The sequence below is a fragment of the Salarias fasciatus genome, chromosome 6 (genome assembly GCF_902148845.1).
Source record: "Salarias fasciatus chromosome 6, fSalaFa1.1, whole genome shotgun sequence".
Lineage (NCBI taxonomy): Eukaryota > Metazoa > Chordata > Actinopteri > Blenniiformes > Blenniidae > Salarias > Salarias fasciatus.
Genome location: NC_043750.1, coordinates 37033863 through 37105951, shown reverse-complemented (window position 1 = coordinate 37105951; position 72089 = coordinate 37033863). Strand labels below are relative to the sequence as shown.

Here is a 72089-nt window from a genome sequence, read left to right as displayed (position 1 = left end):
TGGATTCTTATCTGTCTAAAGCAAAGGTGTCAAACATAGGGCCTGTAGACCAAAACCAGCCTGCAAGGGGCTCCAGTCCGGCACTCCAAACTGCCAAGTAAATATTGAAAATTTCAAAGAAAACACATTTTTTTTTTTTTTTTTTTTCATAAAGGAAAAACACATTTCTTGAGTAGTGGACACAACACAGCATTGAGACTGGAACTGAGAAATCTGTGGTGCTACCATGACAGCTATTATTACCTATTATGCTGTCAGGGGGAGTTTGGAAAAATTTGCAGAATGCAACAACTACATTGGAGAAGTTTTTTAAACGCTTTGCTGTATTTTGCACCAGAAAATTGGCTTCATGTTGAGATTGTGGTCATTTTCCTTAGTAATTTATTATACCAGTTTACCGGTTTCTTCCCTCTCAAGATGAAACTGGGCTGTATGTGGCCCCTGGACTGAAATATTGTTGGCAACTCTGAACTAAAAAAACAGGCCATCACTGAAAGACACCCATATCAATCATTAAAGGCAAAAATATTCTGCGTGTCATGATTCAGAATCTTCCTAAGTGTGCTTTAGTGATGCATTTTATAATTTGGTTGACTTAAAGTCACCAAATTTAATCAAATATTCACATTATACCAGTGAACTGACAAAAATTAAAGCTTACCACTTATTGTAGGTGTTAAAACCACGACAGAGTTGTTGGCTGATTCATAGTTTTCTGATGTTTGTTCTGAATCTCAGCTTAACGTTACTCGGCCGTGTTTCGAAATGGCGACACAGTGCAGCAAATCCACTTGAACGTTGGCGCCCAGTGGCAAGCAACAACATTAAGTCGTTATCCCTGCACTTCGCTCCTATTCCCCTGAGCCTTCAAACTAGTTAAAACCAAATCCTCAGCATATGACCCTCTCTAATCTTGCGTTCGACCAAAGTGATCCTCTGTTAGCTTAGTGCATTGAGCTTATTACATGATGATGAACCACTCACGCTGTGTTAAGTCATTCGGAGAGGAAACACATAGGTGCACTGGGGGGAAATTAGCACAGCTTTAGCTTAGCCTACCGTAGCTTCGCCTGGCGGCTATTGAAAAAGGCTGTTCTCGGCTGACAACAAAGCTAATATTAGCTTAGCATTAGCGATAGCAAACAAGGGGCTTAATCAGGCTGCTGGGCTGTCAGAACGTATAACTGCATGCTTCTGAGGGTCCCTTTGGAGTTATAATCCCGGGTCTCGGCAGGCGATGACCTCATGGGCTGGACTGGTGCCTGTGGGAGGATTGGGTAAACTGTGTGTGTCTAGCATGGAGATGTGTGTGTGTGTGTGTGTCTGTTTTATATGGCTGATTGCTTTATTGAGGCAGAAGACACAAAGAGACCACTGCAGTGGCGATTTGAACTTTGCAAACATGCTGGGGCGGAGAACTCCAGCTGTTTTGTTTGGGCATTTTTGTACTGTATCTCTTGGAGATCCAGTGTGCGTAGGCCCCGGGATATGAGAGCAATGATATTTCAATTGTCTCCGTGCCACATTGCATTAACAGCGTGTAGCGTTTCTCCTCGTGGCTACGAGATAATTGAAAAGGTTAACCTGTCAGTTTTATCTTATGTTATTTGTCTTTCCTCAGACTAAAATAGTGGTTAAGGACATCTGTGGCTGCCAAGATGGCACGCTCACTGGAGTCCTCTATGACCAAAGGGCCATCTTGTACACTCAGAAATGATGACAGTACTGCTACAAAGCCAAACGAGAATTTCACTCCGGGGGGAGGGCAACGTTAACCCTGTCAGGCAGTGAGAAAGAAAACCCCAACATTCTACCCATTAAATATAATCAGAGTCGAACTACAGCCACATAGATAAGAGTCATAAGAATTCTGTGTAACTTTCCTCCCTTCCTGAAGTTTTCAAGGGCCTGTTTACGCATCAATTTCAAGTGCCAACAGTGTGAAATAGTGGCTTGGCATACGAACCGCATCATTTTCAGTGTTTCTGCTATTTCTGTGTGAACTGACATTGCTTTCCCAGCTTTGCCCTGCAAACGTTAAAGCTTTTCTGGGAGCGGGGTCCAACTCACCCAGAGTGAGAGTCCTGTGTTCGAGCTGGACCACCCCTTTGAGAAAAGCCTAGATCTGAGAAAGAGGGGCTTCAGGGTTAAAATAACTCCATGTCCTCACACACAAAGATGGAGATTGGAAAATTAAAAGTCAGTTGACTGAGTTAAATGCACACAGACACACACATTCATACACACAGACGGTGAGTCCAGGGGCTCTGGAAGCAGATCGCTTTGCTGTCAGGGTCGGGCTCTGTCAGCGGCTCCAGCCAGCCATGGACGTCGTCAGCCACAGACACCCAGGACCGACTGGCTCCACTGAGCTGCACGGCAGAGGCAAAGCGTGTGATGCAGACGGCTTCAGCCGAAGAGTTGAGACCCTTTATGAAGCAAAGCATGCGACTGATGAAGTAGCAAAGCTCCGAGTCACAAAGACCTGCAGAGCAAAATATCACCTCAGTCTGAATGCTGTGACTGCTGCAGGTCTGCATTCAGTGCATTGACTCCGAGCTGATAATACAGAAGAGTGTGTTCTTCTATGATTTGCTGAATAAACTTGGCTCACTTTTTTACTTTATACCACAATTGGACCTTCCCCCACCACACACACACACACACACACACACACACTGTCAAAGGTTAAATCCATGCACAGCTTGACCTGAGGATGACCATTGGCTATAAGCTCATTTGGTTTTATTGCTCCTCCGGATTCTGATGTTTATTTACCTGTTTATTTGCTTGCTTTTTTTTTTTTTTTTTTTGCAGTCATATAAGTTTATGAAGTATGATTTAAGTTTATGATTAGTATGTGATTGATTAAAAAAAAAAAATTAAAAGGATGCAAACAGACACATTTTAATTTTCATTGTACCTGCACTGAATTAATCTAGTGACTTGAGGGGTGTATTGGTAGATATAGATAAATCAGCAACACTTTGATTTTCTGAACCGTAGCATCGCAACGAAAATACAGTCATAGCACTTTCTTGATACGTCCACCTTAGGGTAGCTTGGGGCTAGAGGTACCCCTCGATAACTCTATAGGACAGTTAGGGGTCCATAATTTTCACCTGGATTTTGAGCATCTCTTCTTGAGGGAAACAGTAATGATATATCACAAATATCACTATTTGGAATATTTCTATCGGAAAGCACTGACTGAGCAGCAGTAAAACATGTGAGTCCAGGAACTGTGATTTCCTGGTCAACAACAGCTTCAGAGTCAGACTTTACATTCCTGCTGCACTGATCAGTGTTGAAAGGGAGAGCAGATATTCAACATTTCATCTGGCCTGATTGTCTTCATAGAAAATCATTATTATAAACTGTTCACAGTATTTCAAACATCAAAGTCCAGATGACTCAGCTGCCGTTTAGTGAAAAGCTTCTTCAAAGTTTACGTTGATTTTGCAGGTGGAGTCAGACACGGGCTGAATGTTGTTGAAATAAGTCAACTAGCAAATCACATGAGTCAGTGTATTTCACTCTGAAACTGTGTGTGTGTGTGTGTGTGTGTGTGTGTGTGTGTGTGTGTGTGTGTGTGTGTGTGTGTGCGTGTGTGTGTGTGTGTGTCCTTGCTCTCTCCATGAGAACCGGCCCTCTGGCCTTCCAGCTGAGTTCACAGATCCAAAGTCGAGTTAATCTGGTTTTACCTTTAGCCCCAAAAACAACAGAGGAGTAATCCAGGAACAGCTGTAATCAGCCATGAAACCAGTGATGGCTGCATGCTAGCTGAGGTCAGGAAGCACAACAGGAAGAGACCTTGAGGAGAGCTCTGGGACATTGAACTAATAGTGAAAAGCGATGTGGGTGCATTCTCTGCTCCGTCACGCTGAGACGAGGTGGATCACCTGAACGAACGCACGTTGAGCCTCAGAGTTTGTGACAGCTTTAGTCTTTCTTTTGCTTGATTTTCATGCTGTCTTGAACAGATTGCTCGCCGTGAACCTGCACTCGTTGAACTTCATGCATCATTTCATTCTGCATTTGATGGATTTTTTTTTACATTTTTATGTTTTTTTTTCTTTATTTATTGTATCCTCCCATACTTTGGCTTCTGCCGACCTCCTTTCTAATTTCTCATGTTTTACAGTGCAGAACTCAAACAGGACCAGGATTCAAAATAGAAACCAATGGTAAATGTTCAGTCTGCCCTGGATTTTAGGAAGCGTCAGATTTTATTGACATAATGAATCTAATCTTGATAACCTCACATCATGCAAAGCCTCAGCGATATCTAAAACCACGCCAGAGTGTCATTTACCAGAGATTAGTCTTCATAGTTTGATGCCTACTCCATCAAAAAGGACTTATACTTGGTAAAGCCTTTCTCCAGTGAACATATTGAAAAGGAACTAACACGACAACGTCTTCAAGTGAAAACAGGAAACTTTCACTGAATTTTGTTGTCTGTTTACACGACAATAGTGCTCGGAGTAGTGCTGTCACGATACTAAAATTTGTACACTTGCGGGCGCATCTGTGCTTGCCTGCAGCTTCTAGTACTGATTTCCGGCGGGCTGCTGCTCACAGCGCCACCCTGTGCTCTGGAGGGAACATGCATGTCTGGGTTCTCTGGAGGAGGCCGCGAGCGATAGAAAAGTATTGATAATACAGAAATTGAATATTTCTGCTCGATACCAGCTTTCGTATCAATTTAGCATCAAAGTGTTTATATTTTTTGACAGTCCTAGCTCAGAGTCTCCTAAAGCGCAAGATTTAGAAAAACAACCTAAAACGAAACCTTTAGAAAACAGCTCCCAAAGTGGAAGTTTTCAAAAACAACTTTTCTGAAATGCTGCTTCCTGTGAGTAGATGGATAATAGCAACGCTGGCAGGAAAAGCAGTACAGTTTCTGTCTATCTTAAGGATTTACTGCATCTGTTTATCCGTCTTGAACTTCAGTGATGTTTTTTCTAATGTGGATATTGCAGCTTTGTAGCGGCTGCTGTCTTTACCATCAAAGCGACACTGAAGCTGCATGAAAACAAGAGTAAATTCATAGGAGCTCAAACATTAGAACACATTTTCCTGGATACATGCAGAGCTTTTTCCCTGCACATTAAAGCTACTAGAAGAGCAGCTCAGCTCTTGGTTAGCCTTGTTTAATTCTGGATTATGGTGTTTTTCATATGAACTGAAGTACCTAATGGAGGCTGCCACCTTTGATTCAATGGAAAGCAACATGATGCAGGCAAACATCTCAGTGTGATGAACGTATAGGTCTGTTAAAATCTCACAGTTGAGCCAAGTCTTAAATGTTGCAGTGTTTTTGGCAACAGGTCAGGGAAATATCTCCGGTTTGGTGCTATCAGTCTGAAGTGAAGCAGTTTGGACCGCTGTCAGCAAATCTGTGTCTCAGCACACGCAGAACAATTATATAAGGAGGCTCGGCACGCCGGGAGAGCGAAAGAGAGATGAGCGCCGTGGCGAGAGAAGGAGGGGAGAAGCGTACAAACAGATGAATAAATGAGTTAAGTGGAGAGAAGGGAATTTGTGCTCCTCACCCCTCCCCTCTGCACCCCGCCTCCCCCCCCTTCTGTTGGGCAGTTGAGTGTATGCTGTAAGTGCTCCCTCCCCACCCCCTCAACCCTCCGACTCCTTTCGCTTCGCTGCCCCTCCGCTCATCTCCCAATAGAAATTGCGCCCTGGCATTAAATATGTAAAATTAGCATTTTAAGTAGAACACATTTCTGTGTCGCGCCCCGCTCTCCCTACTCCTCCCCTCCACCGGCTGCCCAGCCCTGAGCGCATCAGCCACACAAACTCATGCATGCATATGATATGCATTTGGTCATCTCCATGGCAACGCCGGTGGGGGGAGGGACGGGGGCGCCGAGATAAAAGGATGAAAAGGTGTAGCCGCTGAAAGTAGATCAGATTGTATTTATTTTTTATTTAGTGAGTTTATTCAGGAAGTAAGTCATACCAGCACTCTGCTAATGCGAAGAGCGATATACTATATATACACACGCGTATATACAATATGTCATGGGAACACACACTTTTCCACTCTGCGCCTTCGGCCTGTGCAGACTCAGGTGTGGTCCGAGTAAATCTTTTATTGTCGTCTTCATATGACTGTATTTAAAGTTTCAATATTATGATTGCGATTTGGTTCAAGCGGTCACACACGACCACAAACACACACACACACACACACAGAAGGATCCATTAACTTTTCGCCCCCGCAATTTCAAGTCAGAAGGGCCGTGAAGTGAAGTGGCGCACGGTGTCTGTGGAGACACGTGGCCTTTGGTACCCCGACACCCCGAGTCCACCTCTAATTCCACAACACCTAATCCGACAGCGATACACACACACACACACAAACACATCGACTGCCTTCATGCTGTAAGTGCATTTAGTGCCTGTGGGTCACATCACCCTTTTATGTGTAGGATTCCACGTGTGTCACACAGTATGGAAGCTGAGCTGCAGGCGGCGAGCATCACAACATGTGCACCGCAACAGACGATTCATTTACAGTTTTACTAACAAAAAAAAAAAACATTCAAGAAGCTCGTGATCGTAAATGTTCCTTTATTCACAGAAAAACTAGCAGTGAGGAATTGAAAGAATTGAAAGAAATGTATTTTGTTCACCTCGTATTCCCAATATCCCAACAGTTGCAGCCGGATTAATAATTGCATGACTAGATGGACGTTTTGATGTCATTCAGGCAGCTGCTCCATAAAATTCCTGGGGCAGTGATATAAATTATGCATCTTCACAAAAACTCACATTAGCAGCGAAGCTCGCTTTTTGCACAGGATTTGGGAGGAGGTTGTTGAGAATATGTGTGTGTTACACACTGCATGTGGAGCCTGAACTGAGTCATCTGAGTGAAGCAGCATGAGCAGAAAAAAACATACAAGGTGAAACGTGGAACTCTTTAATTCAAACATGTTTTGGTTTCCTAACCTTCATCAGAATTGACTTTCATCAAGGTTTACATTCACTGAAGCTCGGGATCACCTCAAAACTTCTAGATTTTTTCTCTTAAAGCAAATATCCAAATGGTTTCTCACTCTAATAAGTTAGCTTTATTAAGTCCAGCTCCAGTTTGAAGACAATGAGTTGATTGCAATCGCACAGTGATTCCCAACATTTGAACAAAACGTATCTGTCCTTCTAGCTCTGTCGGCTCTTCAAACTGGCTCTTTCCTTGTTTTAACTTAAATGATTTTGACTTATATTTAGATCCAAGGGATGAAAGCAGTTAACATTTAACCACAGATCATTAGATCATTCTGAAATTATGGCTTTGAATAGTGTTTTACAGTGCTGCCACATTGTTACCAATCGTGGAAATAATTTGGTTTCTGATTGATTTAGTTCATTTTGTCATTTCTTAGTTCAGGTAAATGCTTCCATAATTTAATTTCTGTCCGAAAACTTCAAATCAGTCATGATCTGTGTCTTTGCTTTTGGTAAAGTTGCCATCTCAGAAACAGAAACATTTTTCATGTGTTACCACTAATAACACAAGAAGTGGTTCAAATGAACTTGCAAGAGGACGTCGTGTGTCAAGAAGGAACAAAATTCAGTTTTACCTTTCACTTTTGTACTGGACTGCATTTCAGAATTTTTTTCACTGAAACAGTTTTACGTTTTGAAAAGGCTTTTTGTTTTCACTGTGAAGAGTGTGAGTACATTTGTCAACTCTGGTTAAATTCACACATGCAAGGCCACATGTACCGAGGCAAAGCTTTTGGTCTGCTTGAAATCGTTCTGGATGTTTTCATTTTATTTTTTTGGCATTATGTTAAAAAGAAGTTTATATTCTTTCTATAAGTTTCTGTATTCTTCATGTCGGGGCATCAAAAGGGAAATCTCCTGTTAAACTGTTAATGAAAGAAACACACTTCCTTCTGCGCAGTGTGTGAAATCCTGCAAAGAAAAGCAATGGGGGAGTGAGAGAGATGTGGGTGTGAAGTAATTTTATGCTCCTTTGTGTGTTTCCGCACAGAAACACACACACACATACACATGCACGTCTGCACACACAGACCATGTGTTTCTGTTTTAGCCCGTGTGTGTGTGTGTGTGTTTGTGTGTGAGATGGCCTCCAGCTTGGCTCTGTGAACCAGCAGCTGCAGACGAGATCATTACAGCCTCATTCATTAGAGTCATCATTCACCTTCAGAGCTGCCCTTTGTCCGCCGTGATGCCACTCCTGAAGCGTCTGCCGTCACACACTCACATCCTCATTCCCCTGCATGACACACACGCACACACACACACACACGTACACAACATCCTCCTTCAGCCTGCAACTTCTAATCTGATCCTTTAAATGGCCTTTTCTGTAATGCTGTCCTGTTTGTCTTAAAATATAAAGAAACCAAGTTTCTTTGTGGCACCGAAACGAAAAACCCAGGAAGGCCTCAAAATAAACTTTGGCAGGCCTTTCCGTCCCGCGCACCCACATAATCAATCATAACCGGGGCGTACAAATTCATCAGCTTGGATCCATTTTGCCGTAGTTAGAGATCAAAAGGTTGCCAGTTGACTATAGGAAGTCCAGGTACTAACCCAGACTAATTTATCTAACATGGGAGAGATTTCGCCCCCCGAGGAGAAGGGGACATGGTTTTTCTCCATCACGTTGAATATCCTCGATGGGGCTCGAGGGCACTTAGTCTTGCCGCAGCATATCCTGTACGCCGTTTAACATTCCATTGATCAGATTAATTGCAGCTGATTGTGTCCTGTGTGAGGAAGCCTGTGAAAGTACACATTCAAACCGAATTATTGATGCGATGCATTAGCTGCAGAGCGCCGGGCGTCGTGTCGTTTTCAGACGTTTGGTTATGAACTTCGAATCTGAATATCGACCTTCCAGGTAGGGAATAGTTAATAATCAATCGGTAATTATTATCTTTGGGGAAAATGCGCGTTGATGTGGACCTAAGCATAAACTCTTTTAACCTTCACTTGTGTTTTCATGCTTGTCTGGCAAAGTCTTTAAAGTCACTTATTGAGTTTGTCATTTTGTGGGTTTCTCAACTTTTCCTACCCTCAGAAAAACACGCACACACACACACACACACACACACACACACACACACACACGCACGCACGCACTCTGTTTCTCCGCAATTATGAATAATTGTGACTGTTGAAATGTGTGTGTGCCTGGAATCCCCTGGTTCTCCTCACCGCTCGAGGGGGCAGTCACCTCTGCTGCATTGGTTTCAAGTGTGTGTGTGTCTGTGTGTGTGTGTGTTCTTGCTCTTAAGCACACACACACACACACACACACACACACACACACACACACACACACACACACACACACACACACACTTCACACGTTCAGTGAAAGGGCACCGTTCAGGAAGTAGCCGCTCTTTGAAGGCAGCAATTCATGTTTCCAAGCGTGGAGCACTTATTGGAGGTCAGACTGGGGGTCTATTAAGACTCTCATATTCATTACGGAGGGCGAGAGGCGAGAGATCCAGGGAACAGAAATACCCCCTCGTTACCATAACCTCTGGACTCAGGATGTTTTTCTGTTGGTTTTTGGTTGTTAACTCCTCAGACTCTGTGATTACAGGCCACAGTTTTGGGTTATGTTGGGTCCGTTCCTCTTTCTTTGCTCAGCTAGAGGCCAAATTGGTGTCGAGGAGGAGCTATTACTTGAAATATTCGTCTCTGCGGTCTGTTTTCAGGTTGCGATTTCTGTAGGAAACCAATAATGGAGGGAAGTTCGGTATTTTCGGAACAAAAGGGAGCCAGAAGGCAAACGGCTAAGAATGTTTGAAAGACGGTGGTGAAAATCATCGTGATGATTATAGTCCAGACATGGAGGGAAAGGCAATTTCAATTCACTGCCTGAGGATTAATGCCAGTGAGTATTTCCTCACTGTGCCTCTGTGTGATTGTGAATGTCTTTCAGCTTTGCTCTAATGTACCATTTCTTTGCAGTAAAAATATCTGAGTGAGCCTTTTTTTTGTCTCTGTTACACGCCGGCAAATATGCCAAAACATACAAAGCTCAATTTCACATGACCACAGAGAGCAAAATACATTCAGCAGATCAAACACACACCTCCCGAGCCCCTTCAGGGATGATATTCTACACCAGGAGGGCCCGGGCACGTCTCCCGACTGATGCAGTCTCGCCTCCAAACCCTCGTCGCGCACGGTACCTGCAGTGTGTGTGCATGTGTGCTAAGCAGACACGTCAGTTTAGACTAAGGTGATCAGGCCGCTCCGGCCCGGCCGGCGCCCCTCGGGGGGGTATCCCAGTGTCCCGCTGTCCCGGTGTGGGAAAGCAGAGTGTTGGATGGGGTATCTCGTAGCGCCGGCCTGGCTCCTGGGCAGCAGACGGCTAAATCAGTCACAGATTGGATTATGGACGACGAGTTATGAATACATCTTTCTTCGATTGCACACGCAGGAAAACACAAGCAGTTGTGAATGTGCCGCAGCTATTTATTATGACTCCTATTACCGAGTAGACATAACAGGCAAAACCAGCAGATTCAGACTCTTTAAAAGAACCTTTTTCAGCTCTGGGATTTTTACTATTTCACTGTACAGAGTTTGTCTTTCTTTGACTCCCTCTCACCCAGTTTTTTTTTTTTTCCTTCCTTCTTTTTTCTGCTGCTTTTCCACCCTCGGGTCATAGACTCAGTTTCAAAGTGTTGATCCTCATCTGAAATCTATCGCAATCAGCGCAGCGCCGAACATAAAATACAAGCCCATGCGATCTGATATGTGTGTGTTCGAATGGCTTTTTGTTACAGATTCAGTCGAAAATAATCAATGTTTGTGAAATATGCAAGCCTTTTTCCCTCGTGTGTGCTCTCCCTGTTGTTTTTGTTGAAGACGTTTTTTCATGTTTTACTGCATTTGGATGAATTCGTCCTAATCTGTTATGAGTATCAAGCTTCAGAAACAATGGAAGAAATTTTTCTGATATTTGAGTGTTTTATGTTCTAAAACAACATTGTCTTGTGAATTCGGCTGAATAAAAGCCACGAACTGGACATATAAGGCTGTGAAACCATGAAGGAAAAACATGATCTGCACAGATAAAATTGTTGAGTTGATAAGCATCATTAAATATTTTATTAATATTTTGGTCTTTATTAACTCATGCTTTTAATTTAGCAACAATAGAATAGGGTAAAACTAACCTTCTGGTTTAATCTCATTATGTTCCCTATTCGTAGGTACATTTTCCAACGCTTCACCATTATAAGAGCCAAAGGTTGAATCAGCACATCAACACAACTTTAAATCAAGCAAAGTTTATTGCAGTTTGTAAGAAAACACACTTCTCAGATAGATGTGGTTTTATTAAACTGGCTGTATCAATTCTGAGAAACAAAATAAGCGGTTTTTTTTTTATTAATGTAAAGTTGAAGCTGTATCTGCGTGGTTTATTTTGACTGAAACTACACTCATAAGCCGGCAAACAATTATGATTGTTACTTATTTGGAAACATCTTAATCAAATGTATCGTGAAATGTAAATTTAAGGAAAACATACACAGATTTAACTCCTGCAACAGTAAATAAGAAAAACTCTCCATACGTTTGGGTTTATGTGTTATACTCTTCAAGAGGTCCAGAGGTTTTAAGGTAAGATAAAAGAGCCTTTGTGAGCAGGATTATTCCCCAGCAGGGTTATTTCGACTGTCATCAACCTCCATAAGACGTTTTTCAGTCATTACTGAGATTATCGTAATTCATACAAATATATTGTGTGTGTGTTTTTTAACGGGTCCCGAGCAGATATGTATGGCTTTATTTGTGTGTGTGTGTGAGGGTCTGTGATCCCCCCCCCCCCCCATGTGGGGTTTTGAGTATCCGTCCTGATCACCAGGAGCTGATAAGATGAGCGTAGTTGTTGTCTTTCACCACCTGGGATGAAACATTCCTCTGTAATAGTTTGGATCAGCCTCACAGGCTGTTAACACAGGTAAGATGAAGACACACGGAGCAGTGTGAGCTCCGTCCGCCATCCTGAAAAAGGGTCACTTATACAAATTTGTGTGTTTGGCGTCAACAAAGTGCATTTTGTTTACTTTTGTTACAACTCTTAATCATATAGATAATGCTAAACTTCTCTTCTGTTGTACTTCTTGTGAGAAAAATTCCTTTTTTACTTTAATATGTTCAAACGTGACATTAAAAACCTTTGTCGGCCTTCAATCCTCTGCCAGAAAAATAATATTGAGCCCTCGACATGACAGTTTAATTGAGCGGCCGCTTCCCTCGGGGTTGACCCGTCTGATGTTTCTGAAAGCACCAGCGGCGGCTCTTTATTGTCTTTGTCCGCGGCCGCTCGGCTCGTTTGCCAGCCAAGTTCTGAAAAAGCCAAACAGCTTCTTTACATTGTTAACAACATTTAATCAAAGCTCAATCAAAATGGCTACCTCCCCCCCCCCCCCCCCCCCCCCACCGGGGGTAAAGTATGTCTGTCGGAGGGCGTCTTGTCTCCGTCCGCTGACAGACGACCAAAGAGAGGCTTCATGCGTCCTTATCTTCATCTCACTCTGCTGTCAAATCAAAGAGAAACAAGACACAAGTGAACCTCACGCAACTTTCTAGATGGTGAGAAGTTGAACCATCATGAAAAGACGATAATAGAGATGATTGCATGTGGCAGTGCAGGAGAATGTAAATATTCTGGATTGCTGAAAACATTATCGAGAAAACAAGAATTTAATTGGATCTCAAACTTTCCTTGCTGGGTTTATTCTCAGAAAATCATACTTTCAAAAAAACAAACAAACTGGAGGACACTCATAGTCTGATCTGTACCACAAAAAAAAACAAAAACAATAAAAAAAAAACAGTGTTACTGGTTAAACAGCAGCTTTTTGAGAAAATCTGGATGAACTATGTTAAGGATTTACATCTTGCTAATTCTGTTTCTATTCTATCTGTTATTTACCGATTGACTGATTTTTATTTTTGTTTTGGAGGTGTGGGTATTGACTCTCCAGTCTGGGGCTTTTTTCTGGTCTGAACAATTATAACCAGTCAGTGTTTAATTCGATCTGGTTTGCTGCTTGTTATAACAGAGAGCAAGTTTGTTGTATAAAAGTATAAACAGAATTTTTTTTTGGGAAAAGAAAAAGAAGGTATCAACCACTTGTATATGTTTCATTTCAGTGCAATCATAGCGGATTTTTTTTCTTTTTTTAATCCAAAAAGTTCAATAAATCCCAAATATTTCAGCATTTTTAGCCTTTTCTTTTATTTACAGCTAATTTGCTGGAGCACAAACAATAAATGCACTGGATACAGCGCAGATAGTGTTTCCCATGTGGGAACGGTCAGACTGGAGGCTCGGGTTCCCGGCCCATATGCTGACCACTCCGAGTATCAATCACAGCATCCAAATGACTTAAAAGAACCATATTGATTACCAATAGCAGCGTCATAAATCAAGAAGTGGACACTTTTTTTTTTCTCCCCTCCTCACTGTCTCTCGGTTTCTCACACACGCACAAAATCATGGCAATAAATCTGGAGTTTCACAAGACTGAGAGAATCTGGCTGAAATCTGATCGACGATTCCAGACAGACGGGAGATGTGTGTGATGGATGGCAACAGGATGGCTGGCATGGGGCACTGAAAACAATGTCTGTGGCCGAGAACGGTGCGGTGTGTTATTCTGCTTCCTCCACGGTGATGGGTTTGTGTCTTCCGTGCATTCCCGCTCCGTAATGGGACACATGTTCCTCTGCTGCTTGGCCAGAGGGCGAACATGCAAAGTCTGCAGCTATAAGAGCATTTCAGCCTTCAAATGTGTTTCATCCACTTACTTATTTATCCCCACACAACACCCCGTCCAAAATTGATTGAGTCAAGAAGATCCCAGGGATTTTTGTTTTTGTTCTTCAAAAGCTTTTCGTGAGATTTGTTAGATGACGATGGCTTCAGGTGATTTCCTGACTTGTTTTCTAAGACGGAGAAGCATTTGGTTTAATCCCCCCTCCTTCTCCTCCTCGTAGCGTGTCTTTATCCATTGCGTGTGTTTTTCGCCTAAATTCCCTTCTTTCTCCCGCTAAGTACACACAGTCCACTTCAAAAACAACAAACACAACAAGCTCCGTGCAATAAAATGTATCCCATCTAATATTTATCAATATAACTCCGCCTCGACGCTGCGGATCCAGTTGTGTTCTGCCACTCGATTTAGTGTGAAGATGGAGAAAGCGCTGCTTGCTGATGATATTTTTAGGCGGTCAGACTTGCGCGGCATGCTCAGCGGAAGAGTGAAACTGCAGGATTGTGCTTGTTCCTGTGTAGCATGGGAAATTTAGGTAAATAAAAAAAGATGTAGAACTGCTGCTTATATTGGTGATTTTAGGCCTTAAAATAAAACACACTTCGATTAAAGGATGTTACTTAAAGACTTCACAATCACAATAAACCACCTCGTCCACTCCAAAGATATTAGATGTAGAACAACGATCAGAATCAGAATAATTTTTATTGTTTATGTTGAAAACAATGAAATTATAAGCAGTGCTTGTGCATGTGTCACATCATGAAAATGCAGAGAAGTTCAGAACCTAACGTTCTTCTATTGTTTCTGCTGGTGCCGTGTAAATGGACATCATTTTCAAAACCTTAATGAAACAAAAATGCTAAAAAAGTGTTTTCACTTGAAGTCTCATCTAAGCAGGCTCTTAAAAAGAACCGTGAAATACATTAAAAACGGCATGTGTCACTGTGTGAGCACATAAAAATGTAGGTAGAAAGTTTACTGGAGAAGAATAAAATGTGCTAAAAAACCACCCCAAAATAAAATCCACACTCATACATCATAGAACAATCAGCTATCGTGAAATCGTAAAAATCAGCGGGGAATAAAAAACTAATGAAAGCCAACTGAGCTTCACAAAAACACTCTCGGCCATGATGTGACGGAGGCTGCATCTCCAGTTTAGAGAGTTTCACTTCCGTTCCACTAAGGTCCTGCAGTTACATTTATTTCAAGTTTTTTGGTACACACACACACACACGCTCAGTCTTGTATTTCTATCCTTGTGGGGACCGTCCATTGACTCCCATTCATGTCTAGCCCCTAACCCTGACCCTTACCCTAACCCTAACCCACACCACAACAAAGCCTAACCCTAAAGAAATGTTTTTGCACTTTTACTTTTTTCAGTAACAACAACATGGTCAAGAAAACACTGTTTCTCCTACTTAGGACCGGAAAAAGGTCCCCACAAGGCACGTCGTTCCACGTTTTGCTATCCTTGTGGGGACATTTGGCCCCGACAAGGATAGAAATACAAGAACGCTCACACACACACACACACACACACACACACACACACACACACACACACACACACACACACACACACACACACACACACACACACACACACACCTCACTGTGCTGTATATCTGTTCAGAATTACTGTCCATAACTTAAACTTTACAATAGCAAAAAAAAAAAAAAAAAAAAAACCCCATCCCTTTAACCGGCATCAGAAACACAAAGCAGCCACAAAAAAGTTATGGTGTCCAATAAAATTAAACACATTCACATGCAAAAAGATGAACATAGTAAAGAACTCAAAATTGCACAATTGTATTCCCATTGTGAGATAAAAACAATAATTTATTACTGTCACATGCTTTAATTTGAGCTAAAACCTTGTGAATGTAATTATTCCGGAACGATTGTGCTCTTCGCTTCGTCTTCTCGGTTCTTATTCATCCTGTCTTTCTCATGGATTTACTCAGATGTGTCAAAATTCTTGACCTCTTACATATGAAACGAATAACGTCGACTGTTTCACAACAGCGTTATTGCCTGGGAAGGATTAGACGTAAGTGGACTGAGTGGCTCTCTGAGTCATCGTGGAGGAATAGATGTGAAAAACCAGAGACAACATTTTTAGGCTTGAATAATCCAACTTGTATTATTTTAAAAAGGCGAGAATGAGTGATTGCTTGTCAACAGGAAAGTCCACTTGTAACAGTTTTAATATCAGTCTGTATTTTTTCAACCTCTCCGGAGCTGTTTTGATGGTTTTGAGGAGATTTGTTGTTTTCCCCCCTCATTGTTTTGTTTCAGTCTGATGGTTCCACGTTTCAAATGGGGATGAGAGGATTTGGCGGCACTCGAGGCGAGGCGCGCCAGTGTCATTAAACTTGCATGAAGTTAAAATACGCACACGTACAGAACATGTTCCTACACAGAGAAACACACAGGAACACGTGTATGCACTTAAAAAGCACACAATATGCTTTGTGGGTTTGTGTTTATATTGTGTGCTCAACCTTTTCTCCAAAATCAGTCGACATGCGCGTGATCGCCGAAGTTTAGTCTCGAGATGTGAATATTTTCATGTCACAGACCCGTGTTAAACATTATTCCCTCTCCTATTAGCGCTGTGTTAATCTCTTGTGTTACTGTTTCTTAGTTTTGCTCCATCTGGTCTCTCTTATTTCAGTTGTCCTCCCCCCTCGTGCATCCTCCTCCCCCCTCCTCTCCCTGGTTTATACAGTCCAGGTCACTGCTCTCCCATGTGGAAATGTGAAAGTCAGTTGCTGCTCTGGCTCTCGGAGCTCGCTCCCTGCACGCTGCAGGATCGTTCAGAGTGTTGGAGGTTTAATGTGCTTTACTCACGAGAGCTCTGAAATGGATTAAGTCTTGATTACTGAAGGTAAATGAGTCTGAGGTCAGTGTGTGTTCACTTACAGCCTGCTGATACGGAAACCTTTCAAGTGAAAATGCAGCGTTTTCACGTTTTCACTTAAGCGAAGTTTCAGAAGAAATACATAATAAACATTAACGATGAGAGAACAGGGACATTTGTATGGACAGACCACCACTGTGACAGGTGACTCGCAGCTATGAAACTCGAATGTAGACTGAGACTCAGGTGACTCTGGAGACCACCGTGTTTGTTATTGTCCGTCTGCATGTGCAGAACAACTGTTGACTGAAGCCGTGGTGTGCATGCACAGTGGCAGCGTTTCCACTGTCAGCGTGTCCGCTGCAACAGGCCTTCAGCATGCAGGAAGTTTTGTTTTTGCCCATTTTCATGACGACGACGCCCAGATGTTTTCACAAAGTTCTACGTTTGAGTCTGTTTCCAAAAAAGTTGCATTTTCAGTCACTCCGAGCAACAGAAACCGAAAACAAGAGAACAGTTTTGTGTTTTTAATGGAAATCGACGCCGCTTAAACGAGTCGTTAGTTTGGATTTTAAGTTTCTACTGAGGAATGTAAGTCACGTTTCTGAAATGACACTCGATACATCCTTGTAACTTTCAGATTTCATTAAAGAACTTAGATTTTTTTTTTTAAACTTTCTTTGAGTCATTTCTGAGATGGTACGCTCTCATTTACAGAAAACAAAATCCGATGGTTACATTAATAACGAACATTTAAGCGACTTCACATTGTCCGTCAGACGGAGGAGGGCGGGGGCTGAGGGAGAGGGGGAGTGTGAGAATGGGCCTTGGAGATTTATCCCTCTGTTGTGAAAACACAAGAATACATCCGACGGCATTGTTGGACACGTCTCGGCCACAGACTGCAGGGAAGTGGATTTTCTCTGTTAGTCCAACTCAAGCCACAGGTTGGTCCTAATATCCTGGTGTTGCTGCCAAACGTCAAACTGTCGGCACAGGATGATTGAGTGCTGTGGGTTTTTTTTTTTTTTTTTTTCAGACCTTTCTCTCAGTGTAGAAAATACTACATTTAATCATGCATGTTTTCCTTGGCAGAAATTGGGATCAAATTATATTACAACTGTGAGGAAAATAAGAGTGGAAGACATAAACCCTTTCAGTAAGAATAAAGAAATCTGTGTTGGTGAAAGTTTAAATATATTTGAAGGTCAAATGACCATGAAAAGCAGTTCAAATACATGTTTTACTGTTAGTGAAAATGAGTTACAAAGTTACAAATCCTTCAAATCTTTACAGTGTTTGGATCAATTCAGATGATATCACTGATCTCAGTCCAATAGAGAAGATTTGAATACAGTGGAACGTCATGGATGTGCAGCCAACAGATCGACCGCTAAGGGAAAATGTCAGTATGAACCAAACTGTTCGCAGCACTTTGTTAAATCAAAGCCACCAGGAGTTGAAAACCAACCTGATCAGTCGACTGGTGAGTGTGGCCGCATGGCAGCTTTGCTGCTATGTTACACATTAGCCGATCCGTCAGAACACTGTCGCTGATTAGCTTCAGGTAAAGTAACTGAGTAAGGAAATATTCTGTAAGGCTGATGCTATCGGTTATTGGAAGAAATTATTCATAAACCACTGAGGAGAAGAAACAGACCAGATAAACTGCAACGTTCAGAAAGCAGTGGACCGCTCTCACAAAGCTCAGATTTGTTTATTCATCACAGTCATGTTAACACTGATTTGAAACACCTGATAGAAATGGACTTCAATCAGTTTACACCTACGTCCATGGTGTGCATCTGCAGCAGCAGTGTTTTCAGCGTCTTCGACAACCGTTATCCTGGAAACAGTGTTCAGTTCTGAAAACGACCTGATGGTTTGCGTAATGAATTATATCTGATACGTTTTTAAGACGCTGCTGCCCGAACCCAAAAGGTCAAGCTGCTCCTGGTGCTGCAGGAAAAGTCAGAGGATCCCCGAAGTCCGAAGGCGGGTTTCTCTGGAGAACATGAATATCTGTATCAAATGTCATGACATCCACTGGCTGCTCAGGCAGTTTAAGATGAGTCAAAGTGCCGAATCAGCGCATCTGCAGATCCAGATTGCCTCTGCTGTGTGGTGGGAAAGGTAGCATTGGCTTGAGAAGTGGAGAAACCATGTTTTTATTTTGCCACACACACAAAAAGAAGCGAGCTTGCTTGGATACCCATGTAAACACATATGAAGTCTTCCACAGATTACAGAGCGAGAGAGCATGAGGACCTGTAGTCTACTCTGTGCTCCAATTTAAGTGTCTGATCTGAGCAGAGCAGACAAGCGAGAGCAGTGTGCCCTAGAGTCATGTAAAATGCAAAGGAATATACTCCTCTATTAAAACCTCCCGATAGCGCAGACAGCCTGCACACACACTGTCAGAGGCTCGCATTTGTATGTTTGTCCACATAAGTGGAAGCCTCCTCCTAAACCTACTGTATAATCTGCTGCATCATAACACGCTCTCTTATGAATGGGAAACGTTCATAAGGCGCGCCTGAAGGTTTGCACGCAGCCGTGGAAACCTCAAAGCAGCCAGTGTGTCCGTATCACGGATTGTTAATGTGATGCAGTGAGTGGTGTGTTTGTTTAATTTAAGTGGCTATAAAGAGAAATCTGTTTCCTGGACTGACAGAGGATTAACCCAGATTCCGAGCGGCGGTTTGTTAACCATCTTCCTGCCACCTCCTCGGTCCGACTTGTCATCCGGTATCTCTTCCACAACACTTTTGAGTGCACTCCTAAGTGTACTTAACTCTAGCAGGTCCACATGTTCTTCTTACATTATTTAACCCTCCCAATAGACTATCAACTTTTTATTCTGCCTTCTGCCAGAAGTTGGCTCTTTCGGATGTTCTCCGGCACTCATCCAAGCCCCCTAACCCCAAACGACACTTTAAAACACTTAAGTCTGAAACTGCTCCTCAAGCGAGGGACAAGAAATTTACTCCCATTTATTTAATTTTTTGTTTGACAACACGCAGGGTTCACGTCTCTTCGGCAGTGGCAGTGGAGGGAGTTTTTTCAGGAGAGACGTTGGGTGATATGTGTCTTTGTGCGACTGGGAGACATTCACATTGTTATCTCATCACTGTTCACTTAATTAGCACGCAGCGTAGTGATGAACGCGACCTTTCAGTTGGTGGAGCAGAGGTTAGCCGGGGTTACTTGCTTTCAAGTGTCTCTGAAGGCCGAAGTGAGACGGAGCTCGTTCAGCCAACACTGTCTGCTGGTGACTTACAAGTCGATCAGATCACAATATATAGCCGGCGTGTCAAACACATTTCAGCTCAGAGGCCAGTGGCCATATAGAGATCCATTTAGTCTTGAGTGGGCCAAAATAATGCCATCATAACCTTTAAATTTTAACTAAAAAAAAAAGATTTACATTGGTGTAGTGCAGATGTTGAAAATGTCTGTATTTTTACAAAACCAAACTACGACTGCTGAAAACGACTCCAATGAAATTGAGTGTGGCTCGTTTTTGCTTGAAATGGTTGAGGTAAATGTGGATCTCTCCATTTTTTTTTTTTTTTTGGTTCTTTTAGTGCAGCTGACAAGCCACTTAGTTTAATTTTCAAGATGAATTAAAAAAGAAAACTTGCATAATTCTCATCATTCTCACTGCACTGTTTCAAAATGGCGACCCACTCGACCGCTGAGAACATATTGTTCAATCCCCGTTTCAACCCTGTTTCAGACTCCAGATATATAGCAGAACATCAAAATAGATTGATTTTAACAACAACTTGTTTTACCTGAGGTTTGGTTCACAGCAGCCAGCAGCATTTTCGAATTGTGTGCATTTACTGTTATCTTTTGTGTGATGCCTCTTTACTTTGTATTTGTGCGTTGCACTCTGAAACATGGACGTAAATGACTTCTGGAAACATTCCTGAGCCAGAAGATGGTTTTCAGTGGAGCAGCATGCCTGGTCCAAGAGCTGGGAGTTCACTGGTGTTTGGGTTTCACTCTTGTCTTTGTTTCTGGTACGCAGAGATTTATCTCCATTAACTGGGTGATTACGTATATACTGTACACGATGTGGTCTTCAGTTTCCCTTCGATGCCCTCTCTCCATCTGCATTTCCCTTTATACCCAGTCATCTTACTGACTTGTTACCAATCCATCTCATATCTTTAGTGCCAGAAAAAAAAAAAGATGTTTTGCAGCAGTCTAATTTAAAACTAGCGGGGACAAAAATTCCCACATCTCACTTTCAAACATACTGATGTTGATGATCTGCATCATTTCCTGAGATTATATTTTCCTCGTGATTTCAAGCTTTTTGGAGTGGGAGTCACGCTCTCTTACATCTTCTTGTACACAAACAAGCCGACAGAAAACATCTCCAGGCTGCTCGCAGTTAACAATATAAAAGGAAAGCTGTGAATCTCCGAGCGCTCCCGAAGACCTCAGCGCGACTATTTCTGGAGTCCGGGCTCATCTCGGCTCATCTCCTCTGACTCGTACAGTTGGCTCTGCCCCTAAAATGTTTGCTCACCCCGAGCCACTTGTTTATCAGTCTAATGTTTGTTCTTGTCGGGCACAATATGTTCTCTCTCGGCAGCAGTCTACTCAGTTATTCCTCATCTGGCCCCTGGGCTGTTCTTAGTCAGCCCGTGTCCCCAGACACCTCTCCACTGACCAATGGAGGGTTTTAACTATTTATGGCTGTTAGGTATAGGCTTCATACCAGCAAATTAGGTAATGGGGGTGTGCAGAGCACTTCAGGGGGAACCCACGTGTTAAGGCATTTTGTAAACATCGGGGTGTTTTTTTGTCATCACATGGGAATGTTGGCGGTAAATACTGAGGTGTTTTTCTATAAATCTGAATAGAGGCAAAGTTTCAATCAACTTCAAATGTATTACCACAAAAAAAAAAGGGAAGTAAATAAAAGTTGCTGAAAGCGTCTTTACAAAATCCCAGTTGAGACGTCACAAATGGAACGTGCTCGGGAGCTTCCGGACCAAGAGGAATTTCCCTTTTTCATTTCCGTTCACTTGGGAAGCGATTTCACACCATTAACCCTCGCCCTCCCGCGCACCCCCACCCACCCCCACCTCACACCACCCCCAGACCATAAATATTTCAACCTCTCAATCTATATTCATTATAAAACACATGCCCAATGCAATATGTGGTTGTGAGGACACAGGGCTTTTATTTATTCATCTTATTTATTTATATTTCTTTCCTGAGGGCCAGACGTTGGTTTCTATCCATCTGTGCTGATTGCCAGCTATTACTGAGCACTTAGAGCCTCCCCTGAACTGGCCAGAGGGGAGCACGAGCCTCCGGAGATCCACTCGTTTCAGGGCTAAGAGGTGTGTCTGCTGTGTGTGTTTTGTCGGGAGTTATCAGAGTGATCGCAACTGCAAAGAGACAAAAGTAACGCAGAGTTTACTGGGGTTCATCACACGTCAAGCCCTGTGATGTTCAATCAATTAGGTTTCACTTCCATTTAATTCATACCTTCTGCTTGGAATATTCCCTCAGATGTTTCTGTGGATGGAGAGACGTTCCCTCTGCTCATTTTCACCTGCTTTACATGCCGTTATTTTAATCTAGAAAAATTCTCACCCGAAGCTTTCAGGTCCCGTTTCCGAGTGGATACGCAAAACTTTGGTTGCGTTTTTCAGCTTCTAACTGATATGAAATGAGGCAGAAATAACTCACTTCCCAACTAACCTTCAGTAATTGAAAAATTAACTCCACTACTTTCAGGGCAGACTTTATAACACAAGAGCCCAATATACCGCAACTAATGTCTGTTTAATCACTGGTATTTCTCCATGATTAACACCCAGCAGTGCTCCTCTCTCCTCGCCGTTCGCCACATTTCCCTCTGAGCAGTCTGGCCTGCAACAGCAGTAATTGTTTGAGACTGCTTCCTCTTGGTGTTACGGTTGGAAACCCTCCGTACCACAACAAGCTTACCGGCTGAACGTCTTGGCTCCGCGTGCTGGAGGAGCTGTCCGTCTAACTGAGTCCAGTGAAGCTCAGGCGCCAATATCGCTTCAAAAAGACCATGTTCAGAAGAATACAGTAGAATACCGTGAAGACAAGTTGACAGAACTTTGAGTTCTATCATGGTTCATAAGTGATATAGATTCTCCTGCATGCATTGTGAGTGACTGCTGCAGGTCTCTCTGGTGCTGTGTTGATCTCTGGCGACTCGGTTCAGCCGCAGCTGTTTGTTCAGCCTCCTCCTGTGCAGCGGCGGCGGGCGGCGGGCGGCAGGCGCGGGTCTCCTCGCTCTCCCGAGACTCGCCGTGTGTCGTGTCGCCGTGGAGGCAGGCGGGTCAGCTTTCTACATGCACAATGCATGTTCTGCTCCGCTTAGATCTGAATGACCGCATCCCGCGGTACAAGATTGTCGGAGTGTGTGAGCGAAGCCTCCGTGTTAAAGGTGCATCTATCTGTGTGTGTGTGTAGTCATGCAGGTAAATAAAAAATCTATCTGAATTGTATGTTTTTCCACCATGAATATTTTGTCTGTTTAAAATGACCAAATCCCATTTTATCACGTTTTGAAATGAATAAAATTTCATCTGAAAATTCAGTTTTAAATGCAAATGATGAGAAGAACCAGAAACTTGACAAACCTCCAAATGAAATAGTTGTGTGCAATATTGAGTCTGGTTAGTGAAGTTATTCATGCAAACTCTTCAGAAAGCCATTTAAAGCTGTATGCAGGGTGTAGTGGTTTACACATCTCCCTCACAGGGAGGTTTTTCTCCAGTTTGAGTCCAGGCCTGGGGAATAAAACTGTATATAAGACGCATCGATGGAGCCACTTTCAGGGTCTGCAGATGTCGAGGCGTATGCCAATTAAAAAAAAAAAAAAAAAAAAAAAAACCTGTATGCGTTTTCTTGCAAGTTGTAGTTTTCATAAAAATGATTTGTTTCGGCCAATAACGACTGTAATTTGTATCGTTTGCTTGGGAGTAGTGAATTTCAAAGGGAGATGAATATTTTTCTCCTGAAAATCTAGTTTGACCATTGATTTCTCTGCATTGTGACGGTCTGCGTTGTGAGGCTGAGGCTAGAAGTTGTTCTGGAGCTTTTTAATGGCAGCCACTGAGATGCTGCACTGCCAACAGGGAGGGGAGGAGATAGTATTTATTCATTCATTTATTAAAATTAATGTTTTTCTGAAACTGTAACATTTCACAACAACAGAGAAAAATAAGTTCTAACCTAAGCTCTGGTTAAACAAATGTTGATTTCCACTTCAATATTAATGTCATTTAGGGCTCCTTTCTGTATTCCTGGACTCTCGAACCACAGCAGCATTTTTCAGCGATCATAGTTGTAATTGTACCCACAATCACATCTATAAAGACCATGTTGACTCCGTTTAAACAGCGTTCTCAGCTGGAAATGGAAAACTTTTGTTGCGTTTGGGGTGGTCGGTGCTTGGAGCCACGGAAAACACCCCCTTTTTTGAGAACGGCATCCAACTTTATTGAAAATGCTCAGACTCCAACTCCATGTAGGCTGTTGGAATTCTGTTCCTGTGCATGCGGCACTACGACCGGAGTACAGGATTCTTCTGCACATGCTCAGTAGACGGACAATAAGAACAATGTTTTCCTCCACAGTCATAACCCCCAGTCCAGATTCTCTTGGAGTGGGTAGTTTTTTGGAGAAGACTTTGGAATTTGAAAAAATAAGTCTTTTTTAAACACTTCATGCTACTTTATAATGGATCCGACGCTGCTGCTTTCAGGCACCCTGAACTGAGAAATCCATCCACGGTGAACTTTTAATTTACTCTCAGAAACTCAACAAAGATGTAACTATTGCGGCATGTCAGCATTATCCGAATCAAGGCCTGCAAATGAAATGCAGGCAGACTGTAAGTCAGACGGAGAGGCGGTGATAGATGGTGGTATTTTAAAGAGCGCAGGGAGGGGGAGCAGAAAAAGTTCGGACACTCTAACGACTGTGTACGTTGTTAATGGACCCATATTGACTATCAGCATGAAACCGCATTGAGTATTCTATGTCTGCACATAGTGGAGCTCGTTCTCTGGTGTTATGGATAAGTGTTGATGCCCCCACACTCACTCAAACGTGTCCCCCAAGACCGGCAGCATCCCTCCCCTGCCTCCTGTCCTTCTCCTCCTTCCTTCTCCTCTTTCCTCTGCCTTTATCCTTCCATCTTACCTATTGATTAGCCAATAATGTGTTTTCAGTGGTAGATTAATGGCACATTATCCTGACAAGGGTGTCTGAGGGGACAGGACGTGAGGGAGGGTGATCGAGATGATGCCCTTTAATTGATATACAGCCGGCATGTGTCTGTGGAAGTTTTGAGACGGCGAAGTCGTGAAAAACGGGGAAGTTTGTGTTGAGAAATAGAAATTTGCCAATGAAAGTAATAATCAATTGTTGCTGAAAGCGTTTTCAAAACGTGGTTTGAAATATTTTCAACAAGCTTTGATTTCAGATTTTTTTTTTTTTTATTCCACAGAAATGTGAAAATTAAGATTTTTTTCAAGCACTCTCTCTGCACCGCAAGAAAAACGAGGGTTCGATTCCAGATGTTAGCTCTGTCCTGGTGGGTCTTCTTCAGGTACTCAAACCTCCCCCTCCAGTGTACAGACAGGCTTGTTAAAGTAATTAGGGACTCTACATTGCCTGCAGGTGTGAATGTGTGTGTGGGTGAGTGCCTGTCTGTCCGTGTTAGACGTGTGGTTGACTGGTGCCTTGCTCATCGTGCCTTTTGAGGCTTGCATAACTGCATGTTGCACAAAACTTAGTAAAGCGTCACTCAAGCTCCTCACAGCACTCGCTCCACATCCAGCAGGGATTTTGTTAAGTTAAATCCGTAACGTATCGTGTGATTACTGGAGATCTCAATCATTTTTCACCAGATTTCAGGACAGATGGAGTTCATAAGAGAAGCGAAGAAACTTCCGGATGAGAATCTTGACCTTTGTGAAGAGCAGGCTGACATATGAAATGGTCATTTTTTTTGCTCATCCATTTCAAAGAAACCAAATTTAAATAATTTGTTGTTTCCTCAGTAATAAAGAGAAAATAAGTCAAGTGATATTTTGGCACAAAAATCCAGAAAAAATGCAAACTACAATAGTAGGCTCAGGCAAAAATTTGCAGCTCCTTGTGACTGAGATTACAGCAGAACTTTGTAAAATTAAAGAGTGGTTCAATAAAAATAAATTATCGCTAAATGTACTCAAAACAAAATTCATGTTATTTGGTAAAATCAAAGAAGACACTGAAACCCAAGTTAAAATAGATAATGTTGAAATAGAAAGAGTGAAAGAATACAAGTTTCTGGGAGTGATTCTGAGTCACAACATGAGCTGGAGGCCGCACATCAACAGTATCCGAACTAAGATGGCTAAAAACATTGCTATTATGAGAAGATGCAGACACCTTCTTGACCAAAAAGCTCTCCAAATCTTGTACTGCTCACTTGTCCTTCCTTACATCACATACTGTGTAGAGGTTTGGGGAAATACCTACAGAAGCCACTTGGAGATTTTGTTCAGACTTCAAAAAAAATCTATCAGGATCATACACAACGTGGGGTTCAAGGACCATACAAACTCATTGTTCTTAAGATCTAGCCTTCTAAAACTTGAGGACTTAATACATTTGAAATCTCTGTTAATACTCTACAAGGCAAGAAACAATTTACTTCCCGGCAACATAAATCGTCTGTTTGCTAATAGAGAGGGCAATTATTCTTCCAGGCAAATGCTTAATTTAAAAGTTCAACGTGTTCGTACGACCCTCAAAAGCCAATGTATTACCCGGAGAGGCATAAATCTATGGAACAGCTTAGATGGGAACCTAAAAAGTGCCATAACTATACATCAATTCAAAAAACTGTATATGCGCCGTATTTTTGATAACTATGCCAAACAAACATAACACACACTGTGTGGCATGCCAGGACATGAATCTTGTACCACATAACACACACACATTCATAGGCAGGCACATGCACATGCTACTGTGTAATGGCCTGGGTATGGATGATAAAATTATGTACAAATACAACAACATTGCCATGTGACCCTCAGTGATATAATTACGAGATATGGGAAGGGGTAGGCACTGATAAGCTTCTGCTTCAGCCTACTCCTTTTGGGCTTTCATTGAATGGTTTTGTATATTTTGTTGACATGTTTATGTTATGTGATATGCCCAAATAAACGAAACGAAAAAAAAAAAAAAAATCCTTTAAATATTTTGGGATATATTGGAATATGGTCACAGAGCCATATTCCAGAAGGCTTTATGTTTGTATTAAAGGTGAATAGGTGTAACAAGAAATGTTACAATTTAAATTAAAGGTAAAGCTGTGTGCTGAACACACTGACAGCATTAACAACTGTGAAGTCAGAAGTATTTCTACACTGAAAATATGGATCCAGAATGATTCCACGGTTTAATATTTCCTTCATTCTGTAAAGAAACTGATGGAATGAGAATTTAAAGTCTTCATTCATGCCTGATTGTCCATATAAAAAGTGAAACAAGACACTTAAACGGTGAATGACGCTGTAAGATTTGAGCTCTTGAGAAAAATTTCACGTCTTCACGGCAGTGTTTTGAATACGTCAAATTACTTGACAACGGCAGAAACACTGAAAACGACGTAGTTTTAATGTTGAGCCACAAGTTGGCGCTGTTGTTCGTTTTTGTCATGAAACCACACATACATATGAGGAGAGAAAAATACAGTATACTGAATGGACGTACAACAGTTTGTATAGTTTTACGGTGACTGTTAACTCTAAAACTAGCAAGTCCAGGAGAATCTGGACTGGGAGCCATGACACTCTGGAGGAAAACGTTATTGTCCATCTACTCGTACTGAGCATGTGCTGAAGAAGTGTTTACTGCGGCCGTGGTGCATTCTCAAAAAGTTGATTTTTCAGTTGCTCCGAGCACCATTATGGTGTAAACGGACACCGAAAACGCTACGAAAGGTTGTCGTGTAAGCGGAACCTAAAACACTAGCAGACGAGCAGCAGGCGACGGGGTGGATGTCCGATTGGATGATTAGTTCACAGTATCTATGTGTATCAGGGCTGCCTCAGGAACTCACTGCAACTTTCCCCATATCCTTGCCTTGGATGTTCTTCTGTAGAAATAATTATGATTAAAAATGTTTTTCCTCACAGAAATAAGCTAAAAACGTAATAACTCAGTTTGTACAAGGCTTTATGTGTGGAAGTAATGTATTTAAATGTTTCTATTTCACTGTCTCACATCTTGTGTGATGAGACTGGTTTGGACTGAATCCAGATTCATCACCTCTTTTCTCCGTCACTGTTTCACTTGCTTTTATGTGACTCTGTCCCCACTGGCGTCTTTCAGTTTCCTCCAGCAATTTGCATCATGGCGGGGAGAAAGGGGGTCTAAATAATCGGATCAATAGGCCATCGAACAGTCTTTAAGAGTGACACATACACAGACTGCGTGTCTCGGGTTTCCACCTCTAACTAATAGCCCTGTCGTTTACTCTACAATGTGCTGTGTCATGTAGTTTTGGTCTCAGGTTGCCCTGCAGCGAATCGTGACGTCTCCGGGGATTTCATAGTGCCGACTGATGCTACAGCGGCGCGACCACCAACTCTGTTTACACGTGTTGCCTTGTGTCTGCTTTCCAGAGGATTTCTGATTGATTTGTGCAGTGAGAGCCGCCGTCGGAGTTATTTCGTTTTTTGCCCGATGGTGAATGTCTTCCTCCGTCGAGGCCATTTCCCAACAAGTGAACAGCAATGTGAACTCTCCCACGTGAAACGTCCCGGTGACAGCCGTCCCCGCGCTTTTGTGCCACAGAAATATGTTTGGGGACCGTCTCTCCCGTCAGCTTAGGCGATGACCTTTGTCAGATGACAGGGTGAGGTCAACAGAGGTTAAAGTAATCGGCGAGCTGAGAAAGGGGCCCCCACCAAGTCATGCAGAAAGGAGCTGCCCGAGAGCTTTACACGGGCATAAAGCACACACACACACACACACACACACACACACACACACACACACACACACACACACACACACACTCGGGGAACTGCTCTCCACCCAACGGGAGCTGCACGTCTTTACTTCTGACCAACCAGACCTCGGGTATAGTGAAGCACGGAGCCGTGCCCAAACACAAACGTGATCGTAGTTTTTCCAACACAAACACACACTCATCAGCCGCTCTGGAGCGATCCCCCCCCCCCGCACACACACACACACACACTCCCTTACTATACACTCTCCTTCTTAGTCCCTCTCATTCAGTCGTAATCGCACACAGTCGGGCTTCAGTGCACAGATTACCGTGATGAGCTGTGACAAGGCAGGAGGCGAGAGGGCAGCGCAGTAAGAATGGGAGAGGAGGACCGAGTGACAAAATGAAAAGAGCACAGTGGTACGAACAATTATCACTCCTTACAACCAGCGGTGAGCGGGATTAGTGCAGTTATGTTTGCGAGGCGTAATGATTGGAGTTTTATGGTGAAACATTTTGCCCCGGTTCTCTGCGGCCCGGAGACGGAGGCAGGGCGCCTTCAGGATTGCATTATCTTCTCCATTAACTACGACTTAAACGTTAATAATATACCATTTGGCCACACCTCAGATCTTGACAGTCTGCCGTCATGTCTGAGGCAGTAGCCGCTGGGGATTGTGGGTACTGAGCAGTGGTGTGACTCTCCTGCAGCCCTGAAACACGAGACAGCCTGGCGGACATAACAGGCCTCTTTTTCCTGACTGGATGCACACATGCAGCGGCCGACGTCTGATTCAGCCTCACAACGCCAATGCCTCTGAGGTTCCTTTTAGTGTTTTCCACAGACGATCAATGAGGAGCACGTACAGTCTGCTTTTATAGTGGGATTCTGTTTGCATCATTAATATCTGGAGTTTATATGTTTTTTTTTTTATTCATATTATTAAAAATGTAAAGGTTAAGTGTTGTGGCAAAGTGCACGAGGGGGCAGAAAGCAGCACAGACGGGGTCAGCTGACTTTTGACCCAGTGATTGCTGCCAGCAAGCTTTCAAAGATCAACTTTGATTTTTTTTTTTTTTTTTTTTATGCTTTGACTGTGGTTGCTTTCTAATTTGATTTTGTTTTTACAGCACCAGTATCTTTTTTTTACTGCTGTAAATAAATCCTGCAGCTCGTGCCGAGCTTGTGGCACAAGGAGCGTGAAACAATTCCCTTCAGGCTCCACTGAAATATCAAATATTGAGATCTTGGGAAAATCATGTGTTTCCAAATACCACAAATTTACACTGCGAAGCTCTGTCACAATCAGTTTAGTTGTATTAAAATCCAGAATTATTGAGTATCTTTAAATAGACAGCAGTGAGGAAAAAAGTTGTTTTAGGCTCCATCACAGTATTTTTCCAACATATTTTTTTGATTTTGAAGGATAAATTAAATTTGACACACTTGTCATGATGTTGTTGAGAATCTGGAAATGTATTGTATACATGCTGAATATGCTGTTTTTATTGTATTTTAATGTTCAGATTTGAAAGTTTATGCTCATTACATTGTTAATTCTTTTATAACTGACTGGATTTTACTGTTATTCTTAGTTACATCAACATCAGAGAACAGATAGGCCCGTTTTCTTTTCTGGTCTTATTTTTTCTTTTCTTTTTTTTTTTTTTTGATGGTGTGGATTAGTGTGGTGCATTAATTCGCTCCAGACTATGAGATGTATTTCCAAAGCACAAACCCAAATCCTTGGGTAATTCGACTGACACAATACTACCTCATACGGAATGAAAGCTAACCCTAAACCACTGGCTTGGCTTCACAGGGGTGGAAGAACAGTTTTCCATTGTGTGTGTTTTCAGCCACGCTGCGCATGTGGGCACGCCGGTCTGTGGTGGACTCCGGTCCGGAGGACAGATTTCAGTTTCCCTGCACGAAAAACGTAAAAAGGGACGACCTTCACTTCAGCAGAGAGCAGTGTGGCTAATTTTAAATCATTATTTTGTTTCTCGGCTGTGTTTACAGTCGGCTCACTCGTCTCATTGCAGGTTACGTAAAATCCCTGTGACTACATTTGGTACATCTGAGTGGAATTATGCAGAAACGAGAGAAAATGAGTCTCGCTGCTTGTTTATGTGACCTTAATAATGAATCAGTATTTTTTTTTATCTGTTTTTAGAAATACAACAAAAATGTGGCATGTTTGTGACCTTATGAAGCCTGTTGGGCCCTGCATGTTATTTAAATGATCAGTAGTTTTTGTTTGAGGTGCCACATTCCAGATTAACATATTTTGTGCCATTGTATAAAACTGGATGTAGTTTTTAAAAATATTACAGGAATAAATAGATGCATGTCAATTGGAAAGGAATTCTGGCCTGACAGTGTAGCCATGTTTTTTTTTTTTTTTTTTTTTTTTTTTAACATTCAAGTTCCCTTGATGTGTTTTCTAAATGTTCCATGTAAACTTACTTAATTGTGTTTTAAAACCTTATTTCCTCTTAATTACAGTAACATAGATTCCTATTGAGTCCCAGACAGTAAGCCTGTTGGCCTTCAGCAACAAGCATTGTCAACAAGGCCAGATTTACATCTTGAGACCAGTTTTTTTTTTTTTTCGGTTTAGTGTTTTTTCCCCCCTTTAAGTCTTACTTAAGTCTTTCTGTCAATAGGTTTAACAGATATGTCAAAGGTAATCCATCCACCCATCCATCCATGCACCCATCTTCTGTGCTGCTTATCCTGTGCAGGATTGCGGGGTGCTGGAGCAGATCCCAGCTTACTATGGATCGAGGGCAGGGTGCACCTGGAAAGTTCACCAGCTCAAAGGTAATCTGTCTGTAAATTCTCACTTTACAGAATGAATGCTTCATACTTCCTGCTAACATGAGAAAATATCCCTGAAGTGATCTGCCAGTAGTTCCACATTGATGAGGTGATCAGACACAAAATCCACCTGAAAAATACTGAAGGAGCTCTTTGGAAAAGTATTACTTAGATGAAGATATTTTTTAATTACAGTTTGAGTAAAAGGTGTAATGAGCCTATAGGCAAAACGTGAAATAAAGTAAAAATAGTAAGATACTCAGAAAAAATAAAAACATGCGTGAAAACAGAATAAAATGTTAATTACATTCATTTAAATACATAGATAATTTCAGTAATTCAAAATTCATTATGATACAGTTAAATGCATGCAAACAGGCTATGGTAATGTCTTTGGTGGCTTAGGCTGCTGAAAATGCTGTTGTCAATAATAATAATAATAATAATAATAATAATAATAATAATAGTAATAATAATAATAATAATGAAAAAAATATATAAAATATAAATGATGGTGTTTAGGCCTCCCTCGGGCTATTCTCATGATAGAAGCCTGCTATTAACGGCTATCTGTAACAATAGATTAAGTGTTAGGCCTTTAACAAAACACATAATTTCTACTTAAAATAAATAATATTGAATCCGTTTAACTCTGTGTGTGTGTGTGTGATATGTCAGTACTCCTTTTTGCCAAACGTGCAGTCTTCACTGCAACATCTAAACACTTTGAAATGCTTGAGGGTTGGCAACAGACCACCAGAAGTGTCTCTCTCACGACGTGGGAAGTTCAAACCATCATACGTCCGCTTCGTACAGGCTGAAGTACTTGCTGGCGTTGGAGAAGCAGAGGTAAGGCGTGCTGCTGCCCGGGTACACCACGGGCAGAGGCATGGGCAGCAGGCATCTGCCCAGCAGGTTGCTCTCCTTGTACAAGGCCGGGAGCTGGCCCACCACCACGGGCTTCCCGGTCTCGGGAAAATCACTCACTGGTCCGTCGATTTCAGTCGATATCTGCCGTTTCAATTTATTCCTGCGGTTCTGAAACCATATTTTCACCTGCGTCTCCGTCAGCTGCAGGGAACTGGCGAGGCAGGCGCGCTCCGCGCTGCTCAGATAGCGTTTCATGTCGAAGGTAGACTCCAACTGGAAGATCTGTCTCTTGGAAAAAATAGTGCGAGTTTTCTTTTTGGTGATCATCTTGCTCTTTTTGCCCGGGCTGCCTCCTTTGTGCGGGTCCGTGGCCGCGGTGGTGGAGCCGCTGTCGTCGCAGCTGCTGTCGCCGCTCTCGAAGCGCGCCTCCGCCGCCTTCCGCTGGCTGATGATGACCGACTCCGCGGCTCTGCTCCGGTCTGTCATCAAGTCTGCAAGGAAATCACACCACCGTTTATCGAACTAACTAGCTGGCTGCAACTTTGACTCTTCTGCTGCTGTGCTGACTTGCAGTAACCGCGATGCTATTGTTTGGGAGCTGTGCGTAATGGTGAGGGTCCCCACATGAACTCTTACCGCTTTCCGCGAGCCTGCTGTCCGCGTCCTGCCTCTGCGCGGCTCCTTTCTCCTCGTGGTGGCTCTGGAAAGCATCTTTACGCATCGCCGTGGCCAGTTCATCCTGCAGTCCTGCCGGGTGACAACTATCGCGGCTCCTCCCGCTCGTCTTCAGGTTTAAGATGCTGTCAATGGTGAATTTGAGAGAGGCGGCGGGTCGACATGGCGCTTCTACTTTGTTCATATTCTCTTTTTGTTTTACTTCCTCGACTCTGTCGGCCCTGAACTGTGAACGCGGGACGTTAATTTCACCACTTACGCACCATATCCGCAGCCACTGAGCGAACACTGCTGGGCCGGCTGCGCTCTGCGTGCGCCGCCGCTTCACGGGACGGATTGAGCGCTCCGGCGACTCGGATTGGTCCGGACGATTGCTCCGCGCGGACCAATGATATCCAGGGATGAGGAGGAGAGGAGAAGGAGGGCAGGACTGCGACTGTGCCCGCCCATTCCAAACACAACACTCACGTTCCGCTCTCATCCTTTTACATCTGCAGTGGGGAAAACCGGGGTCCCGGAGACCCCAAGATGATGACTTATACTTTAATTCCACTGTTTTAGTGAATATACCATGCATATTACGTGTGTTTTAACTCTTAACACTTCCCTTTTCATCATTGTTTTACATACAGATGCATTTGTAAGTGAGATTCAGGCCCTGGATCGAAATAGCGTCTACTTTTTTTTTTTATTAAAATACGAAGATCATTAGAATTGCTTACTCTGCAGTTTACAAATATCATGTTAAAAATATGTTTTTAAACTGAGAATGGAGTTTTAGCTTTCATTACACCAAGTGTTAGTGCTCAGCATTTTAGGAGAACACCGGCTGAAATCGGAAATCTATAAAAGTTTATTAACCCAAAGATATACCTGACTGTGTTCATAAGCTTTTTGGTGTATTTTATTATTACTATTAGTTCTAGTTACTCCAGCCTGAAGCGGGTTTATTATTCACGTTTGGCCTATTGTGACTTTTAACCAGAGTGGTATTTGCTGCATGATGAGGTATATCTCCTCTGGTTTATGTAGCCCCTCTAATGCTTTTTCTGTTATGTCGCCGATATGTAGGTTTCATGAAGTAAATGTAGTAAAGCAGAGCTCATCTTTTACGCATTAAGACGAACTTTATTCTGTCTGCTTCATCATATTTATAGCATTCTTATAGTTGAAATCCTTTCATATTTTAATTATAGAAGGATTATTTTTACTCTCCATTTGTTGCTGTTGTATCGGATGGCATTTCCTTTCATTCTTGCCCTCCTGCGTCCATTACAGCACCACAAATCACTTGTAATGATGGGGTGAGATGGCTTTTTAAACTTCCATGATGTTTGTTAGTCCTGCTGTTTCCACGTGTCGTGTATTGATATATTTAGAAACTTCAGCGTCTGAAAACGGTGACGTCCAGGCTGTGTTGGTGCTCCTGATTGGATAGAATCAGTTTTTTACACGCGCTGTTGCAATAATTTTGATTAACTTTCATTTTACATCCTGTTTCTTTGGTGACTGAAATGAATAAACTTATAGGTTTACTCTTATAAGATGTGGACTTTCAAATGACGCAGGTGCCGTGACAGCTTTTACTGGACTATCTGCCTGGTTCATACCTGGATTCTCCAGTTTATTAACGTTTAATCTACATTTAGTGCAGTGCAGTGTGCGCCATTTTGGGCAATTTGCGGGATCTACCGATTGCGCTATGCAAATAATGGATTCTTCATTTGCGCACAGACGGTGCTGTGCATTTTGTGAATCCAAATTGGACGCTATTTGGCAATCTGTCCATCTTGCGCATTTTTTAAATGTCCATCGAGGTAATATCCGCAAGATGGTATGCTGAAACATAAGAAAGATGTTTAAAAATGCCACGCGCCTTTGGCATGCTGTGTTGGCGCTGAAGTTGGTTCATGGGAGTTTAAGATCCATTATGTGCGCAGCGCGCCCATCGCCCAAAAAGCGCCTGCCATAAATAAACCAAACTTTGAGTGAGAAATGAGTAGAGCAACCAAATTTAAATACAACTTTTTGTCTTTTCCGAAATTAATTCCTAATGTTGCAAGTTTTGTCCCTTGCGTGTTTTGAGTAATTTCCTCTCTCGGTTCTCTGTGAAGTTTTTTTTTGCGTAAAGAAGGGTGTAAAGCAGTTTCTCAGAAATAAAGACACATTCCAGGTCACACAGAAGTGAAAAACCAAACGAGAGTTTAGTTTTTTGTTTATTTCATTTATTATGTGGAAAAAAAGTGACAAAGTTGGAAAAATCAGTGACTTTAAATATAAAAGTTTTTCAAAAAAATAGGTGTATATTCAAACATACAGTAGCTACCTGAACCCTTGGCCTGGCCATGCTCGATTGTTAATATAGTTTATACTGCACCAGCACGCAGTCTTGTAGAGGCTTATGAACATATACAATTATATAAAACCCATCACTCTGTGCTATATTTGTATTGCGGGTTGTATCTTTGGATGAAGTCCACATTTCTTCTGCGGCATCGTGGGTTATTGCACGGCTACTGATCAGATGAATGTTACTAAAACAGCTTCATTGAGTGTCGGCCCTGTGCCGTCCTCACACCAGGCCGGTCATCTGCGACCTCAGCATGCTCATGGAGTGCGCAAACGACGACAGGGGGTAGCTGATGGAGCAGGGGAAGCCCGCCGGGTGTCCGTTCAAGTTGAACCCGAGTGCGGCCGCGGGTGTGGGCCCCTCGTGGTAGAGGATGGGGACCCTGACTACCCGCTGGGTCGAGTTCGGGATGTGTGCAGCCTCCAGATCGGCCGCCAGCTGTCTCTTCCATTTATTCCTGCGGTTCTGGAACCAGATTTTCACCTGCGTCTCAGTCAGGTGGAGGGAAGCCGCCAGTCCGGCTCGCTCCGAGCTGCTCAGGTATCGTTTCACATCGAAAGTGGACTCCAGCTGGAACACCTGACTGCGGCTGAAGACGGTGCGGGTCTTCTTCTTGCGGGTGGAGCCGGTCTCGGGTGATGCGTCCCGCTCCGAAGGTGCGTCGAATGCGTTGTGCGCGTCCTCGCTGTCGTCCATGAGGTTGCTCTCCCCGGTTTTCTCGTAGCTGGCCTCAGTTATGGGCTCAGACACGGCGGGGGAGCCTCTGTCACTGGTGGACAGCGAGCAGCAGGGATCCTCCGAACTCCTTGGACCTTAAAATGAAACAAAACAACATGACAGGGTTGTTAAAGGAGAGCAGAACGTGTCCAAGAATAACCTCGGATCATCTTTGAAATAAGGCTTCAGATCTTTATTACTCAACGTTTTATTTCATTTAAACACGTCAAATGATGATGCAGTAAAGAAATGCACTTGTATATTTGAAGCTTTCGCTTCAGCTGCTGTCCTCAGCACAGTTTATAAGGCGTTAATGCATAAAATGAGTTTTAGGAGTATTACATAACGCATTGTCAATAAAGAAGCAGCTTCAGACTAAATTATGAGAAATAAATGCGTTTCTGGATGATAATAGGTGTTTTCACATGTCTCACAAAGACACAACGGAGTCAGAAAATCAAAATATGAGCACAAAAGGGAGGGGCGCTCTGTTTTGATGTAAGAGTGCGTGGAAGTGGCACAAATGTGGCACAGCGAGTGTGTAAAAGCGTCACGTCGATGTGCAGTGGTGCAGCTCTTCTGTTTTGATTCGTATTCTGGGCATTTGTGCGTCATTCACGTGCGTAAAGTCGTGAAATGTGTCACAGGTCTGAGGAAGACGAACAGCTTGGATGTGTCCTCCGTACTATGACAAACTGAGTGTGGTTCCCATCCCGTGCACTGCTCCACGAAGTGTGCATGCATCCCTCTTAAAGCGTACGGCGGAGCTGAGTTTGGGAATAAGAGTAAAACCAGAGAAAACAAGAGTCCGAACTCCACGATCCGTTCACCCCGAGTCTGTCAGCTTTATTTATCGAAGAGAGAAATGACCCCTGGGTGTATATTGTTATACTAACAACAAAGAGACGACTTGCAAGAGTGAATGCTTATATTTACGTATGTAGAATAAATGGGCCTACTTGTATACAAACTTGAGATTAAACGAGAAACAAATTACTTGTTGCTGTAAAATTGCGTGCCAGGTAATCTGATATAAATGCATAATAGAAATGTGCCAGTAACAAACGCACACTGTAATTTATTCTATCAAATAGTTTTAACACGCAGGAATTTACCGTCGCGCTCGTAAAACGCGTGTGGAACTCACTGTGCTGGGTTTCCAGAGCTCCCAGGCTGAAGGCGCTCCCTCCTCGCAGCCACTGCAGCGGAGACGCGGCTGTGGAGCAGGAGCCACTGCGCGCTTCAGCGCTCCCGTCCGGGTCATTTGCGATCAGCCGCCGTTCAGTGGAAACAGTTTCTGTCCCAGAATCGCCGCGGCTGCTGTCCGCTCCCGACTCCTGGCCACTCCGCTCCTTGGCCAGCAGATTCTCAATAAAAAACGAGGAGGATCGGGACGGAGAGGGAGTCTGGTTGTCCGTCAGCTTCTCCAGCATGTTTTACCGATGTCACGGTGCGATCACAAATGAAAAATACCCATAGATTTCTGTCTGGAAGTCCGAGCACTCATTTCAAGCGTCGCTTCGCGCAGGGAGTCATGGCCGAGCCGGGGAACTCCTCGGTGCCACCGGGAGGAGAGAGGCAGAGATGGAGGCAGCAGCGCAGTGAAACGTCAAGTCAAACAATCAGCGAGCCGAGGGCATCCGGCGATTGGACGAGCACAATTGCAAATGGGGGGTTTTCCAAGGAAAAGAGAATTACTGTCTCGTGCGTCACAGTGCTCAGTGCGCGTCCGTGCGCGTTCACGTGCAGGCCCGTCCCCTCGAGGCCACGCGGAGTGGAGGAAACCTCTGTCCGTGGCACAGCAGCACTCTTGATTTGGGTCAATTAGAGTGCAAATCAAAATAAGAAAAAAAAAATCCGGGAAAGCAGCAGCAGCAGCCGTGATCATCGGGGTCAAGCAGCACTCTGAGGAGCAGCACTCACTGGCACGGAGCGGCAGGATGGCGCCTGCAAAGATAAGACTTTCTGTCAGTGTCTACTCGCCGCTGACATCCTTTTAGACTTTTAGGGGGGGAAACATTACAGCTCGCTTCATTTAAAATGCCCACGAAACCAAAAAGCAAAGTTTGACTGCAACCTACGGAACACAAACAGTTCATTTCTTTTTCCTGTTATGCAAAAATAAATAACATCCTTCGGCGATGGCTCAGAAGGATCGGATGTTAATGGCCTCTACGATGTGAGTCTTGGGCGCATTGAACCATGCAAAACGGCACGTGAGACGCTGCGCCTTGGAATCGGCCTCTGTCAAAGGTTATCTAAACTTTGCGTAATGGCGCAGATATTCCTGATAATAGGCCTGTTTTTTTTCTGTTTCGGTGCTTTAATTAGGTTCAACTGCACACGTTCTCCTTTGTCTCAAGACTCCGGATCGGCACTGAAATAGCTGTAAGAGTCCATGACTGTTGCAGTGCAGTTTATAATTCACCGTTTCATGCGTCCTGCTCAGAGCACTAATGGGAACAAACATCATTACACATGAGCATCAGATTGGAAGAGCAAAGATCCTGCATACCTTTATGGTGGGCGCACATGAAAAACAAATGAGAATAAATACAAGCTGTTGATGGCCTTTTCAGTGGCACTGACTTGCAAGTAACTTATTAAATTTAATAAGTTTCGGGGAAAATGCAGGCTTCTAGTCAAATTAAGACAGTATTATCACTATTAGATCATCTGAAACATTTAAATGAGTGCTGACGGGCGTCTTTACCCTTTTCCATGAAATGGCAAGACATTTGAGCTTTTATTTCCCTCAGTGGAGTCAGCTGCTCTGACCTTTCACTCCAGCCTCTCTCTCTCTCTCTCTCTCTCTCTCTCTCTCTCTCTCTCTCTCTCTCTCTCTCTCTCTCTCTCTCTCTCTCTCTCTCTCTCCCTCTCTCCCCCCTTCAGGCCAGACTTACCCTTTGACAGAGGATCAGCGGTGATGCTGCTCTTCAACACTCAGACAACAGAAACGCGACCCGCTGCGTAAAGAGCGCATCTTGCGCCGTAATAACATTGAGCTCAATAGAGCCAGAAATGCTGTGGGATTTCGTTTTGCGTTGCCTTATTTGGTCCAAAAATCTTATTTTGAATTTTAGAATTTAGCCTGAGGCCAGTTTAATGTCAGACAAATATAAAAATCTTAGAGTTCCAATTGTCGCCTTTTGAAAAGAAGCGGGGTCTACTTATGTTTTGTACGCGCCGACCCATGTTCGGTAAATTCTAAGGTAGTTTAGTATATTGAAGTATTTTTGCAGAAAATAGGAGTCTGGTTTCTGTCGGTTTAAATAAGGATCGTGATCTGATGTGAACCCGCTTTCTTGTGTTTACGTTTTATTTTTTTAACTCTTTTTTTCCTGTGGTCCAATCTGCTGTTTCTGAATCAACTTTTAAAATTAGCTTATTATCAGTTTTAAAGGATTTAAAAGGAGTAAAAACAAAGTTCTCAGTTCTCCGATTTTAAAAAATGTAATCTTTATTTTACAAAAAATGTATTTAAAAAATCTTAATTTCTGTCAAACATTTTCCAAATAAATACTGTAAAAGTCACTTTTTTGTTTCAGAAAGAGTTTCTTCACCACTGTAAATGATTTTACAATATATTTCTGTTTAAAATACAGACATATTGTTGCACCTTTATATTATAGTAGTAAACTATAAAATGTAATAATACAGTAAGTGAGCATTGATGACAGTAAAGAGGGGAAAACTCCCCTTTTCCCAGTTGGAAACCAGCTGATCCAGACTCAGAGGAGGTGGCTTTCTGCTTCAGAGACAATGAAGATGAAACAGAGGACAGCCAAAAAAAAAAAAAAAACTTTGCATTGACTTTGCATAATCTCATCCACTCACTGCAGATTTGAGACTTGAGCAGGAGGTGGATTAACACTCTGAGAGATGCTTTGGAAAGAGAGTTCAGACTGAACCGTTTTACCACAATTGCATGTTGAATTTAGTGTTTGCTTGTTTTGAAATGATCCTCATTCATCTGAACTTCACCAAACAAGCAGAGCACTGTGATGTATTTCACGGAGCCGTCGCCTCTGTGTGATTCTGTCTGATTTCGCGGCTCTTAGTGTTCAGACCACATCGGCGCGGCGAGTGTTGAGGTGTGCATTAGATCGGGTTTCTCTGTGTACGCCACGCCGTCTGAATGATGTGGCACCCTGGTCAGCACCCCACGTCCAGACCCCGAGGCCCCTCTCTCACTTTCCCGTCCTCTCTGGCTCTGCCCTGATCTTCATCCGCTCTGGCATGCCCTTTGCCTCATGAGGCCTGCTGGCCTGCACCGCGGCTCTGGAACGCAGTCCCACCACGCACAGTCAGATCATCGGCTCGTGCTCCGGGAGACAGCTGCGTCAAATCGAGCATGGTCCTCCAGTTGGCGGTGGCGAGTGCTTTTTAAGCTGTTGGTGCTGCCGGCCAGAAAGAGGGGAAGGCGTTTCACAGTTTCACTGCTTTCTGTCATTGAAAGAAAGCAGAAGTCCTGTGTGTGATGGCACCGTGCTTTTTGAGGATCAAATTGACTGTAAGACATGCGTTATATGGTTTGTAACTCTTGCACATGACTGTTTTAGCATTGTTCCCTGAGTTTCCTCTTCTTCCATGAGAAGAGTAACCTCTCTTTTTTACTTTTCACCGGATTAGAGCAGCTTTGCTTCACATGACTCGGTGGTGTGTGAGACTTTAACCAGCCACATTGGCTCTGCAGCCGCTCTGATAATACCCAGGTCTAATCATCATTTTATAACCGCCATTACTGCTCCAAGTGTGATTTTAATGGCTGTGGAGTCTGCCGCTCCCAGCCGGGGTGAACAGTCACTGAGAGTGGAGACAGTTTGACCTAGTTCATTTATGGAGGAGGCTCCGAGACAGACAGGAAGGCCCGCTTCTCCTCTGGGGCATTCACGGCTCTCTTTACATTGTGATGCCTTCATTGCGACGCAGTGAAGTAGAGTGACCCCGGCTGACTCTCACTCAAGGTGATACCGCCGTGCACGGCTCGTGCACCGTGGTTTACCAGTATCAACACACTGTAAAGGCAGCCACTCACTTTGTATCTTTTTTATAGGGAAGGGATGGTGGTGCAGTTATTTCATATTGAACCACCGAGACTTGTAATGTGTACACACTCTCTCACTCTCTCTCTCTCTCTCTCTCTCTCTCTCACACACACACACACACACACACACACACACAGAGGAGACCTGCAGGGAGTCACTCTGGGTTGTTAGAGCGCCCTCCGATGGCCAACATACTGCACTGCAGCCGAGCTTCACAAATCAAAACACCGATTAAGATGCTTTTATTTTGGTTTTTATCAACTTATTCTTTTACTTGAATTTTTTTCTGATTTTAGAAACTATTCTACATATATCTGCTTTCAATTGTAGCAATAATAAATCATCCTTATGTCCTTGAATATCAGGATGAGTTGACCACAAACAGCGTCCTTCAAATTTTTTATTCGTTAATGAATTCTTAACATTACAGTTATTTTCATTTTTCCATAAAGCACACAATACAGACATAAAATGCACCTGTGCCACCGCTCTGAGTTGTATTTACATTTTTTTATTGCTGTTACTATTGTAACTGTCTGTCTACTGAGTAAAATTGGATAGTTTTTTTTAAGTAATTTATATTTCACCCATTTTAACCTTTTTTTGCCATCGAGCCTAAATATCAACATTTCACTCTTTTTTTTGATCCTGCAAGACAACTGAAGCAGAAATATGTCTTCATGACAACATTCCGTTAAGTTACAAGAAAAAAAAATGCATTCAGTCACATCCTGCATTATAAAATCCCACAGTCTTTATTTAAAATGCAATATTATGTGTAACCTGTGTGTGTGTGTGTGCATTCATGTGTGTGTTTGTTCGCAAACTTGTGCATAAAGCCAGTTATCTCACTAATTCAGAAGTTTGGAAAAACTCTCTATTTTTTTTTTAATTTGCAAAACATGTGCAATATGTAATGTCTGCATTATGAAGTCCAGCCTGCTGGGATCATGTCAGCTTTCAGAGCACTTCACTCTTCATCATTCAAACAAACTCACATTGCATACCTACTTGCCTCATCTGGCCAGCCAGCTCAGCCTGACTGTGCTAGCTCTGGCATTAATAATTCACTGTACATAATAAGTTGATGCTGCAGAGTTTGTTCTCATTGATATTAGCCGAGGTGAGCATTCTTGGCCAGACTGTGTGACGCCAGCAGACCGGCATAAAGTGGGCTTTAATTGCCCATAATCTCTGTCGTTCTCTTTCCTCTCAGTGCAAGTCAACACCATATAGCCCATGAATGCCAGACTTCAGTGAGGCATTTTCAGCTCGGCATCAGCGTGAGCCTCGCAACAATGCTTGGAAGAGATTTCCAACTCAGAACTCAGAAAGGATTTTAGACGATTTTGGGATTTTTACACCCGCTCTCACTGTACTGGAATTTCAAGTCAGCACATTCATAATTGTATCCAAAGCTGAAACAACAGGAGGTTTACACCTCTGGGTACATTATGCTGCGCATAAAATGTGTTTCTCCAAAGGACGACACAATCAGCAATATTGTTTGCATTTTTGAGAAATCCTTGCTCTTGATCTTGTCTTTGAACGTCTGATTCTTGTTAATCTTTGCAGTAGTCTACTTTCTCTATCTCTCTGCTTCTTGTTTTGATGTCAGTTGGACATTTTAGGTGCAGAGATTTTCAAATATATGAAACCACAGTCGTCCCACTAGTGTTATTTTAAAGATCCCGGGATCAGATATCAGTGTTTCCAACCACAGCCTCTTTACACTCCACACACAGTGGATTTCATCGATGGGTTATAACCCTAACACAAGCACACCACTTCAGATTCTGTTCAGATGTGTGTTTTTATGGAAGGAAATGTTAATTATGATTAAGATGGACGATGACTGTGGCTGACTGATGTGGAGCCACTGCACAGCTCAGAAACTGCTATTCTGCATTCACATTTCACTTTTGAAGCCAGCAATTTTCATACCTGCAATATGTTAAATTCAGAGAATCTTGCAAGTTTTCCCAGTAAAAAGTGCAAATAAACAGTCTTTCAATAATTTCAGATTGTTTCACAATAATCCGATTAAAGAAACTGTTCACCTCTCAGTTCCCCAGTACTGCATGTGTGCCAGGAAAACGCTGAAACCTCCAGGGGCCTGTAGAGCATCTCCCATGGCATCAGATTATACATTCATTATGTTTTATGAATGAAGTGAGAGGATGAGATGAGGGATGAGGTGCTGCATCAATGGGACACAATTATATGATTGTAGAATGCCTCACAGAAGGAAAAGTAGGAACATTTTGAGATGGTTGATTTTTATCTTCTACATAAACATGTTGGAAATAATTAAAACTTAATTTATAAAAATACTCACTGTTGGATAGTCATAACCAGTGTGCCACAATGAAATGTGTTTAATAACCTGAGTTTGTGAGCTTAATTCATCATGAAACCTTTTATAAACTTGCACAATGAATTTGTTGCCGTCTGGACTCAAACTCCCAACTCAAAGGTCAAAGTCAGTGTACCCCAAAGTGGGGAGTTTTATTAAATGCAATCAAATATTAAATTTGAGGGGGAAAAAGAGCCCAAATGAAGGATAAAGCTGTAGATTATGCCTTTATAGGCGGTCTGGTTTATGTAATCACAGAAGAAGCCCTGTGGATTCATACAAGTCCACATTAACGCAGCCTAACTTTAAAACCCAAAAGGAAAGTTCAGCCCCCAAACCTGGAGACCACCGCTGTCACTTCATCGACTTATAAGGCCGTGTGTGTCTGGAGGATTTCTACCGGGAATGTCCGTTTGTTTAACCTCTTCACGGTACGTTAACCCCTGTCAGGACGCGCTCGTCAGCGCGCCACAAAGCGGCTGAGAAGCGGGGACCTTTTCCCCTTGAGCCGACCCCGCTCACATCGGAGCCCACCTCCATGATCCCCCTGGACCCGCGGTCCTCACAGCCTCCCAGCGCTGCAGTGAGAGCAGCGGTGTCGATTAGAGAAGAACCCGCAAAGAGTCATAAATACCCCCCAAAAGGTCAGTGCGAAATTGACTTTGAAACCACCACATTCATTTTTTTTTTTTTTTTTTTTTTTGTGGGTTTAATCGTTTGATAATCTGTATCAACTTCCTAGAGTGCACAGACCCATACTGAAAAAAATAAATTAAAAATCACCTGTAAAATGTGGGTTGTGTGACCTTTTCCTTGCCGAACACGAGCCTGTTCTGCCTGGTGTCTTTTCTTTCCGTGCGCTTTCATGCCTCCCGAGGCCGAGGTGTAATATTCCCCAATCATTTCTTCCCATAGTTGAAAACACGTGGCCGGGGGACTTGCTGACCTCCTGTAATAAGCTTATGGCAAAATAGATCCGTGTGCGTAAGAGGCAGAGCATTCAACACAGAGACCCAATGAGACGCAATTAAAGTGCGCAAAGAAAAGGAGATTTCCAGACTGGACAGTCATTGCAGCAAACAAACAATAATCCTTTTTTAACCGCAAAAGAAATTTTATTAAAAGATGTTTTGGCTTTAAACAGTTAAACATTGACATGATTTTTCACTGTTTCCCTTTTTTTAAATGTTTTTTCCAATTATTTAAAGCTGTTAATTTCTCTTGATCGGAGTCAGTTTAATGCAAAACAAGCTCAATTTACTAATGAAACAAAGGTCAGCCATCACTAATAACCTTGTTTTAGCCACTCTTACAAATCAGATTATTTTCGATTGACCACAGTTTCAAATCTCTTGAATCAGATCCATCAAAGCCAGTCATGTGAGGGTTTTCCCCCCTTCAGTTTGTTTTAAAGCCTGTTTATTCACCTCCACCACTTCAACACCCCTCCTTTCTTCCTCCACCTCCTCCTCTGGGTGTATTTCTGCTCCGATCACATTAAACGATCGCGTGAGAAAGAAGAGGAGCGCACGAGGACCGAGCGCGCTCCCGCGGCCGTTACATCTGAGCCGAAAGTAACTTTATTGAGTTTTCTACGGTCCGCGGTGCTGTCACGTGCAGGTAAACATTTGATCCCGACAATCTAAAAGAAGAAATGGAGTTTAAATGAATAAAGCGGATTTAATGACGCATTCAGTATTTCTATTGAATTTATTCTAAATGCAGAGAAACGTTCAGTAAACAAATAACTTGAATTTTATTTTTTTTATTTCATGCGACTTTAAATTGAGATGCAGTTTTTTGTTACATTTGATGTTTTAGTATGCAGAAATTCTATCAATGAAAAATCTATTTAATTCCTGTTAAATTAGAGGCTATATAGAAGTCTATATGTATGTTACAAAACACCAGTGAAACTAAAGATTGCTGTCAAATGATATTTTAAGACTTTTTAAAATATATATATTTGTCACATTTTACAGTTGATTTTATTTCTGCATCAAAAAGGAAAATATAAAATTGACCCGAATCAGATACATGTATATTCTAAGTTTCTTTGTTAAACCTCTTTGAATAGGAAAGCCTTCTCTTTTGAATTTGCAGCACTGACTGAGTCAAAGTTAATTTTCTAAAACAAAGAGAAAACAAAAATCAGTAGTGCTTTACCAATTATTTAAGTTCATAGAGACTCCAGAAATAATACCAAAACAGCACATTTCAGGGACACTTTGTTTTAGGTGTTGCATATTTCAATTTTTTAATTTGTAGGTTATTTTAAAATCTTTTTGCACTGTTTTTCCTTACCTTTCCATTTCCTTATTATTTTTAATTTTGTGTGACACATTTTCTTTTCTTTTCTTTTCTTTTCTTTACATTTTGGGTGAACTATATTCAGGGTACCAAAAGGAAACTTTGATTCCACTATCTGTCTTATTTGTGCAGTAGAATTGACAATTAATCTGACTTTTACTTACCTTGATTATTACTCTATTCGTTCTATTAGGTTGTTATTATTTGTAGTTCTCATATATTGAGCATGAATAATTTGGGAGGAGCAGGAAGACATGCACACCTCACCAATAATTTTTTTTCTTTTTTCACATGTGAAGTAATTCTTTGTTATTGGTCTTTTTCATTGGATAATTAGAAAGAATTGGAGCTACATCTCTTCACCTCAAGCAGGGGAGTCAAACCCATTTCCGTCCAGGAGCTGCATGCGTCCCACTCTGGTTTTCAGTGAACCTGACCACTTAAATCACATTTCTAAATGTTTCTCCAGCTGTCAGTAAATTTTGAAAGGTTGCTTTATAACTTGAAAAAGTTTTATTCTACAAAGAAAAATGTGTGCAAATTCAGCGTTATGCCAGTTTTAACAGTGCAAAATACAGTGAAATGTTAAAAAACAATTCTCTCTGTTCTTTGTAATTTAAACTTGTATACTCTGTGAAAGTGTTTGCCTTCACATGAATGTGTGCCAAAGCTTTCCAACATGCACCGTTTGTGTGCCTGTCTTTCCAGACCGTTCCTAACAGAAAGCTCAGTGTGCCAAGTGAACAAAGCAGAAAAGAGCCCAGAGTTTCGAAGTTAAATGGAGGTCACCCTGCTGGCTGCTCTGGATTCTCCTGCAGTCTGTGTGTTTGGCGTCGCCGTGCAGTGAGAACACGGTAGATTAATGTGGCTTTATGTCAACACAACAGAAACAGAATGACAGGGGATGTATTGGTTTTAAAAACTTTTCACTCTATGTCAGAGGTTTGGTACATCCTATGAGAAAATACAAATTTATTATATAAAAAATGGAGCCTGATTGGTGAAGAGAGAGATATCCAGTTGACCTTCTTTTCTTTTTAAAATGTTCTTTAGTCCAGAAGCAGCACACAAGCACTGACTAGTACGCTTTCATGTAAGTAAGTGGAATTGTTTGAGATGGGTCGAAGTGGTTGAAGTAAAGGAGAAAACATATTTTAGAAGGTTGGATGAAGCAGCAGAGCAGTGGAGTAGAAGAGACCGGGAGAGGAGGTGGGAGGGTCACTTCAGCTGAAAGTGTAGAGAGGCAGGGCAGCCGGCCTAACCTGAAGCGACATAAAAGAGTAATGTGTGTGTGTGTGTGTGTGTGTGTGTGTGTGTGTGTGTGTGTGTGTGTGTGTGTGTGTGTCTGAGTGCACATGTGTGTGTGTTGGATGCCAGGCTGTTTTCCTCACTCTTGTCACGCAAAGCTCCTCCAAGCCCCGCCTTTCTTCCACTACTAGACTTCCTCTTTGTGTGTGTGTGTGTGTGTGTGTGTGTGTGTGTTGGCCTATTTCCAGTGTCTCTCAGACTAAAGTGATTATGGTATGGACTCCATAGTTTGGGATTGAGATGCTTGGACTCTTTAATGCGCTGTCAATGTGTTGAATACAGGGATCACCTTAATCTGACTCCCTCTCCCCCTCCAGGGATGAATCGCCCGTGTGTGTGCTTGTGGGTGTGTGTTGGGGGGGGGGGGGGGGGGGGGGGGGGTGCACACTGTACATCAGCCTCTAATCTCCTTTACAACTTAATGGGGGTATAATTCAGTGTGGATTGTGAATGAAATGATAAATGACAGGACGCCGAAATCAAGACGCAGCGTCAGAAGAAGGGTAATCAGAGCCCTGTGTGTGTGTGTGTGTGTGTGTGTGTGTGTGTGTGTGTGTGTGTGTGTGTGAGACATCATGGCTGAAATAACAGTAATGGAGGCTGTAGCTGAGCCAGAGTGGGGGCAAGGGGGCGGTCGCCCCAGGGCCCACAAGGTCTTAGGGCCCCGTTTCATGAGATATATTCACATTTAATCGGAAATAAATTATTATAGCTAATAAAACATGCAGTGTGTGTGAGAAGGTATGCGCATATGATTGTGGGCTCCAATTTGCCAATTCTTACATTACGACTGTCCACAAATGCATCAGAGCTGTAAGCCAGCGCTGATTGGCTGTGCGGCATGAACCAGTTTTTTCTTTTGCACTTGATCTGAACTCTTTGGAGGGAAGTTAAACAGTATGCTAAAAACTATGCTAGCCGCTAGCAGTACTACCCAAAACCTAACATCGGAGCCACTGGTGAGTCAGTGAAACCTTCAAAAATATTATCTTTATCAGAATGCTGTGGTCTTAAACACCTGCCTATTTGAATGTGCCTTGTGTTGCTCTCAACTATAAGAGACCACCGAGTCTATTTTTTTTTTCGAATATACGTGAATTCCAAAAGATATGGATAGCCGTGTCTATATCTATCTGAATAGATTGTGTAATTTTAGACCAGCTGTGTTCATTTTATATTTAAGCTGTATCAAAGATGGTACAGATTTAGCCAGTGAGTTTTTATCTGAGTTTTCAGCACCATGGACAGCGGACGCTCTGAGATTGACACCTGTCAGACTGCATTTGTATGTGTGTGTGTGTGTGTGTGTGTGTTTGTGTGTGTGTATGTGTGTGTGCGTGTGTGTACTTGGGTATGTGTATTTGTTCTTCAGAACAAGTTTGTGAACTGGTTTGTGACTTTATTCTGCTTTCTGAGGCATATAGGTTTGCTTGGCTCAATAAAAGTGAGCATTAGTGTGTTGTTTGATGGTAGCATGAGGGATTGTTTGAATGGTAAAATTACTATCATAAGGGCCCTTCGAGAATGCTCCGCCCCCTCTGTACTGAGACCCACGCTCTGCCTCTGAATGGAGGAAATGAGGGAACAAAGTATACTGTCCATCTATCTATCCTTTGTAGAAATGAAGAAATGTATGCATTTGAAAATGATTCTCATTGAAATCTAAGTATGAGGTTTTTTTTTTCTTTTTAAGTTTCTGATTGGTACAAAACTGCAAATAATAGTACCGTAAGCTTTAGAACATCTTTCACAACATAAAGTTGTTTATAGCATTTTAAAATAAAAAATAATCTAATCTTTTAAATGAAAAAACTAATTGGCGGTGCATATCAGCAACATGACAGTGTTCAAGATGCAGTTCTGCATGTTTAGTGTTCAATATTTGTGGTCAAAGATGTATTTTTCATGCTCATATTTCAATTTTTTTCCACCCCTGTGTAGTTCTGGTAAATTATGAGGATCAGATTTTTCATTTGAAGCTTAAAAATGCTTCTGATAACCAGCTGTGGCAGTGTGTTTTGGACAGTTTGACAGTGACAGAGCAGTGAAAGTGGGAACACAGTGTGACCTTCAGACTCAGAGCATGGTGCAGAATCCACTCTGGACTGCTTCACATCACGGTCCATTACAGTGGTGATCACAAAGCAAATTGAATCCTACCCACAGGTTGAATTTATTGCCAGTAAACATCTGTCAGCAGCCCTCTTTTTTGAGTGACCACGTCATGCAGCTCTCTACTTCAACAGTGTGGAGAGACTGAGGAGCCTCAGCGGCTGCCTGAATGTAAAGGAGGAGGAGGTATTAATAATAATGTCTCAGCACAGTGGAATGTTTAAAGGTTCAAACATTAATATTTCAGTGGAATACAGAGAATTTTGTCAGCATAAGATGAATGTTTGCATTTTTGTTTCTTTCAAGATAATTAAGTTATTCCACCTAATGTAATTATTGTTTCCGGTTGTAATAGACAACTAGACTGTCCTTTACGACAGCATCTCGACTTTTAAATGTTGAACGGTTCAAATTCCATTAAATACACACTCAGATTAAGTTAAATGATTTATAATAAACCATTTTTGCATTACATTTGAGATTGTGTGTGTGTGCGTGTGTGTGTGTGCGTGTGTGTGTGTGTGTGTGTGTGTGTGTGTGTGTGTGTGAAGTGTGATTAGGTACATGGAGGCCTACTGCAGAGTTTTGCCCCTGGTTTTCTGACTGATGATTGGACGGAGCAACATGGTTTCCTCTCTCTCCACAGGTCCCTGGCCTTTGTCAAGACCCGTACTGTCAGAAAGCATTTGCACAGTATCTACTCAAGTGCACACACACACACACACACACACACACACACACACACACACACACACACACACACACACACACACACACACACACACACACACACACACCAAACTGGCGGTTTTTCTGTAGCATTTCAGACTTTCACACAGTTTCCTGCAGAAATCAGCAGATGGCACCAGAGTACGTGCTTTCATGAGCCTTCTCTGCAGCAGAGGCAGGTCCAGTGGTCATGTCAGATCTCAGTTTATTTTCCATTCAGCAAAGAGAAATAAAAATCACATGTCCAAATTCAGATAATTTTCCATGGTAATGTAGTCTCCTCCAACATTTGAGGTTCATTTGTTGCTCTGTCTCTATTTTTCCCTAAAGACATCTAAGATGTATCCTACCTTGACATCAGGCAGGATCAGTTTTATAATAGAATAGAATGGAATACAGTAGAAATCTTCTTTTAATCAAAGATACAATTTCTTCCCACTTCCCTGACCATGACAGACAGAAAGATGCACTGCCAGACAGTTTTCCCTTAAGCATGAGTGATCAATACCAGCACGAACCGTAAGATGGCACAACAGTCAAACTAATGCAGCCTCCAGCCTGGAGGCGGTTGTCACGGCAACAGGTATGCTTTTCTCCTCTCCCTGAAGGGTCTTACTTTTCAAGGTCCTTCTGTGTACCTTGATACTTGTTTTAGAAGACTAATGATTTGAGTACCTCTCATGAAATCACCTCTTATTCCCTCATAAAGTGAGCAAATGTGCAGTTGAGCACTGAAATGAGGTTATTTTGATTTGGTTGGAAAATGCTGGGAAAAAAAGCCTTTTATTGGATTACTGTGGCAGAAATATGACACACACTTTCTTACTTGTATGGTTTTCTCTTATTCCTCCAAGCAAGGACTGATTTTAGTTTTTCCCTGAATTGGTTGAATGATTAATAGAAACCTGAGTAATTCCTTTTATGCCATCACATTTTCTGCCTCCCCACCTCATGAATAATATGTGAGGTTAAAATAATTCCATTACAAATGGCCCCAATCCCATTAGCCTCATAATTACGCATGTGATTTAAGTCAGTGTTTCCCGGCTTCTGAGTACAGCTGAACTTCAACAGATCTGGAACGGAAAGAGGCAGGCTGTTGAGCAGTTTCAGGTTAGAAATCCAAAGCAAAAAAAAATGTGAATTCAAATAATCAGTGATGAAAAGAAATGAAAAAACTGACAAGGAACGACTGTGACAAGGTGATAGGAAGCAGGGGGCAGAGAGGAAGTGGTAGTGAGGGTGTGAATGGCGGAAGTAGCATGGCTGCCTGTGAGAAGCAAGCACAGCTATAAGGAGTGTGCACAGATAAAAATAGAAAACAGATTGGTGTGGTGCGCATGGTGAGGTTTTGGTGACTAAAACCTGATGTAAGACTTGCGGTCACTGGTCTGAGTCATCAGACCAAGTTTGCTGAAGGTCTGGCTGAGAAGATGCTGAACGGATTTAAGCCGGTTCCTCCTGACTGGTTTTAGAAGCAGATGAAATTTCTGCTCTGTAAACCTCGAGTTGGATCAAGTGCTATCGAAGAGGGATGTAACAATGAACATTGGTGTTTATGCACACTAAGTGGATGCTTCAGGATGTCTGCCCATGTTGGAAATTTCTTTTCGATGTTCTGCAACTCGACAAGTTCATCCATCCATCCAATCTTTCTATTTTTTAAATAAAAGTTTTATCTAACTTATGGTAGCAGAGAGCCTGAAGTGGACCTGGCATGAATCCAACACACACACTAATGGGTGCATTCAGAGGTTTGCACATTAACACCTTCTTGTTCGTCACGCAGCTACATTTTAAGCATATACCGCTGAAAGCGCGGCTGAACATTACTGTTAGACATTTTTTCTGTATTAAACTTTCTCATGCATGCATTTATCTGAATTTGCCCTTCATTGCACCGTGTTTCATGCTTTAGTTCAACTTTTTAAGTTTTCTTTTCAAGTTTTTAAAGAATATTGTTTCTCTTTTGAACTTACTCGCACATTTGCTGGAACACATGAAACCACATTTTAACTTGGCCATAATAATGTAAAATAATAATCCCCTTTGAATGCTGAATCTTGATGTCTATCAAACACAGGGATAACATGTAACCTCCACTTACGCAGGTATCAGATATGACTGGATAAAGCAGTTTCTAAAGAGAAGCAGTGTTTATTTCTGTCTTTGCACAGAGTGTGGAGAATTGCATTGAAACTGTTAATTATGATTACAATTTAGGAAAAAAGTCATTCTGTTTGAGTGAAACTTCATAAAATGCCAACGATCAGAGCAGGGAATGTGAAACTTCCCATTTTATGACTAAGAGTGCACTGATAAGCAGCTTGGAAGCAAGAACGGTCTGAGTCCACCTTCCCACTGAGATAATAGGCAGCTTTAAAGCGCCCACATGACGTCCCTGAACATGAAGGAACTCCTGCATCTGCAGCACGATCCTGAGTACGTGTACCTGTGCACAGAACAGACAAGTGTCTCACACTAGCGTCAGTCAGTCACTGAAATATTTGCTCAGTTTAAATGTAAAAATAACTCTTTTTCTGCATATTTGACTTTTCTATCCACGAATCGTTAACCATGTTTATTAATTTCAACCTAAACTATCAGGAAAGGTTTGATAACCAGCATATTCCCATGGTAAAATGGCAGAATAGTTCATTTTCACTTTCTGTGCTGCAAACTCATAAACAGTAGAAAAGCCATACGCGATGTGCTCCCGGGGCTCAGATTTCAGGTGCTTGTTTACCCTTTTCCCAGCTGAAAAACAGCTCTCCCAGCAGTGAAGAAAGCTTTCGGAGCCAGTGCATTTCTGCTTCCAGCCATCCATCGAGTGATGAAGCTCACTGTCAGCTTTCCGGCAGCCAACAATTCCGCCGCAATTTCCCGAGAAATCCTACTCTGTTTAATTGGTATGACTATAATCAAGGGTCCAGCAGCACAGGAGCTCTTTTTCAGCCTCATTTTCATCCTTCAGGGACTGAAGGACCCTTAGATTACTTGGATTTTAACAAGTGTGTGTGTGTAAACAAGCCAGCAGAAGAATGTGAGGAAGTCTTGGTTATTGATTGATAACAACCCTTCAGAGTGCAAATATCCAACAGGATTGCTTTACTTAAGTCCAAGGTCATTGTCTTTTTCTCTGTCAGAGTGATTTTTTCTTCTTTCTTTTCTTGTGTGACGTCCACAGAGTGACATTGGAGACACATAAATTGTGGCCACCTTTGTCCCTGAAGATCAGGGTCTTTTGGATTCATAACAAAGTGACTCATGGGGAAAAATAAGGTAGTATTCATCAGTCAGTGTGTTTCTGCTGATTGAAAGCCTGCCTTCGTCATTGAGAGGGGGAAGGAAAGCTACGCAGATCTTACTGATCACACTACCCGTCACAGTTTGTGTTTCCCGACTGAAGACACTAAAGTAGTGGAATTTATTTCTCATTAAACCGGTTTGTGGTCACTGAGAACAGCTCTCTGTAACGGTTCACATTAATAATAGAAAATGCATTACTCAGGAGGGGACATGACTCAGATGATTCTTTGTTTCTCACAACTATTGTGAAATGTTTTTTATTCAGCGTCTACTTGCTGCATTTTCAATTATTTCCAATCTGCTGTGGTGAGAAAAGGCACTAGTGATTATAATGCGCCGCTTCAGTGCTGAGCACGTGTGGGAGTAAAAATACTGTTACTGTGTGTGTGTGTGTGTGTGTGTGTGTGTGTGTGTGTGTGTGTGTGTGTGTGTGTGTGTGTGTGTGTGTGTGTGTGTATGTGTGTGTGTGTGTGTGTGTTTTGTTTCTGCAGCATCCATCCATCCATCTTCTATATTGTTTCATCCGATGCAGGGTTTTGGGGGGGCTGAATCTGATCCCACATGGCTCTCAGTGAAGGCAGAATCCACACTGGACATGTCTCCTGTCCATCAACAACACACACACAGACAGACAGCCACACACACACGTTCATCTACATCTGCACGTCCCCAAGAGGTCCCCAACTGGATTAAGAGTATGTTTACCAAACAGTATTTTCAAGTGAAAATGCAAAAACGTTCCTGGTGTTTCTGGTTTCTGTTTGCAGAACAACTGTGCTGCAAAATATTTAAATACACTCCACCTCCATTTCTGATATTTCAATGTAAACGGACATCGTTTTTAGAATGTTGTCTAAACTTGAAACATTCCTGAAAAGAAAGCGCAAAAACGATGCTTTTTCCCTTAAAACTTTATCGCGTTATCTTTGCCTAAAACCTATTTATTCTCACTAACCTCTACCCTGCCCTTATCCTTTCTGCTTCTTCTTCTCCCACAGGTGTGAATGATTAACTGCCTGGGATATTTCAGTCATATTATGATGATTTATAAATACCCTAAACGTCAAATGGCAGCGCTCTGTGACTGACTGCCCCACATCGAGTCCGCGGACAGGCCATCTGTCACACAGTCTCTGCAGGACTTTGAATTCAGACCACAGAGCTAATAAACGTGGTCACACGCACATATATACATCTGATGTATCGATCTATGGATCCTGATTTACCGTCTTGATGTATCGCACGTGTATAAACTCTCACGCGCTACAGTTTCTCCGTTGTACTCCATATTCCCTCTCTTTCCTTTCATCCTTCCTCACTTTGCTCAGAGCCAACAGTGTGAGCGTTCAGGTCCGCAGAGACACGTCCAGATTTCAGTCAATATTCAATTTAAAGGTTCAGATGTGGAACAACTTTGTGATAGATGTTTTATGCAATTCCTTTAGATGCCAGAGGGATTGATTTACAGCTACAGCACATGGGATTTTCTCTTCTTACAGCTGTAATTGTATTTTAAGGACGGCTGAAGTTTGGCTTTTTATTTACTTTACAGTTTTGTGCTTTTGTTCATTCAGTAGCAGAGAAAACTGCATCATGAGAGTGAGGCCATGTATACACATGTCCATCTATGCCCGGAGTTTCCAGAGATGATGGTTTTTTTGGTGAATTATGGCTTCATTTAGTAATGTTGATTCCGTTGAACATGTCAGATCAGATCATAGTCATTTTATTTCTACCGATATCGACATCATTTCTAGACAAGGACGTGAGTGAAGGAATCCACAAAAACTTTCAAAGTCTCCACGAAAGTACATCGATGAGACACTGATAACTGCTGCATAACTGTTAATGCAATTTTAGCTTCTTTTGGAGTTCCAACATATTCCCACACAGACACAAGAGCAAGCGCAACAACTCACATTACGAGTTAATTTCCAGTTGTTCAAAATAAGCCAACATAATAACAGAATTTAGGCAGATCAGCCTGGGTTTAGGCAGGTAGTACCTGGTACCCGTTGTCAAACCTCGATAATAATAATAATAATAATAATAATTATAATAATAATGATAATAATAATAACAATAAAACAAAGTAATGGTTTTCCTCTTTTGGAGTCCATAGACTAATCAGTCACAAGAGAAAATCACCTCCTGCAGTCGCGACTACTAACATTGGCTGAGATGGAGGCTCGAAGCGTTTCCCGCCTGCAGTCGGTGGGTTGGTGAGTGTCGGCGTTGAGCTCTGGTCATTGGAGTAACCTCCATCCAGTCACCAATGTTGTTTTTGATATGAGAATGGATCGTGTGTGCCTGCGCTGACAGAATAAAGCAAAGTGCTGTGTGTTAATTTCCAGTTTTACACTGTGACCTTTCTCGGTGTCTCTTTTGTTCCAATGAGCTTGAGTGCTGTTTTGTCCTCTGTGTCCTTTTAATGGATAAAAACCCACATTCATGGATTCAATAAATTGTTTAACACAATGAAGAAATGTCAGTTTACACCAATGACGTGGTCACTGGGGAAATGGAAAATTGTGTGGGACCACGTTTCAGTGCCCAGTACCCAACGAAAGGCCATGCACTGTGTGTTCTGTCTCTTTTCTAATAGAACAAGCAATGAGTTCTCTAACACTTTGCGCTTGCCTGTTATTCACATCGGCCGCTCATGACCCTTTTCCGACTCATTTTCCTGCTGTTCTTGGTCCAGTGCTGATAGATACTGATGAATGTAGAATGTAGGAACACCCTGGAAAACCAGGAGACGGCTCATTCCAGCCCACAGTAAAGGATGTGAGACGAGACTCCAGGTGAGGGAAACTACAGCACCGTTAGTGAAGCAGCTTCAGCATCATAGCCGGACTGAGAGGCTTTCTCTTAAGAAAAGATCTGTTCTGATTGTAAATAACTTTATATATATATAAATTTCATGTTTAGAGTAAAATTTATTGAAAGTAAATCTCAAAAATTTAATTAAGCTTCAGTGCTATTCTAATCAATATTATATTGGTCGGCAACTAAATATAAAAACTTAAAATATAAACCTATTTATCAAGGTACTGATTGCCAATAACTGTTGCCAACTTTATATATGATTGTAAAAACATTTTTATTCTGTTCTCTGTATGCTCCATAGATTTCTCTGTTCAGCTGTTTAAACTGAGTCGTCCTTATCTCTTCCCCTCATAATAAAGCTGTGTCAGGATCTTGTTCGCATCCGATGCTCTCCCACTGCCTTTGTACTCTCCTTTCTTTTTCTTTTTCTTTTTTTTTTTTTTTTATCACATCATTGTCTTCCCGTCTTGAAATAGCACTCTTGATATCCTCGGGCTGTCTTACTTGATCACCAGACGTCACAGAAGCAGGAATAGTTCAGCCAGCAGTCTGTCAGCTCTTTCTGGCCTTTAAAGAATTCAGCAGCGTTATTCAGCCTCACTCCGGCTGTGTTGACGGTGACGTACATGATTCGGATGACACAGCTAGCTGCCGGTTTCTGGCCTGTTTTGAGTATTTAACTTGCAGTAAGCTGCTATGACTTATCTACATTTTGCATTTGTTTTCACAACAAAACTCCATTTGTAGTTACTATGACTAAACACACATGGAATTTCTCTATGAGTGATGTTACCTGGAGGAGTTTAGTAAAGAGAAGTGATCACTGATTCAGAGCAGCAGCGTCAGACACTCTGGAGTTCAGGGCTACATACAGTCCAGTTATATAAATCGATTGAAGATTAAATAAAAAGTTGAATTTTTGTCACGTGTCTCCATTTAATTTGACGGACAATCCTCAGATTGTCTGTGTAGAGTTTGCATGTTCTCCTTGGGTTCCTCCAGGTACTTACAAACCAAATGCTGGAGTTTTTCCTCTTGGTGTGTTCATGTATGATGTTGCCTTTCACTCCAAGATCGACTGGTCATCTTTCCAGAGTGTATCCTGCCTTTCAGTCAGTGTCAGCGGAGAAACGCTCCAGCTCCCCGTGGCTAGTCAGTTAGATCGAGATGGAAGGAAGAACTGACACATCAGGGGCTGCACGATAAACAGAGGATGAACCAACGCAGGAATAACCTGATGGATCAACAGCAGGGAAACAGAGTTAATGTTCTGACTGGACCATGAGCTGCTCCGAAGCATGAGCCCCACACTATGAACAAAAACATCTAATAGAATTCTTGCACAATAATTGAGGTTCAAGGTTTTAAGGTCGAAGAACAATGAATAAAAAATGTTATCATATTCTATTCATGTTCGATTCTTGCAACAGGAGCCTTGCCCCTTGACATTACCTCGGTGTCACAGAGAAAGAACTGTTTTACTGTGAACATGTCCTTGAGTATACTTCAACAATTGAAAAGCAATATAAAGCTTATGTAGATTAAAAAAAAATTACATTTCCAAAGTATATCGACTTTTAATTTCCACCTCCAAGGTACTTTCAACAGCTTATTGTTTACATGTCCTGACCTTTTCATTTATTTTTTCAAAATTTTCTTGACTCAATGACCACTTTTTACATTCAACTCATCATTTAGTTGGAATATGTTCTTGTGTTAAGCTTCAGATTCAGGAGGTCACAGGGGTCAGAAACGGTTTACTTGTAATGACTTAAGAGCAAAAAGGCAAGCAGTAATTCAGTGATATTGTTAAAATAATCTAGATCATGTTGAGGGCATAGTAACATAATTCCAAACAGGAGAGAAGTGTAGAGCTGATTAATTAAACCACTTTTGATGGGTTGACAGTCCTCATTGTTCCATTTACACTCAGATATTCTCAAAGGGGGGCGCTGGTGAAAGCCGTCACTGTGTTTGTTTATCTCCATGGTAGCAGAGACGTTTACACTTGAAATTTACCCCTTCATCTCTCATTTCAAGTTGATTTTTGGTGACATCTGTCCTCTGACACTGACACTACTCCACTGGCGAGCCCTGACGACGACTGTTTACAGCTGTCGGGAGCATTTCGGTCTAAGTTTCCAAAATTCTAATTCCAAACATGAGAGAAAGTGTGAAGCTTTATCTGCTGGGATTTCCAAAGAGGAACGTTTTCCAGCTCATGCACACAGTCTTGGTTCATAGCTCTGAATCGTCCTCAGGTATTCACCTGATTGTTTGTGTTCGTTTCTCAGTATTAGCCCGGCTAAGAACTTGAAATTTTGGACAGAGGGTGGACTCAACGGTTTCTTTAACACAGCTGCTGTCTCACAGGGTTTTTCCTCCCACGTTCAGGAAAAGGATAAACCGTGCCATAACAGCGCTTAATAATCTGAACTGCTCTGACAAACTGCACTTGGTGTTGCAGTCTGACACGAGTTCACCCCGTCGGTGTTGCTCTGCAGCAGAGTGTCTGCTCAGGCAGGGCCTCCTGGGAGCACCGACACAACTGCAGGAAAGATGAGACGAATCCCTAAATTTAGTCAGTTGAGTCTCACAGTTTGGGCTAAAGCAGGGAGGATGGAAAAAAAAAGAGGAAAACAAAGCAAAACAGAGAAACTTCCCAAAGCTTGAAAATTTAAAATCCAGCACAGTCACCAATGCACAGGATAAAGTCTGTGATTCCTGCGGATGCGCCCACACACAGACAGGATCAGTGTGTCTCTGTTTCACTTTTGTGTTTTGTCTTTCGCCACCGGCTTACTGTAAATCTGTGCCGGATAAACAGTTGTTGTTTTGCGAAGCCGCCGAGATTAAACATCTGACAGCTATCGCAGGTAATTAGGTTGCCCGGGCTTTACTGTCGCCAAGGCTGGACCGATAAATGAAGTGAGCAAGCAGTGCTGGTGTCCTTCCAGCGCCACTCTGAAGGGGATTATCCCCAATGTACTCATTTCAATTCAGCACACAGGACTGACGCAGACAAAGCAGTGGCTAACCAGCACAAACACGCACATCTGGAGCGTCTTCATCATTGCCACGTTACAGCGTTCGCATCTCATTCGTCTTCCAGGCGTGCGGTGTTTCTTGAATCCTAACGACTGCGTGACAAACTGTGTTGTGAAAGTTAGAAGAATTGCCTCCTCATTATTGTTGCTTCTTATTAAGTAGTGCTGTTACTTTACTGGCTGTAGAAAGTGAAAGGTCACGAAATAAAATTGAAGGAATACTTGTGTTGTCTTTGTTCCCCTTTTCTCTTTCCTAGTATTTCGTAAAGGTATTTTCCAAACCGTTGTTGTGTAAACAGACTTCCAAAACACAACATTTTTCCATTATTTTCTTGAAAATGTTGTGTAAATGGGCCTGAATTAGTTCAGGAGTAACAAAGCGCTCCTCCTTCCTTCAGTAAACATGATTTTAATTCAATTGTACTTTTAAGACTCTGGTCGCTGTTCAGAAAGAAACATCAACGTGACGAAAACTTCAGTTCATAATAGTAATCAGCCACCAACATGTTTTAGTTGTCACAAACCTTTTATTTTCCTGTCTTTTTGGTTTCTATTAGACATAAACATGTCTAGACTGGTTGTTGCCTACACTGACATTTAGTTGTTTACTGCCTACTTCTCTTTTCTTTGGCTGACTTTTATAAACCACAACAATGAAGCCTTCAAAACATTTGTTTTGATGGAAGTTAAAACCTGAAGAGAACCTGCATGGGAGTGACTTCATTTCCCTTCTCTGCTGCACAGCAGAGCTGTCCAGTCCTGGTCCTTCGTGGCCTCCGTCCCTCACCGTTCTGCCCCAAACACTCCTGGATTTAATGCAAGTGTCATCATCAATCTGCAGAGAGCTGGCAGCGAGCGGCGAGTCACTCAGGAGTGTTGCGGACATGTAAAACACGCGGGACGGCGTCCCTTCAGGGTCGGGATTAGACAGCTGGGCAGTCCAATCAAGGTATGATCGACTAACTGGCCGACAAACTGACAGATTCAGCTGCGGTATCGCAGCACTGTGTGTACAGCAGCAGGTAATAATGAGCCAACAGGCACAGGTCAATATTTAAACTCGTCAGCGGAAAGCTCCTTTCTACCTGCCTCCTAACAGGGAGTGTCACGGCGTCTGCTCCATACATTTCCGATTCTCAGTCTGCTCTCTCCGTGACATATGCTCGCATTGTGACGGTCAGACCGCCACCGTTGAGTGATTCACCCTGCTCTACGGCCCCGAGAGACACAGCCTGCCATGAGGATGTGTGAAAATGGAGAAAGCTCATTTTTCCTTTCACTCCAGTCTGCTGGAGTGAAAACAACAGCATGGCACAGCATTTGTTTCTAACTTGGGCTTCCACTTTCCCGAACTTTTTGCTTCTTGCTTAAAGAAGTGCGAAATAAAGGCGTGCACGTTAAAAGTGAGAGAAGAAAGCAGATATGACTCGGCGTCGTACAGGATGGATTTCTAATTTATGCACTCAGAGATGAGACGGAGCCCCTGACAATACATTTAATAACCGTTTTCCACGTATAGACCCCACTCTGTGATTATGTTGTTTTGTTTTATTTCTCACAGTTTGCTGTATGGAATAGCGACAGGTTTCTGTTGCCATGGTTACATCACACATGGACGTCACTCTGTCCTTGCTCTTAAGGACATGTTTGAGCCTTACCTGCTGCATGATGTGGATTTTTTTGGTTGGATTGTCAATGTTTGATGGAAAATATGGAGTTACTGGAGTATTTAGTGCTTTTTGTCGTCTAAGGTTTCCACCAGGAGCTTTTGTAAGTGTTAAAAATACACAGATTGACCAAAGCTTAATTACTGACTGAATAATATTGTTTAGGTCTGCCATCTTGTTGGCATAGATGAATGATTTGAATGAAATCTATGGAATTTTTTGAGGCCTGGTTGTTGTATACCACATCCATTTTTTGCTCTGTGGCAGGCATGAGATCCTCCTGCAGGAAGCCACGGCCACCAAGGGATACTGTCTCCATGAAAGGCCTGACCACCTACCTGAACATGCCTCATGTCAAAATAACATTCACATAGTTTTCAGAAGCAGACGGTTTCCCAGGAGAGCATTCCTCAGCCATCAAACTGGCTCTGTAATACTGCATTTCCCCCCATCCTGGTACCAAGGATGGGAAAAAGACCCCATTCAAGGCTGAATTTACACCAGGTTTCAAGTGAAACTGCATTGTTTTTTGCACTTTTATTTTAGAGAAGATTCACCTTAACATGGTGCCGTTTTGAAAACAGTATCCGTTTACATTGAAATAGCAGAAATGCTGAAAACAAAGGAGTTAACATGTAGGGCCACTAGGGGATGCTGTTGTTGGAACTACACAGGTGCAAAGAACAATAGATGGGAACTATTCACTGTGGCCATGGTGTGTGCAGCAGTGTTAAAAAAGTATTTTAAAAAAATGTTCGTTTTCAGTGGCTCCACCCACCGTTGTCGTGCAAATGCACATCTAAAACGCAACAACCTGCTTCATTTTTCAATTGAAAACATTGTCATGTAAATGAGGCCCATGATAAATGAAGCACAAGCACCATTCACTGGATGATAATAATGAAAATGTGATCCATCAGACTGGGCCAACTTCTGCCATCACTGCTACACCTACTGATATTTTTTTGGGACTTTTTGGTCACTTGGTGAATGTTCACGGTGAATGGTTTGTCATGCTGCCCCTGACTCAGTAAACAGTGTATTCTGACACTTTTCACTTTGAACCATCGGCCACTTCTGCAGCAGCTTCAGCTTTGGGATCGGACCACACTGTCCAGCCTCTCCATCTGCTTCATTGCGCTTCGCCCTTCTGTGACCCCATCACTGGTTCGCTGCTGTTGACCACATTTGATAGATATTCACCAGCAGGTCCGGAGCTGCTCTGACCCCGTCTAGCCCCCGTTAAACTCACTCAAATCCTTCTGGGTTTTTTTTCCCTGCTTAACTCTGAGTGATGTGTTTATTTTTTATGGCTGATCAATCATTTGCTTTAGCATTATATGTAATTAAATTCTTCATGATGCGGCTCTACATAGTGTTTTTTTTTTAATGCAGTTGCTCTTAGTGTGATAAATCAAAGTGTGAGACAGGGAGCTGGAAAAGTGACTGTCAGATGGGAATGTGTGGGCAGTTGGCTTGATGTATGAAAAACGCCCCTTTCGATTGAAAAATTGAGTGTGACTGAGAGACTGATGCACATGCTGCTTCTTCACTTTATCTTTTCTCCCTCGCACTTTATTTATTCTCTTCGCAAGATACATGTTTGATTAGTAGATCTCTGTGAAAATTACTTATCATTAAATTTTCTAGTGCGTGCCAGAGAGCGGGACTGTCACTTTTACGTTCACAAGCTCTAATTATAGGCTTTGACTCATAATTTAGTCTAATTTATGAGCTCCCCAGCCCAATGCTCCGCCTGTGTTTCCCTCCGTGAAACATTTAAAGCGCCAGATGGGGAAATAATGAACTTTTCTTGCAGAAGGCAGCTGACAGAAGCTTATGAAACCAGAAGCTGTTGACTGGGATCTCAATTAAGTGGACCGTGACGTATTAACACTCACATACAGATTGTTAAAATGCAAAGCTTTGTTGGGGGGGGAAAAAAAGAGGGAATGTCAGCTTGTAGTTATGCTTCTGTTATCCTTTAGCAAAAGCTCAAAGTATTATCTCCAGAAAAGACATCTGGTTACCAAATGGAGGATGAAGATAAACCAGAGCGTCATCCGGGACCACTGATGGAAGAGGGAAAAAGAATGGCAGAGGAGAAAGTGTTACAGTGATAGAAACAATGAAGAAGAAAAAAACCAGGACGTTACGACATGAGGGGCTACAAATGTAATGAGGGTATTAAGCAAGACTCGGACTGAAATGAAGAAATCAAGGCTCAAGATGTGATAGCAAAGGGTGAGAGATGAAGAGCGCAGTAGTAGATGGAGATAAAAAAGCAGAAATATCTGAAGGGTTGAGAGTTAGAGGAATGAGTGTCGAGCTCACTGCATTGAGACCGTCTGACCCGCACTTCTTTTATCCATCCAAGATCAAAGCTCAGAAAAAAAAAGCTTATGAGAAAACCCAGGGGACGGGATTATACATAAGTTTGATGCTTTCAGTGGATAAGGAACTTTTTTTTTTTTTAAATCTAATTCTGGACACAGTCATAATGATTATCATTAACATCAGCACTCCTCTCGTGTGATTGTAGTCACAGATGCTCTCATGCATCTTTAACTGGTGAGCTTTGAGAGCCATTGTTTTATTCAGATGGTTTTAGGAGGTTTTGAGTGTCGCAGCATCTGCTGAAAATGTGAGTCAAGAGGAATGAGTGTGTTAAAAGCTCTTTATAGGTAAAAATTATACTTTTTTATGTCTTGCTCTTTTTTTAATTGAGGGTGAATATAGTTTGTTTTAATGTTCTAATATATATTTATGTAGTGTTTGATATATAATCACTGGGCACCTTGGTGGAGACACCGACTGAGACACCTATTAACGTTAATGGTTAATCAGACAACAGGGGTCTCAGCTCCTGAAAACAGTCCAGAGTGGGGCTGGTGTAGTTGTTGGGGGGAGGGGGCTCACCAGTCCTGGCTCCAGCCCAGTGTCGATGGGGGGTGGGGGAGGGGGGGTGGGGAGGTTGGCTGGGGGGGACTGGGCAGCGGCGGCGGCGACGACGCATATGTGGAGAAAACGTAACGGAGCAACACATAAACAGAATCCACAGATCAGAGGCGCTGATCTATTATGTCCAACAACGTATGATCATCAACCACATTGCTAAAAAGCACAAATAGTAACAAAACAAATGATAAAATAACCATCTCTCTCTCACCTTTAGTAGAGTTTGAGTCTCCTCTTTTTTTGAATTTTGAATAGCACAACACTTCATATTGATTTGACCAAGCCAGCAGTTTGCTGTTGTTTTTTAAGCACATAATAGACTGAAAACTTAATTTTTTTAATGAAATACTATATTTTGACTGATGGGGCGAGGCAGTCGTGACGGGGCATCGCCCCCTCACGCCCCGCCTTGACGCCAGGTCCGGGGCTCACATTCAATTAAATTCAGCTTTATTTCTATCGGCAAAGTAGTTTTGGGTCCACTTCCTGCTCCAGTCATTACTGCGGCAATATGAATGAACGTCAACACATGAACGCTGACCTGAGAACTCTTGTGTTCCACTCTGTGCCGGTTCAAGTGGCTTTAACAGCAGACTGAGCTTCCTCTGCTCCCTGAAGGACTCCAGACTCTGAGCACAGCGGCTGAATGAAACAGAACAAAACTCTCTCTGGATTGCTAATTCTCTTCATGGCACTGGAATGAAAAAGCTTGGACTTCCTCTGGAGACTGACAATGAGTCTGATTTTCATAAATGTGATTCAAGAGTTGACTCCATGTATTAAACGTATGTTACGGGTCTCAGGATGATGACCACAGTAACAAAAATGTTACCTGATTCAAGCAGGTGAAAGGAGATGACAGAAGACAAGAAGTATCTTGCTTTACTCCCAATTAATGTCTGAATGAACGGTGGAAGTGTCGCCCCCTTACCGCTTCCAGCGCAAAGAGAGAAAACAAAAGTCCCGCCCCTCAATTTCCCAAAAGTTCAGAACTGAAATAATAACAGAATGATTTCCTACATAAATAAATGTGGTCACCCTATTTTAGAGGTGTCACACGTACGTGGACAGTCTGTGCATGGACATGGATATAGATGATTAAGAACAAATGGACTTTTCTTCTCTGCAGAATGTCAGTGAAGACATTGTAACCTCTTCACTAGCAACACCTCTGAGTTTTTAAGGCCTTCTACTGATCTGTCAATTTCCAGTATGAAACACACTGCGGTACATGCTGTGTGTGGTGTGTTTTGTAAGCTAGGCTGTGTCTTTTTGGAGATGCCAGCAGCTCATTTGCATGAAGTGTTTGTGCACAGGGTCAGTTTGTACACTCAGATGCAGATGGTTAGCTACTAGTTAAACACTACAGCTTTAAGATTCACACACCAGCAATGCCGCACTTGATTAAAGTGTGACTCGCTCACCAAGTGTGCGATTCTCAGATGTGGTGCATTTCCATGCTGAAAACAAAGAAAAAAATGGACTGGCGTACATGTACTATTACTGAATACTCAACATGTAGGTTCCGCGGCGGTGCTATGCTGCTCAGGCTAGCTAACAGGTGTGTTAGCCGTTAGCTTCTAGCCTGACGCTGTCTGATTCCACTTTAGAATTTGGACTTTGTTCACCACTCACCTTGCAAAGAATGCAAACATTTCAGAAGCGCACCGATTTTGTTAGCTAATCTAGCTAACTCTAAGAGGGGCTTCAGTCAGTTTTTGGAGTGAAGGTTTTGATTCCTCACAATTTTTTTAAAAGTCAGAGAGCTGCAGCCCTGTTGAATGTTTTAAAGGTTTTATTCACACATGTTCATGAAACCTGGTCCCAGCGTGTTTTTATCTTTGGTGCTGGGTCCAGGAACAGAGATGCCAGCATCTCTTGTGTCTCTTCCTGGATTGGTTCTGGACTCTGTGTTTTTGGGCTCTGGCTCTGCTCCTGGTTTGTGTCTTGTGGACACCTCTGCCCTGGATGCTCTAATCAAGTCAGCCTTCGTTCTGAGAGTCTGCGTTAGGGTTCACCCTAGGTTCCTGCTAGTTTGATGCCTGAGAAAAAATGAAAAGTGAGCATGCAAAGTCCTTCTTCTGGACCGTAACTCTGAGTGACATGTTGCGTCTTCTTACCCTTCTCTGGTAAAACAGGAGTAACGCTGACTTCTACCGTTGGTCCCAAACAAAGGAGCAGCAAAGGGTTGTCCAGATGACCTTGGAGTCGTCCTAGCAGAGCCAACGGCCACTCATCTTGTCTGGTCGGACTTTGAGGTGCACACCCTCAGATATGTAGCATCCTAACAGGTCATAGACAGGTCACAGCTCATAGTTTAGATCTGCCTCATCATGTGGGCTGGAAAGGAGTTCTCTAACTGAGCAGATCTTTTCCATTGTCTCTAATGCTCATGTTACATTGTCTGTATTTGATGTGAATGTCAGATACCAGGACACGGTCACAGTGGAACTGGAACATATTTCGGTATTTCGGACTACGAAATGTTTTCAAGTGAAAACACAAAACTTTTGGGTGTCCGTTGACACGAAAGCTCGGGGCCACTGAAAACCCAACTTTTGCTAACAGCAAACAGATGCATTTTGATTTGAAACATAAAGTAAACAGGGTCTATAATTCTTAACTTCTGTGGAGACGTTGCCCTTGTGTGTGTGTGTGTAACGTGTTGCTGTGATTGACTTACCTCCAGCTATGTCACCAAAGTAATTGATGACGCTGACCAGCCTGAAGGAGCCAGCATCCTGAGGAGGAAACACAGGAAATGAGCGTTAGCCTCACTAATACATGTTGACTGTCACATTATCCTGATGCTGCTGTTTTTTGACAGCTCTTCTCCATTTCTTACTCACTTTGGCAGAGTCACAAATCTGGTTTTCTGTGTGGACTTGTTGCCTTCACAATGGCACCTGAAGTCCACATCAACCTCCTGCAGAGCAGAAAAGAACAAACAGATTGAACAAACATGCTCCTGCCTTTATATGAGTGAGGACGCTACTGAATGTGGATGACTGGATCTTACCTTCACGTATGTCTGAAGGAGCTCTTCTACAGATCCACTAGGAACCAGATTCATAGACAGGTTGCAGAAATCTTCCAGCCTTGTCGATCCGTCTCCACAACCACACATGAAACAGACACAACAGGTGAGATACAGACTCACCTGGTTCAGGTCCTGGTGGTCTCCATGTGGAACTTCAGGTGTGCCTCCACGGGGCAGGTGCAGGTCCGACCCACCAGAGCTGCTATCTGCTGCAACTGAGGTGCCAGACTCTGCATCTGCTGGAGGATCACGTACAGGAACTCTTGAGCATCCTGGAATGACAGAAGCACACAGAACAGTTCAGACACACGGCACCAAAGCATGTCAGGAAGCAGCTGACTCACATTCTGCCTGTTGCCCCTGAACTCCGGAGCCTGAACTGAGATCTCCTGCTTGAAGGAGCTCAGCAGGTGGATCTTGTCCCTGGTGGTCATGGAGCTTCGACGGTCCCTCATCTCATTCAGTTCGCTGTGCAGAAACAATAGAAACGATCTTACAGCTGTTGAATTTGCTGCTCTGTGACCTTCTTAAAGAGAGAAAAATCTTCATTCCTTTGGCAATGAAAAAAACAAAAACATTAATGAGCTGAATTATGAAATAACTCACAATAACAGCCTAGTGTTAATGTGGCTACTGGCAAACACAAACCCGAGGATTTTTACATTCACCCAACATTAAGTTTTTTTTTCTTCTTTTTTTTAAAAATCCTGATGACAGCCAAGTTATTTATTTGCATGAGAAATGTTAGGTGTGGTGTGGGTTGCGAGAATGGGCTGGAATGTGTGTCTCAAGCTCATTGCGTGAGAGTTGAGATCCCTGACACAATCATGTGGCAGCAAATCAATGCATTCAGGCAGGTAGTCGAGACGAGCTGCTTAAAGCCTTGTTTACATGTCTCAAGGGAAAACATTTTTGTGTTTTCTGTTTACACGAAGACAGACTCAGTGTTTTCATAAAGTTACAGCTTGATAACTGGTTTTAGTGGCTCCGAACATCGTCATCCCTGAACACAGACACCCAACATAAAGTGAAAAATTTCTGTCTTCATTTGAAAACGCTGCATCAGCAAAGCCTGAGTTTTCACTAAGCTAGATGGGATTGAGCAAGATTCAAGCAACTTTGAATGTGGTGTGGTTGTTGATCCTAACCTGGCAAAAGCCATATTGACATGTACAGCAACGAATTGCTTCACATGTCAATCTTGGATTTCACTCGGCAAATCCGTTCGTGGAAGGAGGGACTTGCTGTAGAACTCTTTGCGTTCATTGGATGGAAGGACACCGTGCCCCCGCCTAACCATGTCTGGTTTCAGCCCAGAGGCGGAGCGTGGGTCTCAGTACAGAGGGGGCGGAGAATTCTCGATGGGCCCTTATGATAGTAATTTTACCATTCAAACAATCCCTCATGCTACCATCAAACAACACACTAATGCTCACTTTTATTGAGCCAAGCAAACCTATATGCCTCAGAAAGTAGAATAAAGTCACAAACCAGTTCACAAACCTCTTCTGAAGAACAAATACACATATGCACGCACACACATACACACACACACACATACAGACAAATGCAGCCTGACAGGTGTCAATCTCAGAGCGTCCGCTGTCCATGGTGCTGAAAGCTCAGATAAAAAGTCATGGGCTACATCTGTACCATCTTTGATACAGCTTAAATATAAAATGAACACAGCTGGTCTAAAATTACACAATCTATTCAGATAGATATAGACACAGCTATCTATATCTTTTGGAATTCACGTATATTAGAAAAAATACACTCAGCGGTCTCTTGTAGTTGAAAGCAACACAAGGCACATTCAAATAGGCAGGTGTTTAAGACCACAGCATTCTGATAAAGATAATATTTTTGAAGGTTTCACTGACTCACCAGTGGCTCCGATGTTAGGTTTTGGGTAGTACCGCTAGCAACTAGCATAGTGTTTAGCATACTGTTTAATGCTTAATGCCGCACAGCCAATCAGTGCTGGCTTACAGCTCTGATGCATTCATGGACAGTCGTAATGTAAGAATTGGCAAATTGGAGCCTACAGTCATATGCATGTACCTTCTCGTACACACTGCACATTTTATTATAATAATTTATTTCTGATTAAATGTGAACACATCACATGAAATGGGGCCCTATGACCTTGTGGGCCCTGGGGCGACCGTCCCCTTGCCCCCACTCTGGCTCCGCTACAGTTTCAGCCAATCACCGCAAAGAAAAAAATTACGTCGACAGCATGTGCCCGGCAAGTGAGTATCAACAATCACGCCCACAGTGGATAGAAAGTGAGATTCGTGACAAGATGTCAAATGATTTTTGCCATTTATGTAGCGAAAATCTGCGCATTAAGGGCGTACTGACAAACGCTGTGCTAATTTTTGAAAAACCCTGCTAATTTTTGAAAAACCCTGCTTGACAAATGCGTGGCGGATGGATTAGCAGAAATCGGTTGTCAGCTTAACCTTCCCGGCAAACTGAATTCTTGCGGTATTTGTTCACACACACACCACGAGAATCCATCATGCACCGCTCGCGCTCATGCGCTCGGGCTCGAATTTTTGTCCTGCGGTCCAATCACGCGTCGTTTAGGGTCATTTATATTCACTGTTTTCGCTAGTCATGCTAATATTATTAGCAGTCCGTCACTTCCTGCTTACATCAAAGCTTCATGTCCTGCCCTGAACGACGTGTGATTGGTCCGAAGGAAAACAAACCGAGCCCGAGCGAATAAGCGCGAGCGGTACAAGATGGATTCTCGTGGTGTGTGTGAATAAATACCACGAGAATTCAGCTTGCCGGCAAGGCTATGTTGATCCACGAGTTCCAGTTTCAGAAACTGCTGATTGACTAGGATTTTAAAGCTCTATTAGATTTTACAGAGACTGAGAAAGAGAAAACATCCAGTGAGTTTTCTTGGCAAAAATGATCATTGATGTTTGAAGAAAATGACCAAGCTGGTTTGAGACGATATACAGACAGCAGGAAGTCAAGTTGTTATGGCTAAAATATGCAAAAGTGCATCTCTGACCGCCTTGAAGCTGATGCAGAAACACAGCAGGTGTCCTTCTTGTTAACTGAGAACTGAGAAGCTAACTGAAAATCTGAGACTCAGCAAGAAAAAATAAAACGATTAGAGAACCATCTTCTGGTCTGATGAGTCTTCTTTTCAGCTGCCACATTCACATGGTCAGCTCAGAATTTGGTGTAACTCTCATGACAGTAGGTGTGGAGACAACTTAAGGTTTTGTGCCTCTCCAGCTGACCATCCATTCTCCAAGGTTTTCAAGAAAATTCCCAGAAATTAATCAATGAATTTCAAAGGTTATGACAAGCAGAATGTATTTCCTCAACCATGTAGCTGTTATATTTACTCTGAAATTAATAAGACATAAACTTTGATCTTTTTATCTGAATTAATTCGGTAGAAATATTTGACTTGATGGTATTTAAAAGTATGGCCCTCACTGTGAGGAAAGTTGTTCGGCCCTGAGGCCATGGATCAAAATGATCCCCATGAAACACAGATTTTAAGTTCCTGGCATGTTGCTTAATAATCGAAAGCAGCACGAGGTCATCCATCCATCCATCATTCATCTGTCGTAGTGCATTAAGCAGCACTTGATTTATTTATTTTTTTTCATTTTGACATAGTTTTATCTCCTGAACAGAAATTGTGAAACTTTATACACGATGAACTCCAGGTGACCCTGTAACCTGCTTTTCTGTTCATTTCCCTCCTGGCCTTGTTCTTGCTCCAGCCTGGATGTGTGTACGTGTTGCTGGCAATGAGTCTTCTCAGATCTGGAGACTTCACAGTTTCTGTGTTCAGCACAACAAATTGTGCATGTGTGAAGGATCAAAGGAAGCATGCTCTCTTTTTGGGATGGAAACTGTTACTCTGTCTGAAGGTTCACGAACAAACTCATAAGCTGACACCTTGTGCTCTCTGCAAAGTTTGAGTTCAATATTTATCGATTAAATTGACCTGAGCACCTTTTCAGGACTCTGTATGGAATTAGTTGGACAAAAAGACTTCCAATTCAAATTAATTTCCATTTTTAAGGAAAATAAAGGAAAATATCAATATTTAATTGGGAAATCTGAGCATACTTCCTGTTTTTACTGTCCTTTTGCATTGCTAAGCATATTTAACAAGCCAAAACATGACATGAGAGGCCTGAGCTAAATTACAGCCTGAAATCACATTTGAACACGATCCAAAATATCATTACGACTTATTAACCATCACTATTAATCAGGACTGTGACTTCAGAAGAGGAAATCATTCCCCTCAAGCACTGCTGAATGCTCCTCCTGAAACTGGGGAAATGCAAATAATGAATCTTGTCATGGAAATGCATAAAGTGGATGTTAGACAACCAGATTAAAAAGTAATCGCCTGGTGTAAATCAAATGGACTCACGTCTGCTGTGCTACCCAATTTGGGGATGCACTTCAAATTACAGTGAGAGTGGCTTAGCATTGATGTTTTTCAAGAAGCACAATTTTCAGTGATATGAAAAAAAAGAGAAAAAGGTATGTTGCTGTGTGCTGTTAAATGAAGGATCGAGAGCAAGAGAGAAAAGTGACACCATGAGATGAGTGCTCCCTCTCTGCAGCTCTCACCTCTCAGTCTGAAGAGTTTGCTGTTGTGGATCAATACCTTCCCCGTCTGCCTCTCGCACTGTACCAGAGCCGGCGGGTAATGGGCTGTAACAAAGCTGGCGCGTGCGCGCACGTGAGTGTGTGTTGGACGTTTAAGTGCGGTCCGGGCTGTCACGGCGCTCAGGCTCATCTCGGCTCGCCCAGTGGGTAGGTGCCATTCTTCCTCCTAACAAGAGGAACCTTTCATTAGTGGGAACAGGCCTGACTGATGGGTTTTTTTTTCCCCAGTCGCTGCTTGTTCATGCTTCACAGTTGGACCTTTGAAGAGATTTCTATGTGCGTGGCTGTCAAGGAGAACTTACTGGAAAAGTCCGAGGGTCCGCAGAAGCATCGTGCTCCCGACAGCCGTATCATGCTTTTGCATATGCTTTTGAATCTGGGGTTGCATTTTTCTCCCCCCTGTATTAGTTTTTTTAGTGAGTGAACACAGAAGACTCCACATGTTGGGATTAAAATGGCCTCGGTGGAATCAGGTTTTCTCCGGAGCAGGAGAAAGTGGAGCACATCGCAGTGGAGTCCCGGTGGGCATCACCCTTTCACAGAGCTGCA

The 72089-nt window shown here is 42.5% G+C and overlaps 1 protein-coding gene and 1 pseudogene across 1 annotated transcript; both read right to left on the bottom strand.

The window, feature by feature from the left end:
- Window positions 1-32270: 32270 nt before the first annotated feature.
- On the bottom strand, window positions 32271-33309 carry LOC115389867 (homeobox protein HMX2-like). Its single transcript, XM_030093434.1, has 2 exons — window positions 33051-33309; window positions 32271-32905 (listed from the first exon to the last, which is right to left on the bottom strand). Exons 1-2 carry the CDS (start codon window positions 33271-33273, stop codon window positions 32340-32342), a joined length of 789 nt encoding a protein of 262 aa, XP_029949294.1. The 5' UTR covers window positions 33274-33309; the 3' UTR covers window positions 32271-32339.
- Window positions 33310-35645: 2336 nt separating this feature from the next.
- LOC115389866 (homeobox protein HMX1 pseudogene) lies at window positions 35646-37589 on the bottom strand (annotated as a pseudogene).
- Between the last annotated feature and the right edge of the window lie 34500 nt (window positions 37590-72089).

Bases quoted from the DNA above. Each gene is read 5' to 3' on its own strand.
- LOC115389867 (XM_030093434.1), bottom strand. From the start codon at position 33,273: ATGAACAAAGTAGAAGCGCCATGTCGACCCGCCGCCTCTCTCAAATTC. The intron at 32,906-33,050 runs GTAAGAGTTCAT...ATTTCCTTGCAG, and splicing joins CAGCAGGCTCGCGGAAAGCG to ACTTGATGACAGACCGGAGC.